This window comes from Phoenix dactylifera, chromosome 12 (assembly GCF_009389715.1).
Source record: "Phoenix dactylifera cultivar Barhee BC4 chromosome 12, palm_55x_up_171113_PBpolish2nd_filt_p, whole genome shotgun sequence".
Classification (NCBI taxonomy): Eukaryota; Viridiplantae; Streptophyta; class Magnoliopsida; order Arecales; family Arecaceae; genus Phoenix; species Phoenix dactylifera.
The window spans coordinates 3887482-3958302 of record NC_052403.1 but is presented as its reverse complement, the minus strand read 5'-3'; the positions used below and the strand labels follow the sequence as shown (position 1 = coordinate 3958302).

Here is a 70821-nt window from a genome sequence, read left to right as displayed (position 1 = left end):
GAAGTTGGAAACTATACTAAATAAAGTTGGTGAGTGCCCCACTCTAAAGCTGAATTCAAAGTCCATCATGCCTATTGCATTGCAATTGCTTGGTTTCGCCGAATCTGTCCATGTGAACACGAGACAAATCATTTATAAATTTTCTTTGACTTTGTAACAAAATTCAGGTGACTAGAACTCACTTGATTCATGAGAAAAGAAGAGAGAAAGTGTGATCAATAGAAAAATAAATACAAATCTTATGTTCCATCGGTGTTTTTAAAGAAGAGAGAAAGAAATGTAGTTTTTTTTATTAAAATAAAATTTTCATAATTCATGAAAAAGAAATATCAAGTGGGATATAGAAAAGTTGAATTCTCATTGGTTAGTGATTAAGATAATATTTTTCTAAATATATCCTTAAGCTTTTAGATAGAATGAAAAAAAAATGTTTGTTAAAAATATAACGAATATTTCACATGTTCAATTAAATATAAACTATTATGTAATATATTATTTTTATGATCAATTAAATATATAAAAATTATTTTATATATATTATATTTTTAGGTATTAATTTTTCAGAAAAAAATTTACAGTAAAAAAAATTATTTTTATAAAAACAAGGGATAAAAGATAATTCCTTGGTCTCTTTTTTTCGCTAGAAAAAGAAAAAAAACGCGAAGCAAGGGGCCAATCTGATATTTTCGTTATGGATCTTCAGTGAAAAGCCCCAGCGTTGATTTCAGAGCCTGTCAGGGAGAGAAATCAAAAAACAAAAAAGCAGGGTGAGGAAAAGAGGAGTAAAAAGATACGTTGGAATGTGTAATATCGTGCAGGCATCATGGGACCCATGAAGACCGACTGTACCAACAGTCTAATTCTCTGTACTGGCTTCTTTTATCATCAGCTGATGTGAGCGGTAAAGAAAAGCTGAGAATATAATACTGCCAGATGTTGGCAAAAAATTAAAGCAGGGGCCCTTATGCAATAGGGCCCATGTCATAAAGTATATGTCCCAAAGTTAGAGCTAGGGGTGGGGCAAGGGAAAACGCTTTCAACGACTTCACCTGCCAATACTGACTTCACATTACAATGCTAAAAGCAAGGAGTAATCACAAATTTTATAACATGTAACCTATAACAATGTATCAGCACTTTTCATTTGTTATTTGCATTTATAATGCATGTATGAGCTTTCACCAGATGGTGGGTGTCCAAAGAGTTTGGGTTGGGGGTAATGAGAGCTAATCAGTTCAAGAACGCAACTTCTATCATTCGCAGAAGAAAAACTTATGCATCGCCTTTTTGCCATTTTAAAGCAATGCTTTAAGCACCACAAAAGAACTCTTAAGAAGCAAACTGCTATATAGGCTGGGGAGAGACCGCCAAAGAGTAGAGTTGTGCACGTTACATGACGATGTAACATCTAAATTGTTTTTTTATATTTTTTACCTATTTTATTTTATGTGAGTCACAAAGTGCATAAATACTATTAGCATTTGATTTTGCATATCATGAAATCAATAAGAGTAGCAATGAGTTTTGGTTAAGTTTTTTCTGTGTCTATAGTTTTTTTTATAAAAAAGAAGCTGGCCAGAGGACTTGGATGTCAACCACATGGTTGGGGGTAGAAGCACTTCCTTCGAGAAAAGTCTCAAATTTTGTCTGTATTCTCTCCTATAGTAAATGAAAATATTCATGGTCAGTTTATCTAGCTAGACATCATTATGATTAGATATTGTTGCAAGCTATCTATTGACCATATAATCTGAAGCTGTCTTTTTTATCATTTTGGTGAACCAAGGATTCAACTCTGCTTATAGAAAAGGATGTTATCCTTGTTTTTTTCTTTTCATTTCCTTTGTAGGAACAAGAATTTTCTATGCATACCGAGTCTCCTTGATTGACTAGGTGAAGGCATGTAACCTGATGATAATCAAACCATGATTATTATAATTCTTCATGGATGAAAAATTTCTCCTACATGGGCTTATAAAATTGGTGCATCTCATAGAAATCGATGCCATGCACTACTAATAGATAGGTTGAGGCACTTTTTATATGTGCTGGTGAGCACCCCAAAATAGTCTCCTTAGATAATAGAGTATAAAAAGGACAAACGTTCAAGCTAAACTCATATCCAAATCAATCAACTTGCATATCCTATCTATCAACAATAAAAGAAAAGAAAAAGAAAAACGTGTATACCTAAATCAACCAATCCTAACATGCCTTCTGAATCTAGCTAAAATGGGTAAGGTGTATTACGATAGCATGATGTTTTAGGATCTATATGAGGGAGCATCTCTTTTTCTCCTGACTTAGCCAATGGAGTGCCTGTGTTGAACATCAAACCATGATATAGATATTCCAATTACAAAATATAGTATAACTTTTCTCCAGATTAATTTAACCATTTTTATTAAAAAATTATATTTAAAGGCAAATATCATTATGGGCAACCCATACTTATACTTGTTATGATTATCTATTTTAGCATTATATGAAAATAAAACATTTTCAACTTTTCAATTCCCAAAAATACTTCTCTTAATTAATTTTTATAATTTATTTTTTATAAATAATAATCGATTTTGAATATTTTAATTTTAAATTTGGTAAAATTGTTATGTACAAAAAATATATATATATTTGCAAGAAACTAAGGCCGCATATGATCTCTACACAATATGTATGTTACCATATTCATACCAAGAAATTTTACTCTTGAAAACTCGGTCTTCATCTTATACCTAACCAACCAAATATCGAGCTGATGTAACCCTTGCCCAAATCGGTCCGCAATAGACGCACTTTCTAACCTAGCCAAATCTAAACTACACATTAGGTCAAAATCAACATCCTCCCCTGGAATAATTCAAAGCTCCATGATTTTGACATTACGTAAGAGAGAAGGATATCTCTTCCTTCCGGCATTCAGCAAGGACATTTTTTCAGCCCTGAAGATGCCCTTTGCCTAACACGTATATTTGGCAGTCTCGCAATTTTGCAGTGGCAACTGAGTCATGGGTCGATGGAGCTTCCGTCCGCCAAGCGGCGTGAAGCCCGGGCGGGAGCTTGACCCACCGAATCGATATCTACGTCAGCAACATCGAATCTATCGACCGATGTTACTATAAATACTCGTTTCCAATTTCCACTCCTTTCTCTCTCCTCTTTCTCTCTCTATCTCTCTCTCTTTTTTTTTTTTTGGAAATCCACACGGCTCTCCTCTCCACACGTCATTCGGATGTGATCCCCCTCCGCCGGCACTCTCCAGAAAAACCTCAAAAGGAAGGAAGGAAGGAAGGAAGGGGGGTATCACGAAAAACGTAGAAAACAAGGAGCTTTCGCTCTTACAATTCTTGCGTTGGAGACCGATCGGATCGGTTTCGGAGGCGTTGGGATCTGAAGTTTTTGCTCTCGATCCATCTCGGCCTCCATCCGATCTCGCGCGCCATCGGAAATCCCGCGCCCTCGATCGGATTGCGTCTCCAATCCCTAGGTCCGATCGTAAAATTAAGCCCCGAGGCGTCGCGCGCACGGGCGATCTCGATCGGAGCTCGGATCGCATTGGATTTCTCTGGATTCGGGTTGGAGTTTTTTGGTGGTATCCAAAATCCTCAGGTCTTCTTCCGATCTCAATCTGTGAAGAACTCGGAATTTGCCCCTTTTATTAAATTCCGATTAAAAGGTCAGCTATCCGTCTGGAAAATTGCTATCTTTTTATAAGGGCTTTTTCTTTTCCTTTTTTTTTTTTTGGATTGGATGCAATCAATACGTTGGTAGTTCTATCTGTGATCGAGAAAAGTTGGTAACCGAGTTTGATCGGTTGGGCTTAGCAATGGTTGATTGCCGGAGCTTGATCGAGTTCTGCAGAACTTTCGAGCAGCACCGCATCATGGCCAACTCCCAGGCTTCGTCGGAGCACCGGAGCAGTCAGCCCCGAAACCGGAGGAGCAAGTCCTTGAACCCTCTGTCCCATCCCTTCTGCGAGCACTCCCCCTTCGCCGCCATCGATATCGTGATGCTCTTTCTGGTGCTCGGCGCGCTCGCCGTTCTGACTGTTCCTTACTTCAAGTTCATCTTTCATGAAGCTGCTGAGCTCCTCCCTGTGGCCGTAGAACTGATGGGTGATGTTCTCTACCAAGCCCCTGTTGCTTATGCTGCTGGTTTTGTTCTCATGTTCATCACCGGGATTGCCGCGTGGGAGTACATCAGTCATCAGGCTAGGAAATGTGGCAAACCTTACTGCAAAGGCCTGCGTAAAGCTGTTGCATTCGATATCCAGCTTGAGTCGGAGGAGTGCGTGAAGTGCCTGCCACCGGTGCCTAAAGATGCGTTTGGGACTCGCCCCCTGGAACTAGGGGAGGACCACAAAGAACTTGAAGCTGAGCTCAAGAAGATGGCACCGCTGAATGGCCGGACCGTTCTCATCTGTCGCTCCCCCTGTGGATGCCCTGCAGGAAGAATGGAAGTCTGGGGGCCGAAGAAAGTACGTAGGATCAAGAAGTAGGAAAGTAGGCAGGCGTGCCTCCTCTGTTGCTAGTTATAATGTTCTTTTATAGGAATAAACTAGAAATACCCGACAGTGAGATAGTACCTTAATCCATGTTTAAATAAGTGCATTTGGTATACTCAGAGGGTTAGCACATGTAGAATTCTGAATAACCATAATGCTATTGAACTAGTTCTATCTTAATTCTAATGTTACAAAGTTCAAGACATCATTTTTGAGTTACGTTTGCTGTTATTAGCTGTTGATATTTTCATGATGACATGTTGGAGTGAGCTTTTATTCTGTTGTGGATTTTCTTTTCCTTACTTTCTTACCCTTAGTTATAGTTTTTCTCTTTTTTTTTTGGTGGGTGTATTGATCTTGTAAACTTTTGCAAGCCTTATTCCATTCATTGGGTAAGAAGCAACCTTGCTTGCTAACTTGAATTACTGGCATTCTGGTGAGGTATATTTTGGTCCATTTCCTGCTATGGAGCAGGATTTTTTGCAGTGTTTTTCTTTAATTTCTTTCTTTTGCTGATGAATTGTTTGGCATGGATGTCATAATTCAGTCATCCTTTTCTCTTATCTATTTGTTATTTAGAGCTGGAGTGTTTGCAGTATTCCTTCATTAAAAGAGCATATTCTTTAGTTCACTGTCTCTTCCCACTCATGCTTATTGGTAAAGGCTATGCTGATTCTTTAACCTGATGGTGATGTTGGAGCAAATTCCTGGCTCACTTAAAATTCCATTCCACGATGAAATTATTTAAAAGGATTCTCCTTTTAATTTTATCTCATGCATGGCTTCTATGAATAGTTCACTTTTAAGATTTGTGGGCTGACTGGCAGAGGGAGTACATATATGCATTGTTTCTATCACTAACCAAAGGTAGGTAATATGATGTCATGTTGATCATCCTGCATGGTCCTTTTAAGCATCAATTTTTGCCTACTGTTGTAATCTGCTTGATTTAACTTAACTGCAAAGAGGTCAATGGAATAACCACTTGGATAGCAAACTGCAAAGTTGACCAAGAGTCGTGTCTAAGAATGGGTTCTACTTTAAAGTAAAAAGTTGAGTATTAACTTTCATTTTATCTCTATTATATTAACTTTAAGTTAGCGGAAAGAAAGTTTGACGAGAAAATGACTTAAAATTGAAGTAGAGCATGATGAATATTGTCTGGCTCTTCATTACAAACAATAAACTAAGGAGTAGCCAATCTCAGTCTGTTGACACATCAAATAGAAAACTGTTCTCAGAGACCCTTGAGCCATTTGGCCTATTTTACCTTTGTGGGATGATTAATAATGCTTTTGTACCATCCTCCTCTGAAGATGATTCTTTGTACGAGTTAACCATAAAAAATTGGGTCAGTCAAGAACATTATGTACCAGCTTCAGGACACATACATAGGATCCAAAAGAATCAATCCTTCTTTTAGTTGTTGAATCTTGTGTGATGTTCCAAATCCTCTTTTTTTTTCTTTTAAAATAAAAAAGCTAAAAATAACTTCTTTGATTTCTTTATTTATTCGCCGTACTTCATCATCAAGGATTGTTTGAAAATGTGCCGTTATCTTATTGATGTTGCTTTCTCACTTCATGCGGTTTCCAATAGAACTAGACAACAAAATCCAATATATTGAATCAATCTGCTCTTTTGGAGAGTGAGACCAAGTGATTTTGCATCATGTTCGATCACTTGGTTTTTTAGAAAAATTTAGATTGTTGCTTTTTGTTGTGGATAAACTATGAGCAAGGATCAATAAATTGCTTGCAGTATTCTTCAAAGAATAGCAAAATACCTTTTGAACTCTTTCTCAATATCTTTATACTTGAACTCCAATCGCACAAAACATAAGCTCTTATACAAGGTCCGCAATCTCGGTATTAGGTACCATACTAGTACTTACTGGTTCAGTACAATACAGTTGGTATGGTATGATCCACATCTTGTACTGAGATAGTTCAATGTGTTATGGTATGCACCCCAATTTTAGTGGCACCGGGTGGTAGGGACAGTTTCGCTCGGTTCAGACTAGTATGGACCAGCTCAACTCATATGCTGAATTGAACCTCGATATTGCACTAGTACCTTATTGGTACGATCGGTATGGGATTGCATAGCAGACCTTGCTTTTATGTCTCTTGGACTTGAAGAATACTATAATCAAAGAGCTTTTTCAAAACTTATTTTCAATATTTTATCAGTTATACATTGAAACTTCTTTCACAAAATTGAAGATGAAGAGAATAGTTAAACTTAAAAAAAAAAAAAAAAAATCTTCAGTGATCAATGTGAGAGGATCTAGAATAAAAGTGGTGTTCTTTAGAGTAAAATATCATATTATTTTTGTACCAAGAAGGTGGAAGTTTGAGCAAACAAAATAAAAGCAGTCTTCTTGTTTTGCAAGCATTTAGCTTGTATTAGGGGCGCATAATATAGTTGCACACTTTATAGAAAAAAATTCCTAAATCATTCATCAGGATTAGATTCTTAGTAGTAATCAAGTCATGGTTACGACATCTTATCTGCATACGTCTTCTGCTTGTTTATATTTCTTACAAGTATGGACATGGTGTATTTGCTTGATTGCTATGCCAATCTACCTAGAGGTGACTCCTTATGTATATGATTTTGCTGGAGGATGGTTGCACCAATGACTCACTTTATTCATGGTGGTTAAAAGCCCCCATCATGAATTTATGGAACTATATATTTTCTTGATTAGAATGCATGTGCATAGACAGGTTTTTCGTCCCTCGAATTGTTTGTGATAAACTAAGTAAACGTTGGGATCAGACTTCATCCTAGTGTGAACTTCATTTGTTGGCATTTGATTTGGCCTTCAAAATTTTTCAGTTTGGTTGTTAGATATTCTTCTCTTTATGTGCGAGGCTTAGAGTTGATTATATTTTGGCTTATCACAAATCTTTATCTGATGAAGAAGCAAAAAGATTTGGAATATTTTCATATTATTATTTTGGGCTTCAGCCACCAAAATAAGCAATGAGTTACTTCTTCATATAAAGCAACTCACTATCAAAGTACAGAGAATATTTAAGATAAAGCAAAAGATTTAGTTCTCCTTTTTTTTGGTTTCCTCTAGAATCTGGTTTTAGGGACCGAAACATCAATCTGAATTTGAGTTCTCAATGGATATTAACATTCATTTATACCTATTTTAGTTTCTTTTCTTTCTTCCTTTTACTCTCAAGATCTGTGGAGTTATAATACAAAACATTTTTTGAACACTTGCCACATACTTTAGCAATGATTGGCATAAGTTATACTTTGCGCATTTACTATCCAGAAATTACATGTTCCAAGTTTTATTTTCTTGTATAGCTAAAGTTTTTGAAAGAAGTATCTTTGACCATCAAAAAATTGGCATAAGATCTTTAATAGTTCTTAAATGATTTATTTTTTTATCCGTCATAGAAGATAGTGGTCAAGTGCATCACACATCAATGTTCCAAGTCTCATTATCAGAACCCGTACGAGTACATTTCCAGTATAGGTTGGTAAGATTATCCCCCCTTAACTAACACACAGTACACTGTTGGAGTAGGTCCAACATCTATACCATCTGTAGATATAGGGGCATATGGAGCCCCCATACCTTATGGATATCGTATCAGGTCAGTATGGTTTGCCCTGTACTAGCCATTATGGTTTGATACTTAAAACCATGTATCACAAATTAAATATGTCTTACAAGATTCATCCTTGCTTTTCTGTTTGTGCAACCATCATAGAAGAAAGTTTTATCTTTTGTATGTTTCTACTAGTATTGTTGTTTACATGTGTAGCTATTTGTGAATCACATATTAAAGATGTATCTCAAAATTTATCATTCCTTCGTGTACAAAGGAATTTTCAACATTGTTTTGATCATGGAATGCCGTACCGGCCCATACCGGCCGGTACGGGCCGGTACGTACCGGTCCGGCCGTGGACCGGTACCGGAACGGATAAAAAACCGGTATTTTCCGGTTTTTTATGGCCCGTACCGGCCGGTTCGGAGCCCGTACCGGCCGGTACCGGCCTCGTACCGGTGCGAACCGGCCGGTTCGCTCCGGTACGATTTTTTTTTTTTTTTAGAACGGCGCTGTGGTTTTTGAAACCACCGCGTACCGGCCGGTACGGGACCGGTACCAGCCGGTACGTACCGGACCGGACCGGTACCGTACCGGTCCGGCCGGCCACCGGTACGCCGACCGGTACCGGTACGGCGGACCGTGGTTTTGATCATAAAGTTTCCAAGCTGTAGGTTGGTGATACTTGATGTTGTTTTTTAACATTTTCATCCTTTCAGACAATTTCCTATTTCTGTTAAGCTAAATGTCAATACCCTTTTGTATAAGGGCAGTATTGTAATTATCAATAGTATGTTTATATACATACACACATTCTGGTGAAGGAGAAGATAGAAATCTATTAAATTGTATTTTCTTTGGTGGCTGCCAATAGATAGTATGAATCTTAATGAAATTGGAGAAGCTTCACTGCTAACACCTATCAGTAGCACATCTTTCCTCTTCCATAGATGCCTGATTTGACTTTTTGGTGTGTCAGACCCAGTTGATGCCTCTCGTTATTCACACTTGTAGAAGCCCCCTATCAACTTTTCTCGACAAATTACAATATGGTAGCTTTTATTCAATGTTCATATTGTTACTTTCGTAATTTCTTAAGTTTGATGTCATAATAATTTGGCATCATCTCATTTCATATACTTCATTTTTCATTTCAGATTAGTGATTGTTGCACATTCAGGTTAAAAAAACCGAGAAATTTTAACTCGTCTCGGTGGAGTAGATACAGAATATAGTTTCGTGAACGGGTATTTCTGGAACTATCACAGGAAGCTTGGAAACTTGAAGCAGAAAATGAAGTAGCTTAGGTGTAGATACTACATAATTTTAGAGGAGGTTTCCCAGTTGAAGTATCATTGACTTCTTCTGTGGAGGAGGTTGGCATGAATAGCATTGCTTCAGGGTTATGCATGATATCTGTTCAGGTAAACGGAGATGTCGTGTTAAATATCTGAGTCAACACTGTCCATCAATTTTATCATGCCATTACATTATTATTATCATGTTTGTCTAGAAATGAGTTAGTTTATTTACAAGAGTATAATTAACTAGATGGTAAATATCAAGAGGAAAAAATTATGAATATTTGCCATAACGGTCTAGGGTTTATCTAATTTTGGAAAGATTTACTGGTGTAAATTTAAACTACCTACCTAACTTGAAGATGCTGGAACAATAAACTTTAATCAGAAATGAGTTTACAAATACAAACTGATTACAAGTATAATACTGAAAGCAATTGATTCTGTAGTAATCTGCTGCACTAAATTTGTAGTGGGATAGGAAATGAAAGTGTTGATAATATTGCTTTATAATATGCTTGCAGGAAAGGACATAAAAAGCCAAGAATGCTGCATGGTTTTTATCCACCAAGTAGAGATCAGATTTTCTTTTTCCTTTTTCATTCAAAAAGTTTGCCATTTCAGTTTCCTGTTTCATGATACCTTTACATTATATTCGCACTTATTGGGTTACAAGTGACTGAAAGTGGAGATATCCTTTCCTTTAATTGCATGGTCTTCTTAAAGTCGATTTGTTGAAACTTGATGTGCGTCATTTTTGGAGTAGTCATAATATTCTGTTTCACATGAGTTTCACTTTTTTTATTGATGAAAAGCAAATTAAATTTTATATTTTTATGCAAATGTAACAGAATTATTTTGGCTAATAGAAATAGAGAATGTGTTATTGCTTTGTTGCTTGTGGGTTAGATAACTTGTGCAATTCGACTCATCTGGAAGAAAGAATGATAACAGTGCAACTCCAGAGGGATCTTATTGCTTGTGTGCTGCTGACAAAACAAGAGGATGAGAAATCCTGTGAATACAATCCTATATGAATCCTGACGAACTGCAAAGATTGCAGCTGGCCTGCACTTCTTGTTGGGATATTTATTGGCGTTCTGATTGCGGTGTCGTGTAGAACATCATGTGTATGACATTAGTTCAATTTCATGCTATGCAGCTGCAACCTACTGGAAAGAAATCTGGAGATTCTGTGTTAGACTTTGTTACAGAGTTTGCTGATGTCACAATAGACTAAAGTAATATTTACTCAGTACATGTCCAACAGAAACACTAACTGGCATGCCATACTGCAGGATAGTCTCTAAAGTTTAATATCATGTTAAACGTCTGAAGGCTTGAGAAGGATTGTGGGTTATCAACATGTAATGCAGCCTATTCACAAGTTAACTATAAATGCTAGACTTGTAATATTAGCATAGGAGCATGTTATTCATTAAGTGTGTCTGCTGATTGGCTTACATAACATCCTCAGCTCCAGCTGAAACCATTCAAATCAAATTGTCTGCAGCCTGGAGGAGGATCATTGTCATCATGGGAATTTAGATCTAGCTGTGATGTTAGACATGGCAATGCAAATTCATTCAACTGATTTCCTCTCTCTTGCTTGACTGCTGCTCTCTTGCAGTTTGGCAATTCAAGATAAGGGTCCTCTCCATCTATTCCTTTTCGTCTTGCCTCAGAAATGCTAATACTGCATCCATTTTCTCCTTGCACTTTAATATTCTTTGTTACTATGTTGGACTCTCCCTCAACTGGAAAAATTGACATGTCATATTTTTTTACTGTGGATGAATGAAGCAATCCATGCTCATTCACATTCCCGCACCACATGAACTGATTCTGTTCAAGTGTGGGATCCTTCCCTATCTGTTGCGTGCATAGGGGTGAATTGCTAGGACAAGTTCCTAATCCAACACAGACATTATGTGTTTCCCGGTCCTTTTGGAATTCTTCACACGAAGTCAAGCAACTATCCCCTGAATAATCAGAAAATTGGGTTGTCTGTCCTTGCAGTGTGTGTAAACTGGAAGATTCTTTCAAACTTGGAAATGCAGTACCAAAGCATTCTTTTGATACTTTAGAGGCCAGTTCAGAGAGTTGCACTTTGGCAGCTTCCAGCCCTACAGAACCCACGCTCGGCTTGCCAAGAGTCTCTTGGGCCTTCTCCAGCACTGATTGCAAGTATTTACCCTGGGCCTCTATCCGGAGCTGTAAGTGCCTTTGGACCTATTTGATTCCAGTATAATCTCTGGTTTAGAACAAAGCTTGTCTTCTATCTATCAGCATGAAATGAGACACTAACTTGGTGGAACAAGGACAGCGTAAAAAAATTATTATTTTAGTCCAGGGTAGCTTTCTTGCAACTTTTAACCCTATGAGGAGATTAGAATGTTATAATCATATATGATCTTGCCACCACATTTATTTTACGCATAAAGCAAGCAGAGGTAATAAACTGATATGGTTCTTGTTGTTTCATTCTTGTCGTTTTACATCATGAAAATTTAAATTGACTATCCATCCATTCATCCAAATATGTACATACATATACGTGTCCTTGTGATGTATATCAGGGTGGCAGGGTTTGTATCTGTAAGTATACTTGTTTTTCATGACAGTATCTATTTTATTATTATGTAAATACTGTACAACAGCTCAGGGCATTTAGCACTAAGACTTTGCCTGCAATGGAATGCTACTTAAAATTGAATCTTCTTTTGGTTCATATTATTTACATAAAGGTGCTTCATAAAGCCCATTTTATCAACCTAAGCTAGATTTATTGATTAGTCTGTCATTGCTTAAAACAGTATTAGCTATTTTATTACTGGCCCTCACCTCAAGTTGCTCATGCAGCTGTCTTTGCGCTTCAATATTCATCTGAAGTGCTTTGCTTATCTGCATGGTTCTGAGATCCAAAAACATATCATCAGCACAAACTTTCTTAGAAGAACAGCAATCTAGTATTTGTCTTCTGTGATTACTTACTTGTTTGAATGAGACACAATGTTTGTAGTGTCCATTAGTGCTCCACTCACTTCAGATGTCCTGTCAGCTGCTATCACGGATCCTGTAACTGAAACATAGCAAATCTATGTTTACATAATTTTCACATGCTATAGATGTCCAAGATAAATTTTGGGAGACTGCTCTCCTACCATTCTTGGTGCTCCCAGTATTAACTTGAGCTTGAAGATTTTTACTAAGCCTGTATTTCTGGAAATCGAAATACCAACTTACTTTCAGTGTTATAGATCAAAATTTCACGTGAAAATTTTTAAAAAAAAAACTGTGGGTACCTGAAGATGGCTTTTTAGGTGATATAAGGTCAGTCCTGGAATGCCCATAAGCCTCATAACTGTTTTTGGAGTAGCCTCTGAATGATGAAATCTTTGAATTAGCTGACTTGGCAGAACGAATTTTCTACTCAAAGAAACAAATTTTGCTGTTATGTTTTTTCGTTCTTCTTTATTTGTATACTTACTGTCTGCTCCACCCAGTTGATTCACTGCTTCTATAAAACGTTGATGGAGCTCTGGGGTCCATTTCAGTCTAGGCTTAGCATCAGTTGAGAGAATTAGTCCTGAATTTCCTGGAGCATTTCCTCCTTGTAGGTATAGATGCCTTTCTGGTGGAAAGGCTGCCCTAGAAGTGAACAGGTCATTCTTTCCTTGATGTTGATGATACATTTCCTGCTGATGAATGGACAGCAGTTTGAAGATAATTAAAGAAGCGTGCATAATGCAAGCATGATCTGTTTGGAGATCCATACCTTTATTTCCTTTTATGTGCTGGAAATTTATGTGGAAGCTGCTAGTGCCTACACTGATTTGCTTCTATTGTGCCGGCTTCCAAAGTTCTTCTGCTCTTAGGGAATGAACTTTGGCTTTCATTCCTTCTCACAACAATAAGGAGTGCATTCTAGGTTCTCTTTATAAGGCTCAAAAGTATTTGGAATATTTGGAACGAACACTCAACCTTATCCAATCTTCAAGGCAATTGATATGATACATTGTATTTGCTTTAGTTTCTTGTGGCCCCTGTCAACTTTTGTTGTCAATTCTCAGGCCACTGACAACTTTTCGTGCTCCAGATTTCACTTGTGATATATGTAAAGGAATATATCTATAACAATCTATTTCTAGATTGATCTCTGCAGAAAAAGAAAAACCTTTTTCCCCTCCAAGGGAAATTCTGATACAACAGTTTGCCACTTGATATTTCTTAAAATCTTTGGAGTTCCTGATTCATTGAACTTTTTGAAACAACTCATTTCTTAGATGCACTGCATGTGGAACGCTTGTTTCTTTGGGCCTTCAAAGGGTCATGCTTGGTGATTGTTCCATGATGCTTTGGCATTCCATGAGTCATCATGTGCGACTTAAAATATTACAATGGTATATATTCTGGTTTGGGACCATAAGAGGTAGAATTTCAGGAATTTTGTATATATTAATGATAGAAATTCTTAAGGTTCTTTGACTGATGCATTGAGAAACAGAACATCATATTTGAAAAACTAATACATACTGTTAATTGATGCTTTCTTTGTACTGTTTGAAAGCAAGGTACAGAATTTGGAATAAGCATGTAATTCCCTTTTGTCTCCTCTGTTAAGATTGGTACTTATTCAACAACATAGCAGAAAAGAAGTGGACCCCATTCAATCAACATTCATCTGAAGCCATCAGTCAATCACCAACTGTTGCACTTGAATTTGGTGCAAATATACAATATTAAGATCAGAAAGAATAGTTTCTTTCATACTTCATAGTTGCTCATGTTGGACTACTTGACTTTCAGTTATCTTTGAATCTGCTCGTTACTATAATATTATACATGTATGCATGCACATGATTATGTATGTCTCTGCATTCATTTTTGTACATGTGTGCATTTTTACATTAGTAATTTGCATCTACAAATTCATTTATTTGGCTTGTGTAGGAATCTGATGTATTTACAAGGTCAAAACCTTTGATTATAGGTAATATCTCATAACTTAACACTTGTTTATGTTAGTAATATGCTTATTCTCTATGTGCCTATATGGTTGCAAAGGTTTCATATCTACTCTCTTCTGTAGTTTGTCTACAGGTTTCATATCTGCTATCTTTTGTAGTTTGTCTAGACTCTCGTCATGAATCCTTAACCTGACTTGGATTATATTCATTCACCATATCTTGCCTCATCCTAGGCTGGGGAAAGCTCATATGGCCATTCCTCATGCATCCAAAGTCTTCATTAATGAATATGTGTTGAGGACTAGAGGTAGCTCAAAACATTACTATTTAGGTCGCTGATTTTTTCATGCCTAGACTATTGTGCTCATTTACCCCAGATAACTTGACTAAATTATTCCGAGAGAATCTAACTGTAGTCATCTTAAGGTGAATAATTTATGCATCATTTAATGGCCTATATGGTCCTATTTTGATCTCCAGAACCTGAACTATATCCTTTGCCCATCGACATAGTTTTGACATAAGAGGAGAGACAAAAACAGTATTGCCTTTACATGTGAGAGACTCTAATCCCTGTGGAACAAGACATCATTAAGAATTAATAGAACAGAAAACTGCAAGATTCTTATGCTCCCTTCCACCAGTTAAGTGAGACCAAATGGTCTGCATGTATAACTAGAGCATTTTTCCCCTTTTTTTGTATATATAGAATTCTGTTGATCAGATTACAAGATTGTGCATAATAATATCCCATTAGATTGAGAAGACGAAGCTTATCTGGCTAGGAAGAATCTTAAAACATACTACATCAAAGTGTTGAGAGCTTCCATTAAGGTAATTGTTGAAAAACTTCCATTGTGGCATATGTCGACACCCCACTCTGCCTTTTTAAAAAAAGAAAAATCAAGATGGAATTCCTCTTTCAGGAAAAGTATAAGCAGGAATATATATCCCCTTTTTTATTTGATCTTGACAAGTAGGTGCGGCTCCTTGTTTAAACTCCAGTTGCCCTCACAGAGTGACTGTAACTATCATCCAGTTTAGCATTTCCTCCAACCATCCAGGTCAATAGCGAAAGACTTCTCTTTAAAGGCGAGTGGCCCAAAGAGCAAATGCATCTGAAACTCTTTTCTCCTTTAGCGTTGATGTCCTCTATTTGTCGATACAAATTGTATGTATTTCCTTTTAAGCTCCACTATGTCACTTTTATTCTTCAGTCAGTAATTTATAGGACTAGCTTGGGAAGTAAAGGTAACAGTTCATTGGTGTCTTTGGATTCGGTATAAATTTTTACATTTCAAATCAACTAGTTGGTTGCCGGCCATGCAGTGTGGGGCTTCCGATGGGTCCCCAGAATTTTAACCTGTACTGTGCTGTATATTTTAAGGAAATGTTGACGATGGCTGTGCTTTTTGGACGGTGAAAAAAGGTTTGAGGTGTGGTTCCACAAGTTCACACTCATGGAATTTTGGAATTTGAAATTTCAGACCTCGAGGCCAACCACCTGGCTTATCAAAAGAAACATCTTTGGCCGAAGAGCCTGCAGATAGAAACGTCCTTGTCGAATTATCTTGGTTTACAAATTTCAGCTTTTGCTTCTCTTCATTGATTGCAGTATACACGATTCTGCAAATTACAAGTAGGGCCTCTTCTGGTGCCCAAGTTCTGGATCTCAGCTATCCCCAGACAATTGGTGAATGTCTGAAAATAGTAAGAGATGGGAGAGAAGCATACAGGATTGGGTATAGGCCATGCATTCCAAATCCTCAATTTTTTTGTTGAATGGAGTTCAATTAGAAGGTGAATTCTTGTTTCAAATAGTTTTGGAATGTGGGATCTGGCCTTCTTACTTCCAACTTTCTCCTCTCTTAGCCTCTGCCTGTTCCTAGCTCTTTCTACCATTCCAGTGTTATCACATGAATAGGAAACTCAGGCATCGAGACATGCCTTCATCCAATTTCTAATCTAATTGTTATGCTTGTTTCCAGCTTCTTGATATACTCACAGTTTGAGATTTTACCAAATGATTTCTTAGTTATGCTTTTGTTGTTCTGGTAATGATGCTATGCTCTATCTAAAGCACAATATTAGACGGCTGTCAGGAAGCAGGGACACATCTACAGCCAGTCTGATGAATAAATCATGCACAAGTATATCAGTAACTTGTTTTCCTTTTGTTATGCAGAAAGATCGAAAGATAAACAAGAACATCACAAATTTGACTATATTAGAGTGGCTAAATAATAAGTTAAGATCAGTAAAGAGATCTCAGCATAAAAATAACCATGATGAGGATTACTATACGAGCAGGACAGTAAGAATTTTTGTTCTTTGTGCTTTTGACATGAGGATAACATGGAATTTGCCCTTGCAAATAAAATGGGATATATTGTTTTTGGAAGCTCAGTGTGCTTCAACATTGGCCTAGAGTTGGCGTGAAGATCCAAGTGGCTTCAGGTTGAAGGGTCAAAGAAGATGGCCATGCCACCAAGGTAGTAGCACAGTTGGAACGAAGCTTTGTTTCCACCAGGGAGCGTCATCTGGTCCAGCTGGCACTGTGGTGGCGCCGGGTGATGTACTCACATATGGAGTAACGCACAGGTCAGGGAGGATATGAGCAAACTTTCTATCTGCATCAAACATTTTCTGATGGAAGAGAGCTCAGTGGGGGTTGCTACGCGGGTGAGGCTCCCCCCTCCCCCCCTCTGTTTTTTTTAGCAAAAAAAAAAAGAAAAAGATGGCCATAATTAATTGCAACTAGTGTTTAGATATCGTTCCAACATGGTAGAAGAAAATATCCTGATAGGAAGCAATGTTCAAGTAAAGACTACTCATTGGCCCCAATTAGACTAGTGAATATTGTTTGCCGATGTCCACTAGGTGTATAATCGACTACTAATTCAGCTTCCAAGTAATATCCTTTTCCTCTGTCAAATGACTGAACTAAATGATTAGTTCCCTGTATTGGCTCTGTCCATAGGTTATTGATTTCCACCAGCAATAGGCTTCCATTTCTTCGTGTTGTTGCAGTATTACAATGACTATTTGAATAAATTAATTTCATACAAAAAAATCAAAGAGAAATCAAGCGTGGACCTATGATTTTTTTTCCCAACTTTTTTCACTAAAAAAAAAAAGAGCTTGTGATCTATATCACGTTGGGAGTGAGCTGAGTACAACATTGCCTTATTATATTAGCAGATGATATTTTATTGGCAATATCTTTTATCTTCTCCAAGACTATGCAGGTTTATAATTTGGCATAAGAAAAAAAATAATTATCTGGTCAAGGTTTTAAGTTCTAGCGGGATAGAGGTTGTTTCGACTGTCTTGTCCTGTTTCTGTGAGAAGACGAGATGACGTCTGGACTTCAAAACCAACTCATGCAAGGCCGAAGAGAGAAAGAAAGAGGAAAGAAAGGAAGGAAAGATATGGAAAAGAAAAAGAAAAGAAAGCAAAGGAGAAGGAAGAAAGAAGAAAGAGGAAAAAGGAAAGAATAGAAAGAAATAAAGGAGGAAAAGAGAAAGAAGAAGAAAAAGGAAAAACGAAATAAAGGAAGGGATAAGAAGAGAGAGGGGGAAAAAAAAAAGAGAAGAAAAGAAAAAAAAGAAAAAAAGAAGAAAGAGAAAGAAAGAAAGATAGAAAGGAAAGAAAAAAAGGAAAAAAAAAAAGAGAAAGGAAGGAAAGAAGAAAAGAAGGGAAGAGAAATGGAGAATATGTACCATGATGCATTACCGGAACTGCTACAGGAATGAGGCACGACAGCGGGGCATTCCATTTCATGAAAAAACTGGGACACCACCGTCTCAGAATTTAATACCTTGCATCTGGTTACAAGCTTCTACCATTGTTGGCAGTATAGAGTTCCATCGTTCTTTAGTTCTGAATGCGGCATCAGATTCCTGGTCATCATGCCGGTTATGCTTATGGACCTCAGGGAGAGGAAGGTAGCTTAAAATAATGAAATCGGTAATATCTTGCTAAGATTTGTGTCCATTTGGCATCTAATTTGGATTCTTTCCTGATAGATTTTTTTAAAAAAACAAATCCAGAAAAGGCAATTCTCTTCCCCGACGTTCCAAAAAAATAACCAATAAATAAATTGCTTCCAAAATATTAGTAGATTATACCTTCCAAAAAAGGAAAAAATTAAAGCAATTGTGCATGATTTACTTTCAGAAGAACCCTCTCCTGATATGATTAACCTTTGGAACTCAGTAGAGTCGAACCCAGTGGAGCAGACTGAAGTTCACTTGAGCTTTTTTGACCGAAGCTGTCCGATTCCTAAACATATATTCTGCGGACCATAACCAGAGCATATATTCTTCTTTCAGTGTCCTTCGGCACCTGTGTCTCACAAGTTGCAAGGGAAATTCCTATGAGCAAGGCTTTTGCTGTTCCTCATCATACTTCCAGATTCCTTGCTTCTTTTCATATGGTGGGGCATCTGTATCTGGTTCCTAATATTCCATGCTTGAGATGCTCCAGAAAGCTGCCTCCACCTTTTAATGGCTTTCAGCCAGTGTATTTGCTTCAGTGGTGTCAACTGTTCTTCTATTGTTTAGATGCTCTGAAATGATCAAGCCCTGTGATGGTTTGCTGGTGAACTGTTGAGCTCGACAAGGATAGATTTCTGTAATATTTGATCAGACTCGGTAGGTCCCACCATCTGAAACAAAAATGGCCACCCGACTCTCTTAGGTTTGCATCCTGTGTGCAAATGGTGAAGTCGCTCTCTTTGATCAACAACAAGTTTGTGGTATGGAGATGGATGTCTTTCTATGTATAATAACAAAAGCACAGGCGTTTTTGAGTGCGACATCAAAGTAGCAGTGTCATGCATGCAGCTGGATATATAACAACATATGCACTTCAAGGGATCATGTGCATGTTGATCTCTATCCACTCACAAAGAAAGTGTACACATTGATCTATCCAGCCAATTGTACCCTGGTCATGGTAGAGAAGGTTCTCTAGAAAGTTTTGATCTATCCAGAGTCTTAGCTATGGGTGGCAATGCTTTACCATTTAATCCGTTTAATTTGATTCAACCCATTGTAGATCGAGCGCTATTGTCTGTTTAATAAAATTGTCAGATTTAAATCTATATTTTTGACCTTTTTAATAACCATGTTAGGTTCGGACTAACAGATTTTAATCTATCATGTATCCAACCTAATCTGTATTTTGTTCGACCTGACCGATTGCCATCCCTGGTCTTAGTTTCATAGGAGTATCCAGTATATTGCGATGAGTCAGGTTTCATGTAAGAAAATATAAAATATATAAATAAATCTATCCCATCCTATCAATTTAAGTTTCTGAGACAAGTGGTAATTTTAATATGGGTTCACCTATTAAAAGAAAGTCCGGCCTATATTAATAATTTCACATATTGGGCTCACCCATTAACGAAAAGTCCGGCCCACATGTGAGGAGGAGTGTAAAAAAATATAAAATATATAAATAAATCTATCTTATCCTATCAACTTAAGCTTACTAAGCCCATACCAGGCTTACATGCTTGGTGCAAGCCCAGCCCAATGTGCTGCAAACGAGCTTAGGCTGAGATTGGGTTCACCACGTCTGAAATTAAGAGCATTAGTGCGTTATCCTTTGTTTTGATCAAAAACAAATCCTTCAATTGGGTCAGGTTGCGTTGCGCTCAACCAGCCCAACCCTGAGCCCAACCCGTTCGTTGGGTAGGAAAAGTTTGCAGTTTTATGGATCCCAACCCCAAACCCAGTCTGCACCCGTGATTAGGTCTTACGGTTGATCTAAACGCCAGCTTTGGAGCCAACCTAATGTTTCATTCCACTATATTCAAGGCCTTTTTGAGTTGCAGAATTGCATTTGACCCAAACAAAGTTCCAACCAATGGAATACTTTTGCTTCTTTTTTTTTCAACGCAAAAGTCCCAACCAATGGAATACTGACTCAACAAAAGTGTTCCAAGCTTTTATCCAAGTTAAATTACCTATACAACATATGCTAACTAAATTAATCATACTTGTTGGGGGGAAAAACCCCAAGTCATGCCGCCACGGAGGCGCTCGGCCAAAGAGCGCCGACCGGAAAGGCGCTCGGCCAAAGAGCGCCGACCAGAAAGATGCTCGGCCAAAGGGCACCAACCAGAAGGGTGCTCGGCTAGAGAGCGCCGACCCGAAAAGGCCCAACCGAAACAAATAGAGGCGCTCGGCTAGAAGGTGCCCGCCCGAAGGGCACCGACCAGAAGTACTAGAAGTGACCCCGCCACAGGGCGCCCCTCTGGGCGACCAGCTCGGCTCGGCACCCCTGCCGAGCCGATGCCTTAACCAATACTCATCCCCACCTAACCTTTTCGAAAGGTCTAGCGGCTATATACGCGACTCCACTACAACTTGCCGCCTGCCACCATCTTTGGGCCATCAAGGCATAAGATCTCCGCAGGTATTCGGCACGACCTGCCATTAATGCATGAGACCCCCTCAAGTCTCCGATGCACTCAGTCATTTAATGAACACGGCTCAAGGCGATCTCCGGATCACTGAACCATCAAAGCGTAGGGCTCTCCCTGACCGCCGGTTCACTCGGTAATAAATGCACTTACCATCCACGGACCCCAGGCCCACCACGGCTGGCGGTTCAACCACTCCAACAGGTCCGATCGACCGTGACAACTCCCTGGTTCCGGTCTGATTCGGCCTTATTCTCCACTACGCCATTTATGGGCCAAATCGTGCCCAATTATTACAAAAGAGGACAAATTCCCCTGTCACCTCCCAGGTAACACAATATCCCTCTATAAAAGGGAACCCGGGGGAAAGAAGTGAGGAGGACCTCGGACTCGGACCGGGGCAGAAGAAGGAAACAGCACAGACACAATTGAACACAATATTCTCTTTATTTTCTCCACATATCTCTCCTTTGCTCTCCCCACATACTCGCCCCCTCTGACTTAAGCATCGGAAGGGCCGGCGCCGAAAAGCCCGGCCACCGGCTTTTTTGCAGGACAGGACAGGACAGGACGCACTCTCCTCTCCGCTCTCTCATCCCCACGGAGGACGCAGTCGGCCGGCGCACCGCCGACCACCGTCCCTGCGGCGGAGCTCCTCCTCCCCTGGTTTCGCGGCGGCCCCCGGGTCCAATTTCCAGCAACAGTTGGCGCTAGAGGAAGGGACCGAGTCGATGCCATGAAGCTAAGAAGCAAAGGGGCTTCCAACGCCTCTCGACGTCCTCCACCCAGTCCTGAACATTCTGTCCAAAACTCGCCGCCTCCGGCCGAGTCAACCCCTCAAGTCCGGCCGGAGCAGTTTGATGCCCTGGTGCAACAAGTGCAAGCCTTGGCTACCGCCGTCCAAAGCTTGCAACCCAGGGGCATCCCAACAGCACCACTTCCTCCGGCTCCAGTTCAACCAGAGCCTCCTACAAGCGGACTTCCCCTTCGAGGTCAGGACTCTCAAGTCCAGGCCTCCCGCTGGAGGGAGCACCCAGTCAGAGGCCACGGAGGCTGGCCACAGCCTTCAGAAGCTGAGTCGGTTCCAGGGCAACCTGCGCCCGAACGAACCGCTGCAGCGATCCTCCAGAATGACGAACTCGACAAGAAGGTCGAGAAGCTGGAGCGCCAAATCCAGGCACTCCACGGAAGAAAACCAGGACGTGATGGCGACTTCGAGTTCACTACGAAGTCACCCTTCTCCCCGGAGATTGAAGATGAACCGGTTCCGCTACGGTTCAAGATGCCCCAGGTGGAGCCTTACAACGGCAAGGCTGATCCCCTTGACCACCTGGAAAGCTACCGGGTCTTGATGGCCCTACAAGGAGCCTCGGAGGCCATGATGTGCAAAGCTTTCCCGGCGACACTCCGAGGACCAGCCCGGCTGTGGTTTACCGGACTGAAGCCGAGTACTGTCTCCTCCTTTGAGCAGCTCGGCAGACAATTTACCGGCAACTTTGCCGCCAGCCAGCCCCAGCGACGGACGTCCGACTCCCTCCTTGATATCAAACAGAAGGAGGGAGAATCCTTCAAGGAGTATTTGGACCGGTTTACCGCCGCAACATGGGAGGTCCGGGAGCTTGACCAGTCAATCGCCATGTCAGCACTAAAGACTGGAGCCCGGTCTTACAGGTTCCTCTTCTCAATCGAGAAGAGTTTCCCCACGGACCTCACCGAAATGTTCGCTCGGGCGCGGAAGTACGCCAAGGCGGAAGAGGCCGTGGCAGTTAGGCGGGGCGGGACCGAGCAGAACCCCAAGAAGAGACGCCGTGAGGAGCGCGGCCAGCCCAGAAGCCCGTCTCCGCGACGAGCTAAGAATCCGCCCCGTCCGAAGAGTCCACCCCGGTTGAGGGGACCGCCACAGCAGAGGTCACCACTCCGCCCGAGGTTCCCACTACGGGCCCGTGCACCCGAGGAGAGGTATGAAAAATACACTCCCCTCAATGCTCCTCGGGCTGAAATCCTCATGGAGATCGAGGGTCGGGATCGCATCCGGCTCCCACCTCCGAAACAAGATACCAGAATCCGGCGTGATTCCCGGAAGTATTGCCGTTTCCATCGGGATCACGGCCATGATACTGAGGATTGTTATCAGCTCCGAAACGAGATCGAAGCACTCATCCGCCAAGGGGTGCTTGATCGATTTGTGCAAGGCCGGCGTGAAGAGAAGAAGCTAGCCGAAGGAGCCGCACAGCCTGAAGGTTCAAACGCCAACAGGCCCATCGCCGGCATCATCAACACCATCCGAGGCGGGGCCTCGGCTGGAGAAGCTTCAGGGGAAGAAACCTCCTCGAAGCGCCTGCGCGCCTCTGAAGCCATCTCCTTTTCAGATGATGATCTAGAGGGAGTCGAAACTCCCCATGATGATGCTGTGGTCGTCTCCATGATCATAAATAAATTTGATGTAAAACGCATCCTGGTTGATAATGGAAGCTCGGCGAATGTTCTGTATTTTGGTGCATATTGTAAAATGGGGATGACAAAAGAGCAGCTACGGAGGATGAATGCCCCGTTAGTTAGATTTACTGGGGATTCAGTCCCAGTAGAAGGCGAAATCGACCTCCTGGTCACAGCCGGGCTCGCCCCCCGTGAAAGTACCGTGGGGATGAGCTTCCTCGTAATACGCCTTCCCTCAGTCTACAATGCCATCCTCGGAAGGCCAGGCCTCAACGCCCTCCGAGCAGTGGTCTCAACTCACCACTTGCTCATGCGGTTCCCCACCGGCCATGGAGTCGGCGAAGTTCGAGGAGACCAAATGGTGGCAAGGCGATGCTACCTAGCGACCCACGAGGCAAAACGACCGGCCGAGGTGCCTGCCCCAGCAACTGACCAGCCCTCGACTAAGACTCTGGAGGCACGGGACAACCTACAGAAAAAGCGGGTAGAGCCCGGTGAGTTATTAATTCAAGTTCCCTTACGTGAGAACTTTCCCGAGCTAACCGTACAGGTCGGCTCTAGCCTCAACGAGAGTGAAAGGGGTCGCCTCGTCAACTTCCTACGAGACAACATGGACGTCTTCGCATGGTCGCCTGCAGACATGCCGGGGATAGATCCAGAGGTCATGGTCCACCGGCTCCAAGTGAAGCCAACCAGCAAGCCCGTGCGACAAAAGAAGCGAGGCGCCGCCCCTGAACGACAGCGAGCAGCAGCTGAGGAGGTCAGCAAGCTCCTTGAAGCTGGCTTCATCCGGGAGATATCCTACCCGGAGTGGCTCGCCAATGTGGTCCTCGTCAAGAAAGCCAGCGGAAAGTGGCGTATGTGCGTGGACTACACCGACCTGAATAAAGCCTGCCCAAAGGACAGCTTTCCACTCCCCAGCATCGACAGCTCGTGGACTCCATCTCGGGTCACGAGCTGCTGGCATTCATGGACGCCTTTTCCGGATACAACCAGATCCGCATGGCGCCAGAAGACGAGGAAAAGACAGCTTTCATCACCGACGGGGGAACCTACTGCTACAAAGTGATGCCATTCGGCTTAAAAAATGCCGGGGCAACCTATCAAAGGCTGGTCAGCCGGATCTTCAAAGACCAAATAGGCCGAAACATGGAGGTCTACGTAGATGACATGCTGGTGAAAAGCAAGCTGGCACAAGATCATGTGGCCGACCTTGATGAAGCATTCTCTACACTCCGAAAGTACCAGATGAAGCTCAATCCAGCCAAATGTGCATTCGGAGTCACCTCCGGCAAATTCCTCGGCTTCATCATTACGCAACGAGGAATCGAGGCCAATCCTGAAAAGATCCGAGCCCTTCAAGAGATGACATCTCTCAGGACGGTCAAGGAGGTACAACGGCTCACGGGCCGAGTGGCAGCCCTCGGGAGATTCATCTCCCGCTCGGCCGAGCGCTGCCTTCCATTCTTTGCAGCCCTCAAGAAGCCGAAGAATTTTTTGTGGTCAGACGAGTGCCAGCAATCCTTCAAAGAGCTCAAGCATCTCCTGGCTTCCCCTCCCCTCCTCACAAAGCCTCAACAGGGTGAACTCCTCTACCTGTATCTAGCTGTCTCCCCTGTAGCAGTAAGCTCGGTCCTGGTCCGAGAAGAGGGTAAGCTCCAAAAGCCAGTATATTACACCAGCCGGGTCTTGAGGGACGCCGAGACCCGATACTCCAAGCTGGAGAAGACTGTCTATGCTCTGGTCGTCTCAGCTCGGAGGCTCCGACCCTACTTCCAAGCCCACACAGTGGTCGTACTGACCGACCAGCCGGTCAAGCAGATCCTGCAGAGATCAGACCGTGCGGGTCGGATCATCAAATGGGCCATCGAGCTCGGGGAGTTCGACCTCGAGTACCGACCCAGACCGGCGATTAAAGCACAAGCGCTCGCAGACTTTATAGTCGAGTGCACCATACCGAATGAGGTCGAGCCCGAACCTGAGCCACCCACGGAGCAGACCCCGAGTTTGACATGGACTCTGCATGTCGATGGCTCTTCAAACTCGGGGGGTAGCGGAGCAGGGCTCATCCTCACCAGCCCAGAGGGGGTGGTCGCCGAGCAAGCCTTGCGCTTCGAGTTTCCTGCTTCCAATAACATGGCGGAATACGAGGCGCTCGTCGCCGGGCTCAAGCTAGCCAAAGAGCTAGGAGTGAAGGACTTGAAGGCCTTCAGTGACTCTCAGCTCGTCGTCAACCAAATCATGGGCGACTTCGAAGCCAGAGACCCGACCATGCAAAAGTATCTTCAGAAGATACGGGATCTCGCCTTGACCCTGGACTCTTTTCACATTCAACATATTGCCAGGTCGGAGAATCTCAGGGCCGACCAGCTGTCAAAGCTGGCGTCCTCTCGCATGAGCGAGTTCTCCAAGGAGGCAGTACTGGAGTATCTCCAAAAGCCCAGTACAGACGAGCCCGAGCAGACCCTCTGCACTGAGTTCGAGCCGAGCTGGATGGACGAACTCATCAGCTATCTGCAAGATGAAGTCCTCCCCACTGATGAACGAGAGGCTCGCCGAATCAAGCGCTCCGCCACCCGGTACATATTGTATGAGGGAAGGCTCTATCGAAGATCTTTCACATCTCCCCTCCTCAGATGCCTCCGCCCAACGGAGGCTGATTACGCCATGCGCGAAGTCCATGAAGGAATTTGTGGAAATCATCTGGGAGGGCGAGCATTGGCCCACAAAATTTTACGCCAAGGATATTATTGGCCGACGCTCCAGAAGGACGCTATGGACTTCGTCCAAAGATGTGACCGGTGCCAGAGGAACGCCAATGTTCAACGCCGACCTTCGGCTCCCTTGACTTCAATCAGTTCCCCTTGGCCTTTTGCCCAGTGGAGAATTGACATTCTAGGGCCATTTCCACTGGCCACCGGGCAAAGGAAGTTCCTGGTCGTCTCCATCGACTATTTCACAAAGTGGGTGGAAGCCGAGCCCCTCGCCCGGATCACCGAGCAGAAGATGCGGGATTTCGTCTGGAAGTCCATAATCTGCAGATTCGGGCTTCCCCGCATCCTCATCTCTGACAACGGTCGCCAGTTTGACAACATTCACTTCAGAGAATTCCGCTCCGAGCTTGGCATCGACCACCGCTTCACCTCGGTCGCGCACCCGCAGACAAACGGAGAAACCGAGGTAACAAACCGTACTATTTTGCAGGGTCTCAAAGTCAGGCTCGACAAATCCAAAGGACAATGGGTCGAAGACCTATACAATGTCCTGTGGGCTTACCGGACGACGTTCCGCGTCCCCACCGGCGAGACTCCCTTCAACCTGACATATGGGACGGAGGCTGTCATCCCACTGGAGATTGGGCTTCCTTCTCCAAGAGTCGAGCATCACGACGCCAGCTCCAACTCTTTGCAGCTCAGAAGCAACCTTGACCTAGTCGAGGAAACAAGGAAGGCCGCCCGAGTTCGTATGGCGAGGTACCAGCAAAAGACAGCTCAGTACTACAACGCCAGGGTCAAAGTCAGATCTTTCAGACCAGGGGACCTCGTCCTCAGAAGAGCTGAAGCCTCCCGACCAACTGAGCAAGGGAAGCTGGCCCCGAATTGGGAAGGACCATACCGAGTCACGCGCGTCCGCCGACCCGGAGCTTATAAATTGGAGTCTCTAGATGGGACTCCCATTCCGCGGAGCTGGAGCTCTGAAAATCTCCGCGCGTACCACCAGTAGAACCCCAATGGGTCCCTCATTATTCAACTATTGAATTTCATTCTACGAATTTCATTTCATATATAAACTTATGGTCTGCATACTCATTTCAAGCTCACCGATTCTCCTGGTTATCTCATGGTACCAGGTTTATTCTCCTCCCCTGACCACGGTTGGGATGCCCCGATGTCTCGGGATGATGGGGGACTTACGAGGACTCCCTGAAGATGTTCGTGAGTTCGTGATGCGCTCTCCATCGGCCAACGAGCTCGGCTCGTTCTCCTACCCTGACCACGGTCAGGATGCCCTGTCACAACGGGATGCCCCGATCCGTCGGGATGGCTCGAGACGTCGAGATGCGGTCTTAAGTGACCAGACGAGCTCGGCTCGTTCTCCATCGACTTCCACCGACGAGCTCGGCTCGTGCTCCATCGGCCAACGAGCTCGGCTCGTTCTCCTACCCTGACCACGGTCAGGATGCCCTGTCACAACGGGATGCCCCGATCCGTCGGGATGGCTCGAGACGTCGAGATGCGGTCTTAAGTGACCAGACGAGCTCGGCCCGTTCTCCATCGACTTCCACCGACGAGCTCGGCTCGTGCTCCATCGGCCAACGAGCTCGGCTCGTTCTCCTACCCTGACCACGGTCAGGATGCCCCGAGACGTCGGGATGCCCCGGTTATAGGGAAGCTCGAGACGTCGAGATATGAGTTGCGGTCCTCACTGACCAGACGAGCTCGGCTCGTTCTCCATCGACTTCCACCGACGAGCTCGGCTCGTGCTCCATCGGCCAACGAGCTCGGCTCGTTCTCCTACCCTGACCACGGTCAGGATGCCCCGAGACGTCGGGATGCCCCGGTTATAGGGAAGCTCGAGACGTCGAGATATGAGTTGCGGTCCTCACTGACCAGACGAGCTCGGCTCGTTCTCCATCGACTTCCACCGACGAGCTCGGCTCGTGCTCCATCGGCCAACGAGCTCGGCTCGTTCTCCTACCCTGACCACGGTCAGGATGCCCCGAGACGTCGGGATGCCCCGGTTATAGGGAAGCTCGAGACGTCGAGATATGAGTTGCGGTCCTCACTGACCAGACGAGCTCGGCTCGTTCTCCATCGACTTCCACCGACGAGCTCGGCTCATGCTCCATCGGCCAACGAGCTCGGCTCGTTCTCCTACCCCGACCTCGGCCGGGATGCCTCGAGACGTCGAGATGCCCCGATTCTTCGGGATGCCCCGATACGTTGGGATGCGGTCTTCACTGACCAAGACGAGCTCGGCTCGTTCTCCACCGACTTCAACCAACGAGCTCGGCTCGTTCTCCACAGCTGGATCTCTGCCGACGTCCCCAAAGAACGGACCCCGAGCAGAGGAGCGTCTTCAGTCGCCTCGGCGCAAGGACGCACACGGTACAAGGTACCTATTTATTTAATGTTTCTACATTATCTTATCTGCTTTTGGATTTCTCTGCCGACGTCCCCAAAGAACGGACCCCGAGCAGAGGAGCGTCTTCAGTCGCCTCGGCGCAAGGACGCACACGGTACAAGGTACCCATTTATTTAATGTTTCTACATTATCTTATCTGCTTTTGGATTTCTCTGCCGACGTCCCCAAAGAACGGACCCCGAGCAGAGGAGCGTCTTCAGTCGCCTCGGCGCAAGGACGCACACGGTACAAGGTACCCATTTATTTAATGTTTCTACATTATCTTATCTGCTTTTGGATTTCTCTGCCGACGTCCCCAAAGAACGGACCCCGAGCAGAGGAGCGTCTTCAGTCGCCTCGGCACAAGGACGCACACGGTACAAGGTACCCATTTATTTAATGTTTCTACATTATCTTATCTGCTTTTGGATTTCTCTGCCGACGTCCCCAAAGAACGGACCCCGAGCAGAGGAGCGTCTTCAGTCGCCTCGGCGCAAGGACGCACACGGTACAAGGTACCCATTTATTTAATGTTTACATTATCTTATCTACTCTTGGATCTCTGCCGACGTCCTCAAAGAGCGGACCCCGAGCAGAGAAGCATTTTTAATCGCCTCGGCGTGAAAACGCTCACGATACCAACAAACTTGGTATAAACCAAGTCTGTTGAATCCTCGTCACGAGCTGACGAGCATTCGACCCATTCGTTGAAAAAGAATCCGGTCCGCCCCGGCAACGCGAGGCTCGAAGTTCACTAACTTCAAAGTTCGAAACGACCGCCCCAGGGCTTGGTCGAATTCTGGACTAGGCTCGGAAAAATTCTCCGAGCCCAAATCCCCTTAAAAGCATAAGCGTCGCTATACCACTGGTCGAAGGACCGAGCGATAGAGCTCGGCAAGCCGAACCTAAACCCAAACCCTGTGGCGGACTAAGTTGAGGCCCTAGAGCCCATATCCTCAGAACCTAAAATGGATCCGAGCAGAGAAACTTGGACTACAGCAGACGAGTTTCCAAAAAAGTATATTCATTTCAAAAGGCCCGTAGGCTAAGTACAAAAATTCGGGTTTGGCCCTAACAAGTATGGGGGGCCATCCCGACTTTACAAAACAACGAAAATTACACTAAGACTCGAGCTCGACTACTTCGGCTCCGGCGGTGTCAGGAGCGGCTGGCTCAGTAGTCGGGACCTCCTCAATGGCCTCGGCAGCAACAGGAGTAGCCTCGGAGGCGACCTCGGTCACTTCGGGGACGGCTACGGCCGCCTCGGCCACTGCTGTCGCCGGGGTCGCTGGGGTTGCCGAGACTTTTTGCTTCTTTCTCGGCTCGGTGGGCTCGCCCGAGAGCTCGGCCGCCCTCTTTTGGAAACGGGCGTAGAGGACCTCGCTCTTGGTCACCATCTTTGCGATATCTGCAAGGGCGAGCAGGATTAGAACATTAGAACAGTAATAAAACGAAAAAAACACTGAAACTATCCTTACCGTGGGGACGTGCCGAGCTCAGGCCCACGTTCACTAAAGCGTCCTCACATATGAGGCCGTTCAGCAAAATGCCGTCCCCGAGGCCGCGGATGGTGTCGATGATCCCCTGCTCACATGGAGAAAGCTGGGGGGGTTTGTTGATGGACCTGAGCTGGGCCGGCCCCCACCTGGGGTCAAACCCCCAGGACCGTTCAGAACCTAGGAAGAAGAATTTCTTCTTCCAGTCATGAATGGACGAGGGGGCACCATGAAAAAGTGACCGACCCGCCCGAAGGGCGATATAGAGCCACTCTCCGTCTCCCGGGTTCGACTTAAAGATAAAAAGTCGCCGGAAAACGTTGACAGAAGTCGGAATCCCGTGCAGTAAGCACAGTGACAGGAAACCGATCACTGTCCTCCAGGCATTCGGAGCGAGTTGCGCCGGAACCAGCCGGCATACCATCAGCAACTCATTCACGAAGCCGTGAAGAGGAAATCGGAGACCGGCCCAGAGTGACTCTAGGTACACTCCAATCCGGCCTACCGGAGAATCGGTTACCCGATCCCCACGCCTGGCGGGTTCCAAACGGAACCCGTGAAGAGGGAAAAACCACTCTTCGGTCATTTCGACCTCCAGGACGCTCATGGTAGACACGACTTCACTGGGAAGAGAACCCATTGCGAGAGAGAGAGATTAAAAAGAAAAAGGGGGACCTGAGAAAGACGCCGGAGAAAAGAACTTCGGACTGTGAAAAGCTGGGAGAAGAAAAGCTGGAGGAAGAAGGCAATAAGAAGGGGACAGAGGGCCAGAGGAGGGTTTATATAAACCTCCCCAACGGCCCCGATCGGTAAAAAGAAAAGCCGCATCCCGTTGAGATAACCACACGTGTCGGTCCAAAAGACAGAACGACGCGTTTAATTAGGGCTAGCGCTTCGAACGCCGAAGCGCCCCATCGGATCGTGCGGCCCCATCATGAGCCCACGACGCGAGGACGCTTCGCAAAAGGTGTCCCGATAATGAGGCTTTTCGGGAAAGAAGAGACGCCGCCTACTAAAGGCACCTCGAAGCGTCCGATAATTCAAAATGCGCAATAAATTAAAATTTTCGGAATCCGTAATAACCCAACTAAAGCTACTTCCCGCGCTCCAGCTGGTAGCCAACTGGAACTCGGAAGTCGGGGGTAGTGTTGGGGGAAAAACCCCAAGTCATGTCGCCACGGAGGCGCTCGGCCAAAGAGCGCCGACCGGAAAGGCGCTCGGCCAAAGAGCGCCGACCAGAAAGATGCTCGGCCAAAGAGCGCCGACCGGAAAGGCGCTCGGCCAAAGAGCGCCGACCAGAAAGATGCTCGGCCAAAGGGCACCAACCAGAAGGGTGCTCGGCTAGAGAGCGCCGACCCGAAAAGGCCCAACCGAAACAAATAGAGGCGCTCGGCTAGAAGGTGCCCGCCCGAAGGGCGCCGACCAGAAGTACTAGAAGTGACCCCGCCACAGGGCGCCCCTCTGGGCGACCAGCTCGGCTCGGCACCCCTGCCGAGCCGATGCCTTAACCAATACTCATCCCCACCTAACCTTTTCGAAAGGTCTAGCGGCTATATACGCGACTCCACTACAACTTGCCGCCTGCCACCATCTTTGGGCCATCAAGGCATAAGATCTCCGTAGGTATTCGGCACGACCTGCCATTAATGCATGAGACCCCCTCAAGTCTCCGATGCACTCAGTCATTTAATGAACACGGCTCAAGGCGATCTCCGGATCACTGAACCATCAAAGCGAATGGCTCTCCCTGACCGCCGGTTCACTCGGTAATAAATGCACTTACCATCCACGGACCCCAGGCCCACCACGGCCGGCGGTTCAACCACTCCAACAGGTCCGATCGACCGTGACAACTCCCTGGTTCCGGTCTGATTCGGCCTTATTCTCCACAACGCCATTTATGGGCCAAATCGTGCCCAATTATTACAAAAGAGGACAAATTCCCCTGTCACCTCCCAGGTAACACAATATCCCTCTATAAAAGGGAACCCGGGGGAAAGAAGTGAGGAGGACCCCGGACTCGGACCGGGGCAGAAGAAGGAAACAGCACAGACACAATTGAACACAATATTCTCTTTATTTTCTCCACATATCTCTCCTTTGCTCTCCCCACATACTCGCCCCCTCTGACTTAAGCATCGGAGGGCCGGCGCCGGAAAGCCCGGCCACCGGCTTTTTTGCAGGACAGGACAGGACGCACTCTCCTCTCCGCTCTCTCATCCCCACGGAGGACGCAGTCGGCCGGCGCACCGCCGACCACCGTCCCTGCGGCGGAGCTCCTCCTCCCCTGGTTTCGCGGCGGCCCCCGGGTCCAATTTCCAGCAACAATACTCAACCTTGATCAACCGAACACCAAACTGACCCAATTGAAAGAATGTTAAGTTGGGTTAGGATTAGCTTTCAAGTAAACTGGATTCGCAAAGGCTGATGATGTGAATTACCTTCAATTACAATTGGATAATATTAAAAATATCTTGCTTAATTTGAATTTAAAATCCCTTGAAAATTATAGGCTAAACCTGGTGGCTGTTTATATTTATATATGTGATGTATATACCAAAAATTTTTACTACATACCATACCCATTGGAGGAGGAGGGGGGAGGGATTTTTTCAGATTAATTATAAATTTATATTTCCTAAGCGCTTTCGTTTAATAATCTAGTAGCAATTTCTTTTTTCCAGATCATGGACCTTTATTTCCTTCTCCAGGATAGTTATGGGATCTGCATTAAAATGTATTATTCTGTTATAATGAATAGAGAAGATGTAAAATAAATTCATTGTATAATGTGGATGGCAATCAAATAAACACCTTGAAATGCCTACAATCCAATAAGTTTTTGGTAATCATAAAATAGGGATTTTAAATATAGTGGCTGTTTTTGCTAATATAATTGTGAGTTCACTTAGCTGACACGTACATAATAAAGGTCTATATTCCTTCAGGGTGTTATTCAAAAAAAAAGAATGTGGAGGCTGCTTTCACCTTGAAAGCCAACATAATGCCTGCCTTCTGTGAAGCAAGATCTCATCCATGTACAAGTGTTTGATTAAGGAAATGGAAGGAATTCACTGAGAACTCCCGAAGATCAAACCTGAGGTGGATCCTCCATGTTGACTGAACCATAATCAAGCACTAGCAGTACCACCTGGTGGCAAAATTATTGCAGATAGACTGAAAATCCTCGATCACCTGAAACAAGGTATTCATATCCAATGCTTTGTGCTATATAAATAACCAGCAATAATTTTTCTCAGCATCTGAGGCCAGAGTAATCCTGCAAAGAATGATGCAATATGTAAAGATCATTAAACAGCAAAGATTGGCTGAACTGATACATCTTCATCAATAATCAGGCACTGGCATGCCACCAGGTGGTAAATGTTATTTCATTATAACATAAGGCTTCTGCTGTTCACACACCAAGTTTTGTTTAGCTGTTTGCCCAAGTCACCCAGCCTCCATACCCTAAACAAATTCAGATCCTCCCAATATATTTGGAAAACCCTTTCCAACACCATTGAATCCTGCATGTCCATGAGAAGGAAGTTCAGATCAGCCTATCGCAGCTAGCAATGGCGGTTATCACTCTATATTTCAACCCTTAAGCCAAAATAAGGTTACAGATGTGAATAGAATCAATACTATCCATACAATCCAGTTATATACCTCGAAATACTTGCAATTCACCCTTACTCTGCAGCCAATTGAGTTGTGACAGAGAATTTGGATTGCCCCAGTGCGGTAACCAGAGGTTCTCGATTCTTAGACGATGCATCCCCAACCATCTGGACCTGCGTAATTATAGTGCAGGTGGGAGTCCACCCCTGCTCGCCTGCCCACAATTTTGAATAACAAGCCCACACCATCCTCTAGCAGATGCTCAGGTTTAGTCCTCCATTAATATCAAATTGGCAAAATAAAAGATCAAAAATTGATAAATGATAACTCATCATACCTTGATATGAGATCCATGGGGAGATAACTTATCATAAACTTTCTTCGAACATTTGTTCCTCAAGATGTTGAAAAATGTTTTTGATATTGACATAAACAGCTCTTCAGTGTTGATGACAGCCCTTGGGACTTAGAGGTCATGATCCATATTTCAACAATTAGCCATGAATTTGAGCTGCAAAAACAATTCTGAAAGCAACCAATTACATGAATATCATCTCTGTAACTAGAATTTCCAGTAATAACTGTTTCAGAAGCACAAACAAGAAAATCAAATAAAACGCATAATCCTTCAGAGAAAACTCTGACTTCCTGACCCAAACTTATGTCTCTCTTATTATATTTGTTCAACTTATTTAAAATTAAAAGACAACGGAGCATTACAATAGATATCATCCTTCAAACACAAAGGCAGGAAGCTTTGGAGAAAAACTAGAGAGAAGGAACTCGTCCCAGTTCAGTTAACAAAAGGTTATGTACAGAATGATAGCATGAAAGTAAAGAAGATAACCACCAAAGAAACATCTTTGGTTCTCTATCTACATGGAAGTTATTTCCAGATGTGGATATAGTCGAGGATGAACTTAACCACTTCGCGGTATTGACAACGACAACAGACTATAAAACACCCACCAGATGGAACCCAGAATCTGCTCGCATGTCCTCCACTACTCTCAAGCCGTTAAGTAAACAGGTTCAGTTCTCCTCAGCATGGGAGTCACTTCCAGAAGCCGATGATGATGGTGAATTTGAGGAAGAATTGCCACCATTCTCAGACCCTGACAACGAGAACAGTCCATTAAAAGGCCAAGGGACAGGAAGCCAGAATCTATTACCATTTCCCCTACCATCCCCATCACTACCATCCTCACCACTGCCTTCCACCCTATTATCGCCATTGCTAGAGCCATTTGAAACCTTTGATTCATCAGAAGGCAGCTGAAACCTGCACACAGGGCATGAACTATGGAGCTCCAGCCATGGCAATAGACACCCACTATGGAACCTGTGTTTGCAGGGCATCTCCTTAGTCTCTGCTCCAATAGTGACATCCTCCAAACAGACTGAACAATTCATGCTTTCCTCAATTTTTACGGTAGGCAAAGCATTCACTGCCTCTTTCTGAGCTGGTGGTGTGCCATATCTGTCTGGGTCATTCTCCGCCAACTGCTGCAACAATAGATCTAAACCAGGCCCCACAAAGTAGTCCCCCAACGAGGCACCGACACCAGTGTTGCCGGAATCTTGGTCAGAATCGAAGGTTCCTTGGAGAATTATGGCTTGGTTAAAAGAACTGATGACAATCATCCTTTCTCTTTCTCCTTCCCTTTCCCTCTCCCTCCCCCTTTCAATCTCGGGGTTGTCAGACTCTGACCTAATATCATCCCGGAGGCTTTGAAGCAGCTGACGTATGGCGGAGTTCCGCCGCCTCCTTCGTAGGAAATCTTCAAGCTCATGATCCGAGTCATCATCTTCCTCTTCCCTTCGGAATCGTGACCGCCGTGAGGGACGTCCCATCATTCCAAGCAAGAGCGGAGCCCATAGAGAGAGGGACCGATCAGATCCAAGATCAGAAGCAGTGTCTATGTCCCCTCTGCCATCCATCTCTTCCACAAATCCACTATCACAAAGGGGGCACTTAGGCTCCACTTCCATGACTGGATGGACTACCTCTGAACAGACATAGCACCAGTATCTACCAGCAAGAGCTTCACCCATCTTACTATTTTCCCAATCCACCCCCCTCTTCCAACTTCCACTACTAAGACAATGCAAAGAATCCAACAATTTATATTGGAAGAAAGCGCACTTTAGATAAACCAGATCTATGCAAATCTCAGCCCAGCAGACAGAAATCTTTCAGCTAAAAAACATCTATCCCTTCATCCCCCTGTCATAACTGATAATCTACAGGGAGAGAGAAAAAAAACATATCTCAGACTGGTCACAGCAAGAAGAATTTTTTTTTAGAAAAAAAATCTCAGTGTTTGCAATCCAGCAGAAATAGATGTTTAAGTATTTATCTTTCTACATAAATTAACAAGTCCAAAGTTTGGACACAGATCATAAGGGAAAAGAAGAGAACCTGATAGAAATTATAGGCAAGGAGATTCCTTTCTTTCATGCACAAGAAATTAACACGAGAAAAAAGAAGCCCTGAAAACGGACCAAGGAATCATGTTTCACTTCAAATGAAAGCTCAGGGTCGAACAAAATCCCAAGAATTTACCAGGAGAAGATCTGAAACGGCCCCAAAAAGAGGGCTTTTCTCTTGCGGAAGAAGACAGGAGCAAATTCCTCAAGCTTCCGAAGAATCCCAAGATAAAATAAGCTTGGAATAGAAGAATCTAGAAGCACAAAAAACAGAAAGACAAAAGAAAAAAAAAAAAAATCTATCTTCTCGATCCAATAAGCTAACAAACAAAAGCAAAATTTGAAAACGGAACTGAAATAAAAGAGGCAGAAGAAAACCATAAGATTCGCCCAAAATCTTAAGCAAGAGGAGAAAAAGGTGCTACCTTGGAAAGATTTTTAGGCTTGCTTTGATCTGGATTCGCTTCTCTTGGGGTTTCTGGGCAAGGGGAAATATGGGAGGCCAAACAATTCCTATCTCCTTCCCTTTGCTCCCCGGAGTTGATTTTTTTAGCCTTTTTTTAATCGTTTCCCATAAAAAGTTGTGTCTGTATTAATTAGTATTAATTCCGCGTTACCAACGTTAATAATTTCTTTTTTTATTTCAAAACAAGGGTTTGGTGGTAAGGGTTCTGCATCTCTGAAAACAGAACAGGGGAGGCCCACCAAGTCTCACAGTAAATTTAATCATGGCCATGGATAGGTATTTTGGGACCAAGATCCTATATTACTAAAATGTCCACATTTTGTTAAAAAATTTGCAGCTTTAGAGGTGTAAATTCTTCTTTTAATGCTACCAGTCCAATCCACATGGAAGGATATAGTGTAATTGACAGGATTCGGATCATTCTTTATAATTTTTTAATAAAAAAACTATTGAGATAAGGCTAAATTAGGACTTTGGTGTGATGGAATCTTTTATAGTAAACTGATGGTTTGGATTTCTATGTTGACACCGCAGCATGACAAGATTTGGATTGTCGACCATATTACCATATCATAATATAAAGTTGAGATTGCCGACCCTATTAGTAAAACTTGCGTAAATTTCAAGTTCTCCAAATTTATGCAAATTACTGAAATTTAAAAAATGGCATTAAAATTATGAAAGTCTAATAAACTATCATGCATGGCCATCGGCATCATGACAAGCTGGCGTCCTTGTAGTTTCCTAATTAAACTCAAGCTTGACTATTCTTTATTTTTATAGAGAAACATAGCTAATTTATATATAATAAATTTTAAGTATAATTGTGATATATATATATATATTAATTATATTGCAGCATGGGTTCTTCAAACTGGTATGCACTAGCTTGGCTTAGTGGACCGAAAATTGAAATATTATGTTCAAAAAATGGGATGTATTCGAGCAAATCCACTTCTTTTGAACTTTTAGATGGTGTTTGGTTGCAAAATAAGTGCAGGATATCCCTAAAGGTAGGAGAATATCCCCAAATTCTTGCCGAAGATCAAAAAATTGACGTTTATATCTCTCACATAGCTTTAGTCTATTCTACAAAAATTATGGTAGAAACGAATACTATAAAATAGACTTGCTCCTGTTCCAAGAAAACGAAAGAGAAATTTTGTATTTGTAATAAAATCTAAACCATTGCGAAGTTCAATACGCATTATGTGCAGCTCTCCATTTATTTTATGCACTTATTTCTCAACCACACATCAAAATACATTTATTCCACCGAAACAGGGCCGTCTCTTTAATGGAGTAAGACATATCCCTCTCTCCCATGCCTTATTTTGCAACAAAACGCTATTTTATTTTCTCAAACAAGGATAATAATATAATATAATAGCTAATGGGGCGGCCGATTAAGTGGCTGCCTATGCAGCCCATCATTCGGGGTACACCTTTTGGTCAGAAGAGTAGAAGCTGACACTAGCATTCCGCGAGTTGTTGTATTTTGATTTTATTGGATGTATCCATACATGCACTGTATAAAGCATCCACTTTAAGCAAAAAAAGAGAGAAAAAACAAGGATAATATGGTACATTTATATGCTCCAAGTCTCAACTAAGGATGCTATAGAAGAATTGAGGCATAGTAGGTGCTCAATATGGATGGTCTTCGATTATGACTGTTGAAATGTGGGCTTGGCTCGATACAATGTTCTTAACAAAAGCATGGAGCGGGCAAGAAATGCTTGGGATGTTTCCGAATGGACCAAGTACCGTATCACCACCCTTCCATTTGGTGGAATACTCAGTAAGCTAGGGTCAATCAAATTAGGAGTGGCAATCAAGACACGAAGAGAATCAAACTTGTTTATTAATATATTAGACAGACTCACATAATTTATTTAATAAATAAATTGAATAATATTAAATAGATTAAACAAGCTTTAAAGGAGTCAAATGGATTTTAAATGTATTTAACATACCTTAAATGTAAACAAATTTAAAAAGGATCAAGCTATAACCTAAGCCATTGTTAAGAACTTATTTGGTTCGTCAGAACAATTTTTTCTTACTGAAATATTTTTTTCTAAAAAGTTGATATATAGATGTATAGTACCTAAGAAAGTGATTTTTGTATGTTTAGTTGAATATGAGGAGCTAGCATATTTCAAAATGGCATATGTTTGGTTGAGAATATATTTTTCTAAAAAAATTGTGTGAAATAAATATTATGCCATTAATAAAGAAAAAGACATTATCCCATATTATCTAAAAGCTCAAGTCATAAGAAAGCAACTTTTCTCTCTCTCTCTTTCGAGAATTCCAACCAAGCATAAAGTATTTCTTAATTTTCTTGTTGACTATATTTTCTCCCCCTTCTCTTTCCCATACCAAATGAGTCCTAAATGAGTCAAAATGGACTGAATGGTTTAGAACACTAAATCTAATCCATTTATTAGACCCAATTTGTAAACTGCCACTCCTAAATCAGACCATGGAACTACAACTTTTTATGAAGAAATATTTAAAGAACAAGGCGGTGGTTAAAATATCCTGCTCCAATCCATTCCTACTTTTGGGTCAAATCAGAGTCCTGAATTCCTAAGTTTAGCTGTGTTTAGTATACCTCTGTCCTCAACGATTATCTAATTAAGATGTAAATCGTTGAATGTTTATTAAAACTTCAAATTTTGAAAACAGTTAACATATTGACAAACTTGTGATGCATATGGATATGGAATTTGGCCGACTCACATCCACCAAAGATTGTGCACTAAGTTCCAATACACAGAAGCCTTCCCTTTCATAGAAAATGATGGCACCTAAGTCCTATCGACCGAAGTTGTAAAGATAAAGGAAATAGTCATTTAATAATGAAAGAAAGAAATATCTCGGATCATGATAGGCTTAGAATGTCTTCGTCTCTCTGATGAGTTCCTATAAGGCCTATTTCAGTCTTGGCTCGCGTACACTTGCGTACGAAGATTTCCTACCTTGCTCTTTTAACTAAAGATTATTAATTATCACTAATACTGCCAATCTCACAGAAAATTATTACCGACCAAAAAATTTAGTGGCCTTTGTTGCAATAGTACTAGCATCATCATACATAGCCTAATCCAAGTATACATGTTCATTAAATGGCTTCAAGGAACAAACTTAATTTTATCCGGTAGCCAAATATATGATCTCAAACCAATGATACCGTATCTCCATCATTTTTTTTTTTGAGCTCTAGGTGTGTAATACGATAATCCTAGACTAAGACCTATTTGGATGATTGAGCTAGAATTTATAGATTGGGCTAGTGCGACCAGCAAAATTATAAGATTACATACTGGACTAAATATATTTTCTAAGAACTCAAAATTCTTAGATATAACTTTGGAGTGGACCGTCCAAAATCTCATAAAAAAAAAAAAATCTGGACTCTGAAACTATTTATGAATACTTATGAATACAGACCTAGCTCAACCTCTAATTCTATGATGTTGCTAATTATTCTAAACCAATCTAAAAATCCAATAAAATTTTCAGCCCAATCATCCTAACATGTCTTAAAAAAGTTGCACCAAAAATTTCATGGTCCTTTTTCTCCTTTTTGATAAAAGAATTTAAGCTATTAAAAGAGGTTCTTCAATACACTATTGTTCTGGTTGCTGGATGCCACTAGCGTAGCATGTCCACACCTGCTCGGCAGGTGGCAGTAATGCCTCCTTGTGCTTGGCAAGCGTCAAGCATGGATTATTGGATGGTTACAACTTCATTCAATACATCATTTTTCTTGTTTCTCTCTCATACAGCATCTGGTGTACTTTTTATTAAAACAAAAAATATATATAAAAAACATCTCATATCGACACATAACAGATGGGGACAAAGAGTGTGGGCCGAGATGACTTCAAGTTACCAAAAAAAAAACAAAAAGAATACAGATGACTTCATCACCTACCGTATGAAATTTCAAAATAAGTACGCATCAACAACGACGACAACTAGGTTCACGAGAATCAGGATCATCTCAGATGGCGATGGAGGAGAGGAACCTCGTGAGGCAGGATGTTCCACGTGAGACCTTCACAAAGAAACAATCAGCAGACTGTTAGCCCAAAAATTTTGCCTCAGATTATAAGGATTCTCTTGTTAGTAAGTTTTTGATGAGTGTTTCAGCCTAAGCAACCCATTTAGTCAAGTAAGCCAGTTCATTCACATCTCTGCATTGCACTTGACGATTTTTTTTAAAAAAAATATATATATTAGGATCGAAAACCTACATGTAGGAGAAGAGAAAATACCTGGATTGTTTGGTTGGAGACACGAATCCAGATTCTGTACCTGGAAAAATCCTGTAACTTAATCAAGATAAATATGAGCACTGCATGGGTTATGACCCCGAGCTGATGTACTATATGAATTTGAGAGGTATTTCAGAGAGAACAGTAAGCAAATCAAGCAACAAAATTTTGGAATTAGACTTCAGAAAAAACAATTGGAGCCTGTTCGCTTTTTATAATATTGCAACAGAAATTTACTCCACCACTCCCAAGTTTGTGCATCTACATCATACGTAGACAGTGGATCGCAAACATTGAAATCTGTGCTCGGCTTTCACCCACAATTCAAATGCTTATATAGAAGTTTCCACGTATGCTGCTATTCACTCTCACCTGCTGGAAAATATATTGATCATACTTTGCAGCAGTATGATGAATTTTCTTTATAAAATTTCAGCAGTAAATCTGTACAGATCATTACCAAAATCCAAGTTGATTAAAAAATTCTTCACTTTCCAATACCGTCAGAAAATAATTCATCAGCAGCTGGAGATATAAATGTCGGCTACCATGTATACTCATCATGCACAGGTTAACACGGAGATTAACCAGTGTCCTCGCCAGAGGGAGAGAGATTGACCAGTGTCCTTGCACAACATACTGGAGAGCTTCAGAGCTGTAAGGACGATAGCTAACTTGCTAGAAGAGGCCAAGGGATTCGGCGAATAGCATTATCATCACGCATGCAGCTTGTGATGGTAAGCAGAAGCTGTAATTTTCTTTCTATTGGGATACCGGATACCCCTCAGGGCAAGGGTGCATTCAAAAATATGGAGAAGGAAAAGATGGGCCGGACATTGAACAAAATTCCATCCTCCACTGCTCTACAAATCAATGATGTAGGGACCTTCTTAGCATATCATCCATCTGCAACAGCATAACATTTAACAATTAGAATGACTAGAACATAAGAAGAAAGTTGTCTGGCGACAACATCCAGTTTGGCAGGAAAAATGCTTCTTCATATCTACAGCTTACATAACCTAATGAGAGTCCCATAAAAATGACAGACTAGGTGCCTAATGAAATGTTTATGCATCCCACCTGGAAACCTAGCCTTTGTCCTGGATTTTAGAAATTTTAGAAAAACTGTGGGAATGCCACCTTCCAGGTTCACACCCAGAACCATTTACCAACTGGCAGACTAAAGTTTCATTAGCTAAAAGAATAAACAGGGACTTTAGTTAAGACAGGCATGCTTCTGCAGAAACCTCAGAAAGTCAGAATGAAAATCGAAGGAGTAAAAGACAACATTGAGGTTTGTATGGTGAAGCATTAGTTAAGCTACAAATCCTTCAGCTACTGGTAATCGTAGTTTACAAAAAACAAATTGATATTATTATTCTCAAAAGAATTGAATGTGCATGGATAGTAGTAATGTAATATAAAAAGTTTTCCCAAGGGCCTAGCCTTGGGCCTACAAGAATGTGGCAAGGCCAAAAAATTTGGGGAAAAATAGGGTTTTCCAGCAGAGAAATAGGAATTTAATCTTTATTCAGAGATTTGAGGGGGCTTTATTGGTTTTATATGATATCTATCTCTTTTTTTTTGGTTAAATTTCTCATCAGACACAAAAGATGGACAATAGTAGATAAAAAAACACGGACTAAAAGCCTAAGATAGAACAAATAAATAAATTCTACTGCCCCAGATACCTCAAGTAAACAAGAACTTAGGGACAAAGAAAACAATTCTCTTCTCCAAATTAAACAACCAAGGGCTTCAATTGTAACTAAAAAAGTTTGTCTAGCCCTTTATTAAAGAGGCTAGCATAAAAACAAAAAGAAAAGAAACATAGAAAATTTGGTCCCCACAAACCCCATATGCAGAGGTACATGAATCTTTCAGAAGACTTCATGATATTCGGCCCAACTTACCCAATTTCAATAATTCAGAAAGCACTAGGCACTTGATGAGCGGACAAAAGCCCGCGTAGCATCGCAGGGAATACTACAACAAGTGAGGATGAAAAACAAATAAAATACAAGAAAAAATCAAAAAAAAAAATGAGAAATTTCACAAGTCAGTTCTTTTTCCTTCCCCTTCTTTCTCCTCCTATGATGGCAGCAGTAGTTGTCACCTTTCCCTAAAGCAATTGCAATCATCAGATGCAAGATTCACCACAACTTCTCCTATTAAAAGCTCCTATTAAACCTCCCAGTTCTTCCTAGTTACTCCTCAAGCTGGATTACTCCCACTAACTCCCGAATTCCTCTCAGCTCTCAAACTCCTACCATCTCTCATATCTTCTTTACTATTGCTACTATATAAAAGCATTCTATTCTTTTGTATGAAAATTTTCATGAATCTACGCCAAATACCCTTGTACCTCAAATACATACTCATGCTTAAAATAGTTCAAGAAGGGTCTCATAATCTTATGTCATCCAATAATTTAAGACAGCAGATGTCTTATTCTTATCTGAATCCATAAGATTGAGGAAAAAAACGTCACTGAAAAGCCAATAATTTCCATTGACAAAGCAAGTCTGAGCGAGAATGCAAAGAGTGGCTCATATTTCTCATCAGGAATAATATTCCTGTACAAACAACCATAAAATTGAGGAGAAAGAGTCCAAGTTAACATATTACTTGACAGTGAACAGATATCAGCTTCTAGCATCTTAAAAATACGACAAGTTTATCATGCTCCAATTCAGATAAGTTTCTAGAGGCTTAGATGTCCAATGCCTTACATACCAATTGTAGTCTATTTTTCGGAAGAGAACTTTTTATAATAATACTTAAGTTCAGCTACAGCATTGCTTCAGGTTGGGAAAATGCTCAGGTAAGACCTAGTGTTGGTTGAATTTAACTGCTCTCTGGATCGGCAATTTATCACATCTGACAATTTACAATTTGTGAACATGTTAATATGCATATGTTTTTTTAACTATTATGTGATATATATCATTTTTATGTATACTACAGCCCAAAGGAATTGGAAAAAAAATCTTCACACTATTTTTCTACCTTCTTTCACTTCTTTATTTGAATTCAGTTCAAAAGCTAATGAAATCTTTCTCAGACACCTTACTAAAGAAATAGGTCAAAAATATGTATGCACAGAGATAGGCCTGAAGATCTTCTGATATGCTCGTAACTACATTCATTGGTCTACTTGAGGAGACACTACTCATCCATAACAAGGCTTTGGCTGTGGATACTTGAGTGGCATACCGTAATGTGTGCGAGAAAAGTATGAACCACGCAATATCCAGCAAAATTGCAAAGAAGAGAAGTACGGCGTAGGTCGGCCCAAGGCTCTGGCTGCTGCTGTCCATCGCCACCAGTGCAAAGAACGCCACCGCCAGATTAATCATCAGCACACCATTATATAATGCCCCAAGAGATCCAACCAGAGCGCACCCAATCTAAAATGCCACAAAAGAAAGTAGATAAATAACTTCAGCAGATTGAGCTGATGTCCACTTAAAACAGTTCAATTTTCACTGTAACGATATGAAAGACAGAAACAAATCAGTTATCAAAGACCAATTTTGCATCCATACTGAAGAGTGATAAAAGAAAACAAGAACTAATTCATGAAAACTAACCAAAAATAAATACAAATTTTGAGTAGCTGAAACTCGCCTCCGTAGAATTCAAATCCTATACAAAGAAATGATAGAAATCGCGAATAAACTCATTTAGATAGAATTAGATTCTTGAAATAACCCTAATTTCGGGTGTAGTTAGAAAAGCGACTGAATCCAGCCAAATAAGAGCATAATAAAAATTGATTTAGAAATAGAAAGGAGCAATGGATCGAATAAACCCTAGAGACTCCCATCAAGAAAAAAAAAAAAAAACCCTAGAGACTGTTGGGATGCAGGAGGAGCTGCTCGCTTGGATGTAGACGAGGATAACCGCGAGAGCTTGGAGTCTATCGTAATCCCGAAGAGACGATCGAATCCGCGATGGTAGGTACGTAAAGACCAGGCATTACAAACCGAACCGAACTCAGAGAGAGTGAGAGAGAAATATGCCCCCTCCTCCTGCATGGACGCGGGATCCTTTTGGCCTTAAAGTTTAAATTTAGTTAGCGTTCTTCTCCGCGACATATATCATGACCTATATTTAATTTCATCTATTATTCGCTCAATAAATTTTAAATATTTATATAAAATTAAAATTTTAATTATTTTTTTAGTTAACTATTTTGGATGAAATTTTAGTTGTTATAAATTATATCAAATACAAATAGCATTATAGCAGACCCAACCTAGCACAAATCTAACTTTTAGCTTGATAAGGATGTTCAAACTTAAGTAAAGAAAATGAAAGTTGTTCTATCTTCTTTTAAGGTAGTGGGGGTGACGATTAAATTTTATAACTCCACCTAATTATTTAAATATATATATATTATAATTAATATATATATATATATATATATATATATATATATATATATATATATATATATTGATACAACGGTTAATCATCCAACTTTAGAGTAGGTGCAGCCAACAGAATCATAAGTGAAAGAATAACCTAACAATGGAGAAGGAGCCTCCTGCTGTGTCCAAAGAATCTCTCCGGAATGCTGGGCGACTTAGGAGGCTACCCAGTTTGTCGTTTTGTTTGCCTTTCAGTACACATATACAGCCTGAAAGGTATTACACTCTCCCACCAACCAACGAATGTTGTAAAGAAGAGGGGACTCCTCCCCCATCCGCCCCCCTCCTCGGGTGTCCAGTCAACTATTGTGACTACATCCCCTTCAAGAAGGATCCGCTCCACCCTCGATAGCCATCTCACATAGATGATGCCCTCCTAGGTAGCTCTGAGCTCTACCTCTATCAACGTAAAAAAAATTATTTATGGCTATTTTTACAAATCATATAATTAGATCATAAATGATTGGATTAAATTAGACAAAATTATCATTATTCTACCCATTATGATACAAAGGAGGGAGAGAGGCAGTGGAGCGCGCTCCAAAGTGTTTGTAGGCCCGCAGGTGTGGATGGGCAAAAAAAATGCTGCAAGGCACAATTTATTCGCCACCAGATTCCATTACATCTGGCATATCACGTGGCCTAGAAAAAACTGGGGTACACCGTACACGTTACTGCATTACTGCCCCACCGTCCGATGTCGACACGACGCACCTATCTTGAGGAGAGAACATTTTGTACCATAGTTGATGGCGAGCAAACTGTCGTCAAGTTAACGTGTGTATATGTTTTATATTGCTGGCATGGCAAAAGAGATCCGACCGTTACGCAAGAGCCAGCAAACAAAAACTCTCTCTTTTACAATTTTTACTATTTTTCTTTCCAACATCAAACTAGAATTTTTTAAAAAAAATGAAAAAACTGCTGCACCCAATATTTTTTTTCTCAGATTTTTCATATTTGATTTTAAAATCTGAAAACCAAAAACTGTAGCAATACCGAAGAGAGCCTACTTTATTTGTGGATCCCAAATCTACTATAAGCCTCCACCGATGAAAAGGACAAAAAATTGAAAAAAAAATTATGTGGCCTGCAATGGCAGAATAAATTCAAAGATGGCTACTACTGAATACCTTAAGGATCCACTGGTATTTCTGTATTCAATGAGTTGATTTTGTTCCAGTGTTTTTACAGTACAATGATATTTCTCCTCTCATTAGACTTTGAATTGGAGAAGGCAATAATGTTTTTCTCTGTTGGAGTACAAGTCTGATACAATGATGCCAACTGACACCCTACTGTTTACAGTCCAAAACTCCAAAATCAATGCTTAAACCCTACAGAAAGTACACATTTATCCCCCTCACTAGCTGCAATGTTTAACAGTCAGAGAAAATTGCTACGATGGAATTTAAATTGTTAGATCCCAAATCTTCCTCATGTCCTGAGAATAAATCTGTTTGCTGGAGGAATGATATGAAACAAGATCCTCAGCACTCCAGCAGCCATTTTTCAGAGTGAGACATACACTTCGGTTCAGATTCTATCTCCCAATTTTAAACCGAGAAAATCGTCTGGACCTGTGTACCTTCAGTCGAATTGCAGGCACCTTTCTAGCCACTGCCTGCCAGATCATCTGTACTGCATCATCCTTCCGAGAAGGGTACTGGAATTCAAAGTAGCCTTCGACCTCCTTCAGCTTTTTCCACATTCGTGTCCATTCCTCCCGGCTTATGCCTCTAATCAGCTTCATCAAGAAACCTTCCTTTACTGCATCAGAAGCACGTACAAAGATGCAGAATTCAGAGTAGTCCAGGACATCCTCGAATGGGAGTTCAATCTCATCGCTTATAATGACAGGGATGCAGTGGCTGATTATGGCATCAAAAAGACGGTTGGAGGAAGGAGTATCCCCAGCAATATTCAGACAGAATTTTGACGAACGCATCCCTTGGCTGGCTGCCTTGATCCCATTCGCTTGAACACTGCCAAATGAGAAGTGTACATCCTTTTCATTTCTGAGAAGATAAAAGAGCTCTTGTCGAATGCTTCCCCCCTATGGGTGAAATTGAGATGACTGTCAATTAACTAAAATTTCATACTACTACTAGGAAGGCAAACAGAGTTCAAAAGAAGTCAAGAAATTTAAAGGCAACATTGATTAATGTGTATTTTTAAGGTAAAGCTTTTATGATCCATGACAGTTTCGTATTGAAATTTTAGAACCTCATATGAAGAATTCAAAGTGTAACAACGGACAATATTAAACTTTATCTGATATCACAAATCTACATGAACTCATTGATTAGTACTGGTATACAATAAATATACGAGGTAGAGAAGTTAAAATCATTTATAGTCAAATATACTGTTAAGAATTAACAATTGCAATACCGTATATAAATGTACATGACAGGCCTTATCTGCAAGAAAGGTCAGTAGTGTTTAAAAGCTTAACAGTGTTGGAGAAAATAACAAAGTAGCAAATATTGTATTAATGCCTGTTATATTTTAAGAGACATGCACAAACTCAATTCTCAGGGCCCAATTTATGAAATGTTAATTATTAAAAGCTTAACTGGGTGGAAAATACAGACATCGAGAAAATAGAGATATTGCTGACAAACCATACCCTACTCATAAAATATTTGAAAGTTACCTTCATCTGCTAGATCAAAAAATCATTTAGCCACTCAATGTGCAATTCTCTCCACATCTTAGTTGGTGAATCTTGGGCCATGGTTAGCTCCCATAAAGAAAGGGTGATGTTTCTTGTTAGATTGAAATTAAATCCGAAGTAGAGAGTTGGCACATCTTCAGACCCACCAAACAATAAACCCAAACTAAAGCATAAGCAATTCATCATATATCAAAGGCATCATTTTTCTATTTAAAAAAGGCATCATTTACAAAACCAGATTCCACAGGCCTGCATCACTGGTTCGTAGTTTCAGAATCAGTATGTTGCTGTTTGAATACAGAATTAATTTATATGGCAATGCACATTATTTTGGTAAAGTAAAATTTATAAGAAGTAATGAAAAGTGAGAAATTAACCTCAGCTTAAATAAGTTCCAGGACAAGATGGACCTAGATTTGCTGGTTGAAAGAAAATTGTGATGCACAAGAAACAATGGAGAGCAGCAGTTAACAACTTCTCTCTGTTCCAATCCATAACCATCATCCCCTCACTCTTCATACTCACCACCCTACAGGAATGATACAATGGAATGACAGTTGCATCGACCACTTGCTCATCCTTCGGGTGCTGGCTAACCTTTTAGGTCGCAGCCAGAGACCAGAATTCCTTTTATCTAAATAAATTTGAATCCTACCAATGTATATGATTCAAGGAAACTAGCTAGACACTTTCAACTTCACGGCCTTAGAAGGAATCATCATCACTAGGGTTTCCATATTAACTTTAAAAATATAAGTTGGTGATGGCATCAGAGACTATTTCTAAGTGACATGACATTGTAGAAAACATAATACTTCAACCTCTTCATAGCACATGAGGATAACCTAGCAATTTCCTGGTGTCCGCTCTGTCAGAAGAGAAGTTCCTGGTTCATAAATACAATTGAATGCAGTTCAATTAAATTGCACAATGCTGGCATAGTTCTACAAGACTTTGAAATGTATTACGTAATTAACCCCTCCTGGTTGGCTAGAATACAATCACCCCCTGTTCATGAAAATATTCATGGCATCACAAGAAAATCCCACTGTCATCGACAAATTCCATAATAATACAAAACTTAACATTGCTTAGTCATCACAATCAACAAACAAATGGTCCACCATCTTTGATATCCAATCCAAGCTACTATAGGCATTTCCTAATTGAGGCAAAAGATGCAGAACAGCAAAAAACAATTTGGCATCAGTGCGCTGTCTGGCGCTGAGTGCGTGCAATACCAAAGAATGATACAAGGGGGAAAGAATCAACTTAGAACAGGTTGCTAATAGATCTAGAAATCACTCATTGTAGGGTAGAATCACTGACTAAACGGAATAATTCATTTGAAGGAATTGCTCCACTCCATGGTGAATGAAGAGTTTGCATATGGTGACTACTCAACCACTAAATTGATTCTTTCATGCACCAAAAAATCAATAGACTTACAGAAGTATCTTGTTCAATATTGATTATGACTTTAGCCTCCCTGAAAGACTCTTTTGTTGAGGTATAAAATAACTAATTAAATTTTGAATGCTAACATGGCATACTTAAAGTTAACCAAGAAGCTTAATGTATCTGTGCAGTGTGGCCTTACAAATCAAGGTATAATTTGTTAAAACTAGACATATTTACATCAATTTTCAACCCGACGACAATCCATTGAATTGATTTCAATTTTTAAACAAAGGAAACTTTAGGCAATAGAAGTACCCTCATATGAAAGCTAGAAAGCTTACTAGCAAGTAGGATACTAGCTTGGCTGTGCAATTTAAGTTCATGCACCCAAGGAGCAGCCATTAAGATACCTACAAGACCTGGAAAGAGTATAACAAAAGTGGGAAGAAAGCAATCTTTTGGTGTAAGGAGTTATGAGATGAAGTGCTGAATTGAAAAACAAACATTGAAAATAAGAGCCCATTAATATCAAGATTTAAAAAACCTCAATGACACCAAACTGCTGCCTTCATTAAAGTAAAAACAAAAGAAAAATTCTCACTAAATAGGAAAAAAAGATTTCTGCGCTGAACAAAAGCTGGACCAAACATATCTTGCACTGATAATGACTGGGCTTAGCCAACTATGGACCAAGGCTGAAGATGGACTGTGATATTGCATCAGCTATAAACAAAAATCCAAGTCCTAGAAAACTTCAAGTATTAAAAAAATCAAAAAGGAAAAAAGTATCATCGTGTCACAAGATGTGGCTGAGATTCCAGGTATTACTTGTTTAGGGATCAGAATCTGGTAAGACTACTGTTCTTGGAGTTTTATAAGAATGGTCAGAATGATAGGTTATGAATTTAAGTTATCCATGAGTAGATTATATGATCAAAATGGCAGGAACATGGAACAAATAGAAGATACGAACGCTAAAATAGTGCAACTTAACCACCAATTCCAAGGTAATAAGATGACAGATGATAGAGAGTCACAAGCAGCAAGTCCTAGCTCATCCCAGGGCTTGAACTTCGATACATTCCAAAGCCAAGACATAACTTCAAGGTCTGGTCCCTTGATACCTGATAATGAGGATACATAAGGTGCGCTCATTACGTACATTTGAAGAGCCATTCCAGCAATGAGTTTATGCACAAAGGAATCCTTTGTTTTCCACCATAAGCAATCCTATGCCTTTTAGATATTTCCCTTATGCATCATCCCTTTTATTTAAAATAAGGTAATTGGTTATTTGACTTTGTATTGCAGAAATAGGTCTTCTGGCTGACAATGTAAACTCTGCTTTTCTTGAACGGAGGGCTGACAATATACTTAAGGAGCTTCTAAACTGTACATAACCATTGTTTAGATGCGCAAAATCCAAAAAAGCCATTTAACCAGTTAAATTTTCAGTCAAGTACCATGCCTATAGTAATTATCTTTGCTCTAACAAATTGCTTAATCCATGAGAGGTTATGGATAGACTATGGTAGAACAATAGATTATCACGTGGTGTGCATCAGTTGAAATGATGAAAGAACAACTACTAGTCATCAAACTGCTAATGAAACTACAAAAAAGGACCAGGGAGGAAAGGCAAAAAACCAAAACAATGTTATCAGGAAAGCATTTGGCCTTTTTCTGTAGGTGATTGTGGCTCCTTGGAAATGTAACAAAGTTGGGCGATGATCAATATCAGATAAGTCATTCATAAATGTATTGATCACATAATTAGAAGATATGAACATTATCAGCAGCACACCTTAACCACCAAATCCAAGTTAATGACATGATAGAAGGTCATAATCAACAAGTCAAAGGTTCATCTCAAGCAGCTCCAAGATAAAGATGCGAATTTAAGTTCTCTTCACTAACTCCTGGTTATGGGTACTTGAAAGATGCTTAAACAATTTCTGTTTAAATAGCAGCTCCAGCATCAAGATTGTGTAAACAACTCCAGAGGATCACTATCATTTTACCAAAAAGTCCTTGACACAATATTTATCATGGAAGAAGTTTTAATAGCGGAAGCACATCACTTGGTTCTTTAGTTTCTTGCTTCATAATCAATCCACTGCCTCTAAGAATTAGATATGGCCCCCATGCGTCATTTGACTGTGAATTACAGAAATATTTGTGTTCTTGGATAACCATCTGTTTTGTGAGATAAACTTTACATCGTTATTGTTTAGACCTATTTACAATCTACAATGCCATTAACCAGTTGAGTTTTCATCAAATAGGCATTACCATGCTTCTAAAAGTTATCTTTGTTCAAACAGGGTGCATTAACTCAGCTTAATCCGAAAGTGGTAAAGGATATATAGTTAGTTATATTGAATGATATGCTAACCAGTTGGAATTATAAAACTACAACTATTAGCCATCAAAGTGCTAGTGGAACTGCAAAGACTGAAAGGCAGGAGAAAAAACAGAAGTATCAAACAAGAGAAACTGGAAAGGTGCTTACATCTTTCCTGTAGATGGCTCCTTGGAAATATAACAATGTAGGGCGACCATCATAGGTAGATGTGTCATTCACAAAGGTCTTGACCACATGCTTGTAAGGAGCAATAACGTCTTTCTCCACATTAGCTACGCGTGGAATATACCTTCCAAAATCCGCAAGAATGAACATGCAAGGCCACAATTTCGTCCGAGCATCCAGCATGCTGTTTGGATGGTGTGCCATTATGATATGGTCTGTTCCCCCTGACCTTTTCCATTCCTCTTGAGCTGTTAAATACGTTACCAGCTTCTGCTGCAACATCTTGTTCCTACTAACCTTTTCTGGTGGTTTGATCTTCGAATGCCGGTTATAGCTCAAAGATGAGAAGAATGGCACAAACACAACATCAGCTTCACAAGAGTCCTTAACTCTTACAGCAGTGCATGGGCCACTCCGATCAGGAAATCTTGAGGACAACAAATCCAATGTGAGCCAGTACTCTATACTATGCTGGAGATTCAACCCACCAGGATAGGATGGAATTTTGGTTTGGATATCTGGCCAGACGCTCTTGCCATCGGCCACCCAGTCCAACAGACCAAAGTGAAACTCAGGAGGCATATCATACATGAAAACTTTCAAGAGTGCCTTGCTCGGATCACATTTTTCGAGTTCTTGTTCTTCGGGTTGATTCGAGGAATAGGTCTCCTTGTTCAGTGGCAGGTCATCCCTCAGCTCATCCCTGAGAGGAATGCTCTGATTTTCGAACAACGAGAAGGCCTTTTGATTGGGCAAAAGGCTATGGTCGATGGGAGCACGCAGGGCAGTGGAATCCCAGAAGAAGATACAGTAGAAAACCAGGACTATCACAAGGAAGAGCCAACAGCACAAGTGCTTTCGGCTAACAAGCCCATGGGTCTGTGTGTTTCTATTGGCCATTTGATCACTAATCCCCGAAGAAAAGGCCCAATTTAGTACCAAAGCATCAAAATTCTATCGACCCAAGAACAACAATATCGGCGGAAACCGATTGAGAACCGGAGTCAGACACATAACAAACAGGGAAACAAGAAGAAGCATAAAGAACTCTGGAAGCTCTTAATCAAGAATCAGCTAACCAAACAACAAGCCACCTTTCAATTATGGACTGAATCTTGATCAAGAAGCCATGTATAAAAGAACAAACAAATACGTAAAAATCTCTGAGAAAACATCATAATAACAACGAATAAATCACGCCCTCCCCGCAAGCAAAAGCCAATCACCCAAAACTCTCCGCAGATCCAATTCTAATTTAAGATGAGGGAAGGATGTAGCTACATATCTCAATCAATCAAAGATGAAATCAATCAAGAATGCGGCTTTATGATCGGAACCAAACCAAGAAACAGAAAAATCGAAACCAGATCAAAGTCTTGGAAATAAATCGAAGAAAACCATCAACAGGGCAGACTTTGATTTGAAAAAAGAGGGGAAAAAGGATCGAGATGAAAGAAACGATGGAAAGAGAACGAGAGATCCATCGGATAGGATTTATGAGCTCGTTTGATGATCTCCATATCCTGGCGAGGTTGAAAAGGATTCCATCTTTGGTCGTCTCTAACTCTCTCGCTCTTGCGCGATGTTCGGGTCGCTCGGGGGAAGCGGGCTCGGCTTCCTCCTCACTGGAGATTTACTTCCTATTTTTAAGCCAGACGAAAAGGGAATAGCGAGAGAGAGAGAGAGAGAGAGAGAGAGAGAGAGAGGGGTAGTTAAAAGTAGAAGCAATTATTAAAACTCTTTAAAAAGTAAAATAATTATAAATATTATTAATTTATTTATATAGGGCTTAATTATAATGTCCACTAGCTATAATTCGTTGGGGGCAATCTGAAAAAATAAATTCTGCATCAAAATATCAAATTCGATACAAAAAAATAAATAGAAAGAAAAATAAAATTAATGATCAATTCTATGTCTGTTTTTCTGAATGAGTGGTATTTATTTTTTCATACTAAACTACCAAATGAAGATAAACTAACCCTAATTTATATTATATTAATTTTATATTAATTACATTATATAATTCATATTAATTATATAAATGTATATTATATTAATATATTGTAAATATGTTAATATATTAATTTTAAAATATTTATTTAATATATTAATATATTTTTGATTAATAAATAGTAATTAGTAAATAATTAATAACTATTTATTAATTATCAGTAAATCTAACATAGAATTTATTAATAATTGATATATTTATTTATATATCAAAACATGCCAAAAAATTTATTTAGAATAAAAAAATATTTTTAATATATGTATAATTAATTTAAAATATTTATTAATTTATATAACTATATTTGAATATTTAAAGTAGCTAATAGTGGCGTTGTTTATATGAGCCGCCAACCGATTGATTAAAAAAATGTTATCATTTGACTTATTTATTCAAAAATATTATTAAAAATTTCATAATATTTTTATATCAAATTATTTTTAATTGAACATAATAATTTTTTTAATATTATTTTTTTAAGTATTATTTTTCATCATTCTCACGACCATTCTTTCATATAATAATTTTCAGAAATGGTAATCTGACGTACCTAGTCAAACCAACGTCATGAAGTTGTTTAGTGTTTAGGAATGTGAGTGAACTATAAACCGACATTTGCATCGAGTTGATGTCATTTGTTTAAATATTTAAATTTTAATAGGTTACTAGGCGTACGTTTAGCTAATTTAGGACAAGACAAGAAAGACGGGCAGTAAAACAACTATAAAGTATACATTCCAAGCAAATATATGATTTGATTATATAATAAATGTTAGTTAAAAAAGGGAGTGTGGATATTGCTCGTATAAACAAGCATTAGTGTGGTGATGAAGTCAATTGCTTAGATGCTTGATAGGCGAAGAGTTAGTTAATTTAAATGTGGGGTTTAATAGGTGAATGCCCCCCTAATTCAAGACAAGACAAGAAGCACCAGGAGTCGTAGTAGAGCAATTTAAAAGTATAAATTCTTGCCAAAAATGTGAAATAATTATAAAAAATATTACCATATGATTTATTTATGATAGTTATATGGATGTGATGTATCTTAGACGCCAATGTTGGTGTGGTAATGCTGTGATGAAGTCGTCATTTTAGGTGAAAACTTTACTACTTTGGATGTGAGATTAGGTAATGGATTTGGTAAGAGAGGGCTGATGCTTCACATGAAAGAGTGCAAGAGGATTTTTGGGGACCGGTTCGGAGCTTTGTTTTGTACGAAAGGGGATCATCTGAATGGTCCAAAGCCTATCAAATTAGGTCGACACCATAAATGGAATTTTGAATTTTTTCCTATCACATTCTGAAGTCACAAATTTGAAATCACTTTTTGTTGGACTCATTTGGTCTGCAAAAAGATTAAAAAAAAAATATGTTTAAAAAATAAAAAAATACATCATATTTAGTTAGAATTTTCAAACAAAATAATAAAAAATTAATTTTTTTTATCAAAACAGGATTCTCATATTTTATAAAAAATAACAATACATAGGATATGAAAAAGTTTAATTTTTACTAGCTGAAAATTAGAATAATATTTTTTAAAGTGCCCTCAAGCTTTTAAATAAAGTAGAATAAGATTTTTTTCTATATTAAAAACATTACAAATATTTTATATATTTTTTTATAAAAATAAATACTCAACTAAATATAAATCATCATGTAAAATATTATTTTTTACGATTAACTAAACATACATAAATTATTTTTTAACATATTATTTACTCAAGTATTATTTTTTAAAAAAATATTTTAGTATGAATTTTTTTTTTGTGTGAGCCAAATGAGCTCTGATATGCAACGACTATATTGTTTGGATAGGATAACAGCATACTCCTTTAATGCAAAAGTGTATTTCTATTGGCAGCCTGCCAGGTGTCTAGCAATTTGCAATGACGAGGTTCTGACTATTTCCATATTAAGCATACAGGATTTAAGCATAAAATAAATATGTCAGGACAAAGTCACGTACATATGAGTTTCCAAAAACACCTAGTAGTAGTAGTATTTACCAAAAAAAAAAAAAAAAAGCCCTAGTAGTTTATCACATATCAATCGAGATGGATTGCAGTAGTTCTCATATCACCATCAAACATCAAATCATAGCAACGATCAGAAAGTTACAGTTAACACCAACAAGTTACATTTTATTACCTGATTCATTTTTGCCCTTTCTTCGTGCTGCCGTTTCTGGTTTTAAGTTAGTTTGCAGGATGTCCAGATTAGCGTTATCAAAATGTCGTACTGGAATCAGAAAAAGGAAGAACTTTGTGCCCTATTTGATATCTGGAAGCTAGAAATCTCTACATAAACCGAAAGCACAAAACTAGGTCCGTATTGCAACCATGATTTGGACGGTTCTGATCAAAGGTTCCCAAATCTAAGAAGAGTAATTTATCACGAATCATGCCTAGCCAGTACAAACACGTTGCAGTATCATCATCAAAATCCTTTTTTTTTTTTTTAATGAGCCGGTGCCTCACACTAGTCGAGCATGAGTGCACCCGGTCTAATCCGAAATAAGTATCTGTCATAGAGTAGGCATAACCACCCCAATACTCTCCTAGAGGAAGCCCTCCGAGTAGTGAACAGTATAGGACGCAACCTAGTTGGCTGCCTTGTTCGCCTCTCGAAATATGTGCGTGGCTTTGAAGGAAGCAAGCTCCCTCAAAATGCCACGCATATTCTAAAGCAATGGGTGTAATCCTTTGTTGTTGTGCCTTCCTTGTATCCAGTTAACTAGCTTGGCTGAATCGCCCTCCAAGTGAATACAGTCTGCGTTGGAAAAATTAAATGCTCACGCGGCCATTCTCGGGCCCCGTCAGCAGGCACTTGCTGGTGCCCGCTGCGGTTTTCCTCCACATAATTACCGCGAACGCGTCCGCAAAAATGACTACAAAGCCCCTAACCAATACCCCTATATATACCCCTCAATTTCATCCTATTCGGGACACGAAAACTTAGAGAAAAATATTAGAAAAATTCTAAAAAAAAGTTCTTCCTCTTAACCACTTCTGATTTTCATTTTTGCAATTATATTTAGTTTATTTTATTCTTTTTATTTCATTCTTCGCTGGATCTGCAAGTCCGATCGAATTCGATTTGGCTTCTTCGGAGACGTACCGAAGAAGAAGTTTAGGGTCGTCATATCTTTGAGAAGGATTGCCGGAAAATCCGTACATGGAGGAAAACACTTCTTTAGGACAGCGTCTACGCGCTTTGACCTGTCTTCAATCAGGCTATTTCTTCTAACTTTTATTTTAAATTTAATATTGGAAAATCGGTAGTATTTACAATTCTATGATTTAAATATATTAAGTAAATAGGTTTATTTTGTGCTAGAATAGATTTCTTTTGTGTTAAAATAGAATTATTTTGATGCCAAATAATATATACATATATTATTCCCTTTAAGATTTTTCATTAATTGTGATTTTTAGATTTATTTCTTTATTTAGATAATATATTGGTAACAATCCAAAGAAATGTATGGTTTTTTTTAGTAATATATAATTCAGTAAATCATTCTAAATAGGTAATAATTTGTTTAACCTTCAAGAGGTTTATCATACCTCCATTTGGACTCCTAAAGGAGTAATTTACATATCTCATTCAAACAAAAAATTCGAAAATTAGTTAATATATAATAATTAATTCATTGAATTGACTTATTAGATCTCAATTAATTATTCTAATAAGATAATAAATCATTCTAATATATAATTCATTAGATTGACAAATTAGATCTTAATTATAATAATTGATTTGCTAGCACAAAATTAGTAATCAATTATTCTAATAATGAAAAAAATTATATAATTCATTGAATTGATATTTTAGATCTCAATTACAATAATTGATTTGCTAGCATAAAATTAGCAATCAATTATTCTAATAAGATCATAAATATTATAATTCATTGAATTGACATTTTAGATTTCAATTACAATAATTGATTTGCTAGCACAAAATTAGTAATCAATTATTCTAATAAGGTAATAAATCATATAATTCATTGAATTGATATTTTAGATCTCAATTACAATAATTAATCTGCTAGCACAAAATTAGTAATTAATTATTCAAATAAGATAATAAATCTTATAATTCATTGAATTGATATTTTAGATTTTAATTACAATAATTGATTTGTTAGTACAAAATTAGTAATCAATTATTCTAATAAGGTAATAAATCATATAATTCGTTGAATTGACATTTTAGATCTCAATTACAATAATTGATTTGCTACGACAAAATTAGTAATCAATTATTCTAATAAGGTAATAAATCATATAATTCATTGAATTAATATTTTAGATCTCAATTACAATAATTGATTTGTTAGCACAAAATTAGTAATCAATTATTCTAATAAAATAATAAATCTTATTTCATTGAATTGACATTTTAGATCTCAATTACAATAATTGATTTGCTAGCACAAAATTAGCAATCAATTATTCTAATAAGGTAATAAATCATATAATTCATTGAATTGACATTTTAGATCTCAATTACAATAATTGATTTGCTAGCACAAAATTAGTAATCAATTATTTTAATAAGGTAATAAATCTTATAATTCATTGAATTGACATTTTAGATCTCAATTATAATAATTGATTTGCTGGCACAAAATTAGTAATTAATTATTCTAATAAGACAATAAATCAATTCTAATATGTAATTCATTGAATTGACATATTTAGATTTCAATTACAATAATTGTCTAACTAGCACTAAATTAATAATTAATTATTATTAATTCAAAATTCAAACAGAAAATTTGAAATTTGATTAATCCATAATAAAAAAATATGTTTGCACTTAGACTTTTGTAAAAATTGAATTTGTGTGATTTCTAGTGATTACATCCACTAACTAATAGTGTCAAAGAAAAGCTTGTCAAAAAGGCATACGTGCCTAAGAAAAGCTGGTATTTAAGTGAGCCTAGTGCTCCACCACCTATCTGGAGCTGATCTGGCTATTATTTTTTTGGATATATCAACTAGACATTCAAAATTCAATACAAATTTTAGTGCAATCTTTTGACATAAATTTTTTGCCTTCATTCAGCTTTCTGTCTCTTTTCTATAACCTTTAACCTATGACCTCTCATATTAGTGACCACCTTAGTGCCAAACCTGAAAAATTTGATGGCCATAACTTTAGGAGATGGCAGAACCAAATGCGGTTCTGGCTCACCACATTAGGGTTGATCTCAGCCATAGGTGAGAGTACTACTGAAGTTGATAACGGGTCCAACCCAACTACTTCACGACCTGCTACTCGCCAAAACCCAAACTCAAATCGGAGTTCATCCTCCTCCCAAACTAAACCTTCTGCCTCCACCAGCACACCCTCTAAGATACCTAATGAGATAGACTATCGTTGCATCCATAAAATCCTAAGTGCCCTTTCTGAAAGGCTGTATGACATTTATTATATAGCCAAGAGTGCGAAAGAACTCTAGGACACCCTATATAGCAAATATGGTCTTGATGATGCTGGGGTAAAGAGATTCAAGGCCTCTCACTTGAATAACTTTAGAATGGTGGACTCAAAGCCTATGAATGACTAAATCCATAATTTTGAAATCCTGATCCACCAGCTTAGGGCCAATGAAATCAATTTGAATAAGTCATTCTAGGTAACCTATCTAATAGATAAACTACCTAATTCATGGTCTGATTTTGCTAAGACACTGAGCCATATCCAAAGAGGTCTCACCCTAACCCAAGTTTGAACTGATAGCTTTAGACACCACTAGCACTGAGGCTGAGTGGCTCAGAGATCTACTAATAGACCTTCTTATAGATGAGTCACCTTTACCACCTGCCTTCTTACATTGTGACTCTAAATCTGCAATAGATAAGTGCAACTAAGAAAATGCCAATGTAAAAATGAGCAGACACTTAAAAATGCGTCATAAATCATTAAGATATAATTTAAAAATAACGTTATTACTTTGAATTTTGTAAAATCAGAAAATAATTTAGCTGATCAGCTTACAAAAGGTTTGTTTAGAATAGTAGTTCTAGAGTCGTCGAGGGGGATGGGGCTTAGCCCATAAAGATAAATCACCACGGTGGAAACCCAATCTTAAAAGTTTCAATGGGTAGAAACAAACCGGAGTGTGACTAAGAGGAGCACTGTTTTATGTTTTCCTTATACCTATGGAGCTAGTGCTCGTAAAAGCAAGCAGTAGGATGAGTTCGTTTGTATAACTTTTAATGAGTCCGAGATCCAAGAGATAGGAGTTTCCTTGCTAGCTTCCTCATTAGGACTCACCTATATGTGCAGTCGTGAGGCCGCGATTATGAAAAATGGGCGATTCCCTAAAAAGCACATGAAAGATACCTGCGCATGGCTATATTAGCGCAACCTGCTTGGAACCCAGATCGGGCTATATTATGTGTGCTGTTGATTTAATCTGAGCCATGGACTTGGATTCAAGGTTAAGACTACCTTAGCTCCACAAATGTAATCAATTGTTACTGAGTGAAGGTTCAAACCGAAAAGTACCTACACCTATTACATAATATAAGATATCCAGCATTTTATTTTGATTTTAAAATTATTTTAAAAAAATAATTTTTTTGGGGGATTGTTGAAAAAATTAAATGCGCACGCAGGCGCCCGCTGCGGTTTTCCTCCATATAATTACCGCGAACACGTCCGCAAAAATGACCAAAAATCCCCCGACCAATACCCCTATTACATAGCCAAGAGTGCCAAAGAACTCTGGGACACCCTAGATAGCAAATATGGTATTGATGATGCTGGGATAAAGAGGTTCAAGGCCTCCCACTTCAATAACTTTAAAATGGTGGACTCAAAGCCTATGAATGACCAAATCCATAATTTTGAAATCTTGATCCATCAGCTTAGGGCCAATGGAACCAATTTGGATGAGTCATTCCAGGTAGTTTATCTATTACCAATTTGGATGAGTCATTCCAGGTAGCCTATCTAATAGATAAACTACCTAATTTCTGATTCGATTTTGCTAAGACCCTGAGCCATATCCAAGGAGGTCTCACCCTAACTCAAGTCTGAACTGATAGCTTTAGACACCACTAGCACTGAGGCTGAGTGACTCAGAGATCTACTAATAGACCTTCCTGTAGTTGAATCACCTTTACCACCTGTCTCATTACATTGTGACTGCAAATCTGCAATAGATAAGTGCAACCAAGAAAATGTCAATGTAAAAATGAAGAGGCACTTAAAAATGCGTCATAAATCATTAAGATATAAATTAAAAAATAACGTTATTGCTACCCCTCAATTTCATCATATTCGGGACACAAAAAATCAGAGAAAAATATCAAAAAAATTATGGAGAAAAGTTCTTCCTCTTAGCGACTTCTGATTTTCATTTTGACAATTATATTTAGTTTATTTTATTCTTTTTATTTCGTTCTTCGCTAGATCAGCAAGTCCGATCAGGTTCGAGTTGGCTTCTTCCGAGACGTACTGAAGAAGAAGTTTAGAATCGTCGTATCTCTGAAGAGGATTGCTGGAAGATCCGTACGTGAGGGCAAACACTTCTTTGGGACAGTGTCTACGCGCTTCAACCTGTCTTCAATCAGGCTATTTCTTCTAACTTTTATTTTAAATTTAATATTAGTATATTTATAATATTTGCAATTTTATGATTTAAATATATTAAATAAATAGGTTTATTTTGTGTTAGAATAGATTTCTTTTGTGTTAAAATAGAATTATTTTGATCCCGAATAATATATACATATATTATTCCCTTTAAGATTTTCCATTAATTGTAATTTTTAGATTTATTTGTTTATTTAGATAATATATTGCTAACAGTCTGCTCCCACCGCATGCCTAGAAAATGTGAAACCCTTTCAGGCTGCTTCTCAGTTCTACTCCGAGGACCGACTCCTTGGCTGTGCACCGATCGTCCGTTGCAAAGAATCTGGATGCATGTTCTCTGATTACAAAGCTCACTTTTCCTCTGTTACCACTATCCGAGATGCTGTTGTTGAAGTTTACTTTGAGGAAACTAGGTGGGGGGCTCCCAGGAAACAAGAGTCAACCCGGCCACTGTAAAAGCTGGATGGGAGCCCCAAATGCCCGTAACTACTTCAAAATTTTCTTAAAACCACCTACCTACCATACTTATATCACCCACCGAACAAAGATCTCTCCTTTGGCTCATCTCCATAGAACAAAAATGCAATGCCTGCGCATAACTACTTAAGAACAACTTGCTCAAATGATGTGGCAAGCTAATACGGTGCTAGCATGTCATCACTTGTAATACTAGAGATTAAATAGTGACTCTTGTTCTCCTTCTTCTTCCACCAACCCACCACAACCAGCACCCCTTGCCCTCATTTTCCACCCCTATCCCTCTTCGTCTATCAAAATCAAAAACTTATTAGATAAATCATATCTACTGCGGACCTAACATAAAATAAATTTATCTAAAAATTTTATTTTAGGTCCAAAATAAATTTAATCCATCTAATACTTTCTTTAAAAATATTAAAAAAAATTAGCCGAATCAAGTCTACTGCTGAGCTAATAGGTCAAACCAACTAAAAAACAATATGAACAAACATGCTCCTGCAGCCTTTTTATTTATTTATTTATTTATTATAGGAGGTCACCAAGTTTGCAGACTCGATTAACTTCTATGTAGACATCTTTGGTCTGAAAGACCACGTCACCACGACCTAAAAATTTTAAAGTAATAGATGACAGCCATCCATGCCGCCTGCATTTTCTAAATTCAGCCGGGCAAAACTGCATTGCTTGATTATTTTTATTTATTTATTTGCCCATGGTCGTGCACCACCCAGCTGGTGGATTATCTGGCATTTTCTCTCTCAAGGTTACATTTTTGGTCCACCTAGTTTGTTTTACGAGACATCAGTCATCTTTCCACTTTGACCACCTCTTACAGAACAGAAGTAATCTTTGCGCTTTTTGACCACCTTTAAAGAAACAATAACTCCATTAACCGAAAAAAAAAAAACACAATAACTCCACCTGACCCTTCCATCCAATAGAAGAAGACCACGCAGAGTCTTGCCATGGAGTCGCTCCAAAGCGCGCCAAGAACGGTCACCTTGTTCCTCGTGCAGTGTGCCGCCGCTCAGAGCCCACATGCTTTCCCTCCACTTTGCCTGCAAAACGATACCGGCAACCTGCTTTTATAAATTTGAGGCTCCTTTCTGTTTTTCTCGCAGTTCAAGCTTGGAACCCTTCTCCTCCTCCATTCTTCTCCTCTCCAATGGCCAAGTTGCTTCCACTGTTCCTCCTTTTACTCATCACATTCTCCATGGTCTCATGTGGGGTGAGTTTCTACCTTTGTACTCTCTTAGGCACATGAATCCGTATATAATATGTATATATATCTGCATATAATATAACAAAATGCCTCAAGTTGCGTGCTATGTGCACGCGCTTGTACTCATTTCTCACCTGTTCCCCTTGCTTATTGGTGTAGATCGTGCATGAGGTGGAGGTGGAGCTAGCTAAGAAGAGCCAAAGGGTGAGCCTTTTTTTATAACATTTTAATACATGTTATAGTACTCGTATTAGCTCTAAGTAAGTCTCAAACTTTGTTTATCTTTGGATATTAACCAGGGGAGGTATGGCCCGGGAAGCCTAAAAAACTATCGTAAGTTGCCGCTAACCAGCTCTTATGTGAAATATCTCTACAGAGTTTCATCTTGTTATATATTTTAGGCTGTGATTAGTAACTAATTGAGGTATTTGTGATGGGTTTCGTATGTGTAGAGTGTCCGGGCGAGTGCAGCAGGAGGTGCTCTCGGACGCAGTATCACAAGCCATGCATGTTCTTCTGCCAGAAATGCTGCAGGAAATGTCTGTGTGTGCCTCCGGGGTTCTATGGAAACAAGCAGGTCTGCTCCTGCTACAACAACTGGAAGACTAAGCGCGGCGGCCCCAAATGCCCTTGAGATCCATATGGATCCATTAATCCTTTAGCTAGTTATATGGTTACAGGTCTATGTATGGATGGGTTCACTCCATGGATGGTGATTGCTCTGTTATCACCATGTGTTCCATCATCATCATCTGCTTGTCTTTAATGGGCTTGTCATGCTCTGTTTTTGGAATGGGTTGGGCTGGGCTGTCCCGGGTATCCTTGCTGCTAAAGTACTAGCCTTGGTTATAGGAGTTGCCTGCTATCTTCTGGCCAATAGATATGTGCTTTTTTTTTTTATGGTATCACTGAGTGTTGTTCCATCTATTTGATGTATTGATGTTGAACTCTCCTTTTTTGGTCTCATCCCATCATGGTTAGTTGTTGTGGTTTGTCAAGCTTTAGTTTGGTGGAGATTATTGGGATTCACTTGCGTAAGATATTTATTCGAGAAAATATTTCCACCTCCTTTGTGCTTTTATTGTAAATGATTTAGTTCTACCGAGGAGATAAATTGGAAAAAGTGATTAACTAGAGAATGTTAAGGAATATGCAATTGTCACCAAAAAAAATGTTGTCATTAAGGATTCAGAAAACAAAAAGTAAGACTTGAAACTCTGAAAATTTTCCAACTTGGCAAATCAGTCCATTTGTAACCCACCCTTGTGCGGCCTGTGGCCACCCAAAAAAAGATACAGAAGAACCGAAAGGCAACTTGCATCCATAGCTCTCTACTGAATCCTCACCAGTCTTTTTCGCTTGCCGTCAGCCTCCATTGCTTTATGGAGAATGTCTCGCTGCTTTACCTACTCCACTTTATTCCACTTTTGATTTGTTTCATCACCTTCTTCATGGATACAGTGAGAAGGAAAAGGAGCCAAAACTACCTCATGTTGCACGCCACACGAAATTCTAATATATGAACCGTGACGCCGGCCTTCCACCTTCCTGGCCTCCAAAGTCTAAGAACAATTAATAAACAAGGGGGTGGTGGGGCATGACCACTACAAAACATCAATTCATGTCCCTGCTCTGTTTCCTCTGCAACTTCTAAAGCATGCGTGCAAGGAAAACCTGTAAATGCCCACTAGGGCTATGGTACTGAAAACTGACGCTATTGCTTACTTTTACAGCAAATGTAATTAAACCAATTATAGATATATATTAAGAAAAAAATATGTATGAAAAGTAGAGATAGGTAAGTAATATTTTTTATTTATGTCTATGTCCGTATCTATATGTATCAAGATGGACGTGCGTATAATATATATATGGTTGTTTCTGTATGATTATTAGACATGCATATACTATGTCTAGAATAAACAACATAAAACTGATCTTACGGTTAGACTTAAAATCTATAATTAACAGTAAGCTAAAAGAACCCTGATTTCAATGTGCTAATGTTCTTTTCGATATCAAAACATTTTTGTATCAGAATCATATCCAAACATCAGTATTTGTATAGCAATAATATACCATTATCCATCATCCTTGTTTAGAAAAGTAAAAACTAAAGCTAAAAAGCATTCATATATCCTCATCTAAATTGATAGGTTCAATGTAGATATGCAAAATGCTGCCATATGTGGATGCTTTAGATATAGAAATTGTTATAGTACAAGATTTTACCTAAAATGGCTAGCCGGAAGGTATTATTTGGATTTCTTGATTCTGTATAAGTATCCAATATCTCCTCGGTGAATAACCGATGTAAAACTAAATACATGTCTGCACGGATTCTCACATACTCTCTCCATTCAAGCCCTGACGTTCTCGTCTAGCTAATGGTTTAAATTCACTCAAATCTAATCACAAGCATCACGATTGGCCCATGATCAGTCCCAATATATTGATCCGTGTTGTAGTATCCCTTAGTCCGCATAGATTATGGGCCGGATTCGCTTTGATATCATGTGTAACAACCTATGACCTCACTTAAAATGGCTAGCCGAAAAGTATTATTTGGGTTTCTTAATATTGTATAAGTACCCAAAATTTATCTGGCGAATAACCAATATGGAGCTAAACACATGTTTGCATGAATCCTCATAGAAATGATTATGACTCTATATATGTACATACATATGTATGTATATGTATCTATATACAAATGCACATATGTACATATGCATGCATGCATTTAATGTAGACTTACATACATGTCTCTATCTTTAATTGGGTTCAAGTTATATCTAATATAATATGAAATTTTGACCATTTGATGCACAGGCAAAAGATCTCTAAGTTATATGATTTTTGTTGTACAAGTAGTTTTTAGAGATAGTAACTTATATTCAATAGCTCGGATTGTCAATGTAGAACTTTTATCATCGAATTTATAAAAGGTGCAACTATTTATAACTTGATCGTGACCGATATAAATACATACATACATATTTGCATTCAGGTTCAAGTTACATATTGTACAACACAGAAATTTTGACTATTTGATGCATAGGTGAGGAGTCTCTAAGTCGCATGATTTTTGATGAGTCTATAGCTAGGTTCAAGCTACATCTTGTGTGGCATGAAATTTTTAACTATTTGATGCAGAAGCCTCTATATTTTATAATTTTTGATGTATAAACAGTTTTTATAAGTAGCCATGTATAATGGTTTGGCCCATCAATGAAGGATCTTTATCATCTAATTCATAAAAAGTGCAACTCTTTGTAACTTGACCCTGACCATACAAACATACACACGGATTGCCCTGCTTAATGCTTTGGATAAAAAAAAATTACAAATTTCCATCCTTTTTTTTTGTTTTTTGGTTCAAGCAACTGATCAACTCATACCTGGTCACTGTTGAAGACGTACCTTTTTTTTTTTTGAAAAAAAAGAAGGTGAATACGAACTTTTCAAATGAAAATTAAAAAAAAAAAGTATCCTGAGGTGTCTTTAGTAGATGTATACGGCGCCAGAACTATTTGATGCATCTATGACACAGTAAAATGGAGAAGGTTTTTAGTCTTAGATGTTGCACCATTGGAATCGAGTGTACGGATGGCAGCCAATGAAGTGCGATAACCTACTATCCTCAGCCGACTCGAAAAGTTTAGAGCTGACATTGTTTGGCCAATCGAAGTTTCCGTTTCGCATCATGTCCAAATCATGCTCTCAAGTTTTCATCAGTAAGGGGGAAGAACCTGCAGACTGGTGTGGATAGCCAGCATGATAAATTTGCATGGGCCCTATTTTGATAGAGAACAAATGATGGAGACTAACAAAATGGGATATATAATGCCAATTCCATCCTTATATTTACATGACAAAAATTAATTCGAATCCCATGATAGATATCCATCCATGAGGTGCTCCATATGTCCTAGTTTTCGACACACATACATTCTGCTGAATCTAGCTCCTGCTTATATGTTAGATGGAGGATGCTAGTCATCAATAAAATGCATGAAATACTTGCAGTATCCAAATGAAGTACAGTGTACATCGGTAGTATTGTTATATACCGGCTTTTATTTTTGTGAGGACTCATGCGGGTGTGTGTTTAGTCCCATATTAGTTATTTATTGGGTAGATCTTTGATACTTATACAAATAATACATTCCGGTTAGCCATTTTGGGCGAGATTTTGGGTTGTTACAAATAGTATCAGAGCAGACTTAGGCCTATTGGGACTGACCACGGGCCGATCGTGGTGCTTGTGATTATACTTAAATGGATTTGAACCTTAACGAGGACATCAGAGCTTAAATAAGAGAGTATGTAAGGACTCGTACGAGCATGTGTTTAGTTTCACATCGATTATTCGCTGCCATTTTGAGTAAGGTCTTAGGTTGTTACACTTTTTCTTGGTTCTTCTTTTGAAGAACCATCAATAACTAGTGTTTTAGTATTATTTATTAGTAAGTGCATGACACATTAAAATGCCACAATATGTTCTATTACGTATTACATCAGATCGTGTAGGTTACACCTATCAACTGTTCATGTTCACCAAAACTAGCGTCAATCATATGAAACATGATTTAGCTTATCTAATCTTCTCAGTTTTTTCTTTTTGTTCGAATATCTTTCCGGATTCACCTTTCATCTATAAGAATGGAAAAGTCCTCTACTTGGTAGCATGGTGTAATATATGGAGAAAGAGACGGCATGATGGGCTTACACTAATCCTGTTGGCTTCTTGATATCCTTTTTCTCAAACACGTCATGTCTATTTTTGCATGCAATTGGGGTGGTACGTGAGCACTACAATTTTGGATACGTGAAAAAAATGTATTTTCTTTAAAAATTGAAGTTATTTTGAGAGATTTTCTTCTTGTTTGAGATTAGAGCACAAGAACTTTGGTTGGATAATTTGGAGGGTTTTACATGCACGTCATAAACTATAATAAGAGGAGATGAGATCCTACGTGGCCACATCATTGTGTCCTTCCCGAATCCCCGTGCCGTTGCATGTATGGTATGGTTTAGGATGTATAGTGTCTTCCCGTTCTTTGTTCACATATTAGTGGCTGTGCATTTAAGTCCTTTCCATTTAAATTCACCCCAAATCGAGCTCCTTCCATCTACAACTGAAAATCTTAGATATTGTTATTTTTGATATGAAATAATAAATTAAAATTTAAAATTTGTTCACATATTAGCGGCTGTGCATTTAAGTCCTTTCCAATTAAATTCACCCCAAATTGAGCTCTTTCCATCTTCAACCGAAAATCTTAGAAATTATTATTTTTGATATGAAATAATGAATCAAAATTTAAAATTTGTTTACATATTAGCGGCTGTGCATTTAAGTCCTTTCCATTTAAATTCACCCCAAATCGAGCTCCTTCCATCTTCAACCAGAAATCTTAGAAATTGTTATTTTTGATATGAAATGATGAATCAAAATTTAAAATTTGTTCACATATTAGCGGCTGTGCATTTAAGTCCTTTCCATTTAAATTCACCCCAAATCGAGCTCCTTCCATCTTCAACCGGAAATCTTAGAAATTGTTATTTTTGATATGAAATAATGAATCAAAATTTAAAATTTGTTCACATATTAGCGGCTGTGCATTTAAGTCCTTTCCATTTAAATTCACCCCAAATCGAGCTCCTTCCATCTTCAACCGGAAATCTTAGAAATTGTTATTTTTGATATGAAATAATGAATCAAAATTTAAAATTTGTTCACATATTAGCGGCTGTGCATTTAAGTCCTTTCCATTTAAATTCACCCCAAATCGAGCTCCTTCTATCTTCAACCGGAAATCTTAGAAATTGTTATTTTTGATATGAAATAATGAATCAAAATTTAAAATTTGTTCACATATTAGCGGCTGTGCATTTAAGTCCTTTCCATTTACATTCACCCCAAATCAAGCTCCTTCCATCTTCAACCGAAAATCTTAGAAATTGTTATTTTTGATATGAAATAATGAATCAAAATTTAAAATTTGTTCACATATTAGCGGCTGTGCATTTCCATATAAATTCACCTCAAATCGAGCTCCTTCCATCTTCAACCGAAAATCTTAGAAATTGTTATTTTTTGATATAAAATAATGAATCAAAATTTAAAACTTACTACAAAACTTTTTTTCAAAATTAATTAGTCGTAAGTTTATCTGGATTAAGGCGTATCATGCACACTGCCCTAACATTATAATTTACCCTCTAACCTATGTGCTGATTTGTGGCGATCTCATTCCCAAAGTATAGCAATTCGTTTCAGACTGTTCCTCTTCTAACAAGCACAATCACCGGGGAGGCTTGACCTAAATAACTCTTCCCTCACAAAAATAGAAACTAGAAAGTTGTAGAGTAGAAAAATTCTACATGCGGAGAAACTCTCCGAAGGAGAAAGAGCACTAATGAACGGGAGATCGAGAATGGTGTTTGATTGATCCTAGATTCTTGGTCGATATATAGATTTTGTCTGATCAGATAAAATGCTGCATTTTCTGACCCATGCAAGGTTTCAGAAACATCACATCCGATACAGTGTTGTTTTCCGCAGGGCGGCAATCTTAAAAAAATAATAATAATATTTAAACTAACTAAAATTTAGGAGATAAGGCTCCTTTTATTTTTTAATAAATTTAAATTTGTTTATAAATTTAAAACTCGAACGCTTTTTACCCACCTCTCCCCTACCATCCAAGCCAACTTCCATTCTCTTCCAACCCGCTCTCTCCCCCTCCTTTCCTCAAAACCCGGGATCGGCGGTGAGCACTAAGAAGCCGCCGCCGCCGCCACCATCACCGAGAGAGATCACCATGGGACCCAAACAAGACCCCAAGAAGGCCACCTCCAATGGCTCTATGGAGAAGAAAGAGAGAGTTGTGAGGTACAGAGAGTGCAGGAAGAACCACGCCGCCAGCATCGGTGGCTACGCGGTGGACGGCTGCCGCGAGTTCATGGCGTCAGGGGAGGCGGGGACGAGCTCTGCCCTCCACTGCGCCGCCTGCAACTGCCACCGGAGCTTCCACAAGAGAGTGGTCGAGACGGAGACCGACTGTGACTGCTCCTCCGTCTCCAGTTCCCGGCGGTGATCATCAACGAGCTTGGCTCTATCTCTTGCTATCATGGTCTTGGATGCCTTTTAATTTCTTCTATCTTAATTACTACTGCTAATGAAAAGAGATTGTTGTAAGGGATTTAAGGTGGTATAAAGGGGGTCCTTTCCTCGTCCTTTTGGTTTTGGAGTGTGTTAAAAAGGACTCGGAGTTAAAATGTTGGGTGGTGTCGCATAGGACTTGTTTTTGGGGTTGTTTAAGTTGTAGAGGTGCTTGTTTTGCGAGTGTATTGTTGCTTGTTATCTCATACATGATAGCCAATTGTCGTTTGTTTGGATCTTGGCAATTTAAATCTCTATTCATGGTGTTGGTGAATAGGATCTTGGTCTGACGAGATTGGAGCTCAATCGGATAGAACTTTTCATCTTCTTAATTTTATTATTAGAAAGCATCTCAGATGTGAATAGCTTGGAATCTTGATTAAAAATTGCATTCCTTTGTATGGATTTGTGTTTGAAAAATGAAATTGCATGGAAAGCGGCATAAAAATTGCGATACTTTTATGGGAGAAAATGATGCCTCAATTGTTCTTAAATTCAAGGGAGTTATTAAACTATCATATCTTGCTCTCAGTCCTGTCTAGATCCCTTTGAGGAATTGGAGTTATATAGTGCTAAGATGTCTGCTCATTGCAGCTCATATAGGGAGGGA

The 70821-nt window shown here is 39.8% G+C and overlaps 7 protein-coding genes across 18 annotated transcripts; 3 read left to right on the top strand and 4 right to left on the bottom strand.

Moving 5' to 3' along the window:
• The first annotated feature begins 3156 nt into the window (after positions 1–3156).
• On the top strand, positions 3157–4723 carry LOC103705883 (uncharacterized protein At5g19025-like). The gene is made up of 2 exons (XM_039132349.1): positions 3157–3676; positions 3825–4723. Exon 2 carries the CDS (start codon positions 3827–3829, stop codon positions 4496–4498), a length of 672 nt encoding a protein of 223 aa, XP_038988277.1. The 5' UTR covers positions 3157–3676; positions 3825–3826; the 3' UTR covers positions 4499–4723.
• Positions 4724–8692: 3969 nt separating this feature from the next.
• LOC103719749 (myb-related protein 2-like) lies at positions 8693–17396 on the bottom strand. 4 transcript variants are annotated; one of them, XM_026809493.2, is made up of 7 exons: positions 13165–17396; positions 12877–13084; positions 12692–12768; positions 12551–12608; positions 12381–12468; positions 12231–12300; positions 8693–9501 (listed from the first exon to the last, which is right to left on the bottom strand). In XM_026809493.2, exons 2-7 carry the CDS (start codon positions 13079–13081, stop codon positions 9412–9414), a joined length of 588 nt encoding a protein of 195 aa, XP_026665294.2. In that variant the 5' UTR covers positions 13082–13084; positions 13165–17396; the 3' UTR covers positions 8693–9411. The 4 variants fall into 4 exon arrangements, with proteins under 4 accessions (XP_026665294.2, XP_008807359.2, XP_008807360.2 ...); XM_008809137.4 differs by lacking the exon at positions 8693–9501 and adding an exon at positions 10794–11618 and having other exon boundaries at positions 12877–13087; positions 13165–17383; XM_008809138.4 differs by lacking the exon at positions 8693–9501 and adding an exon at positions 10794–11618 and having other exon boundaries at positions 13165–17382.
• Positions 17397–32657: 15261 nt separating this feature from the next.
• LOC103719748 (E3 ubiquitin-protein ligase SIRP1-like) lies at positions 32658–36471 on the bottom strand. 9 transcript variants are annotated; one of them, XR_003388020.2, is made up of 6 exons: positions 36328–36471; positions 34442–35716; positions 33810–33997; positions 33521–33723; positions 33223–33378; positions 32658–33128 (listed from the first exon to the last, which is right to left on the bottom strand). XR_003388020.2 is itself a non-coding variant. In XM_026809489.2 (4 exons), the coding sequence occupies exon 4, from the start codon at positions 35525–35527 to the stop codon at positions 34505–34507; it is 1023 nt and encodes a 340-aa protein (XP_026665290.2). In that variant the 5' UTR covers positions 35528–35716; positions 35895–35965; positions 36039–36156; positions 36328–36456; the 3' UTR covers positions 34122–34504. The 9 variants fall into 9 exon arrangements, 4 of the variants coding, with proteins under 4 accessions (XP_026665290.2, XP_008807358.2, XP_026665292.2 ...); XR_003388022.2 differs by having other exon boundaries at positions 33810–33983; XR_005514336.1 differs by having other exon boundaries at positions 33521–33997.
• Positions 36472–43091: 6620 nt separating this feature from the next.
• LOC103719757 lies at positions 43092–44611 on the bottom strand (the record flags this gene model as incomplete). The annotated part of the gene is made up of 3 exons (XM_008809146.3): positions 43092–43236; positions 43877–44070; positions 44546–44611. Coding segments are annotated over 3 exons (405 nt in total), but the record flags the coding sequence as incomplete, so codon positions are not given.
• A 1608-nt stretch (positions 44612–46219) lies between these two features.
• Positions 46220–53379, bottom strand: LOC103719747 (probable arabinosyltransferase ARAD1). Its single transcript, XM_008809132.4, has 2 exons — positions 51690–53379; positions 46220–47152 (listed from the first exon to the last, which is right to left on the bottom strand). The coding sequence occupies exons 1-2, from the start codon at positions 52605–52607 to the stop codon at positions 46640–46642; spliced, it is 1431 nt and encodes a 476-aa protein (XP_008807354.2). The 5' UTR covers positions 52608–53379; the 3' UTR covers positions 46220–46639.
• Positions 53380–62890: 9511 nt separating this feature from the next.
• Positions 62891–64012, top strand: LOC103719746 (gibberellin-regulated protein 6-like). Its single transcript, XM_008809131.4, has 4 exons — positions 62891–63046; positions 63200–63244; positions 63340–63373; positions 63493–64012. Exons 1-4 carry the CDS (start codon positions 62984–62986, stop codon positions 63672–63674), a joined length of 324 nt encoding a protein of 107 aa, XP_008807353.2. The 5' UTR covers positions 62891–62983; the 3' UTR covers positions 63675–64012.
• Positions 64013–69870: 5858 nt separating this feature from the next.
• On the top strand, positions 69871–70146 carry LOC103719744 (mini zinc finger protein 1). Its single transcript, XM_017845866.1, has one exon. It carries the CDS (start codon positions 69871–69873, stop codon positions 70144–70146), a length of 276 nt encoding a protein of 91 aa, XP_017701355.1.
• Positions 70147–70821: the final 675 nt, after the last annotated feature.

Bases quoted from the DNA above. Each gene is read 5' to 3' on its own strand.
- LOC103719749 (XM_008809137.4), bottom strand. From the start codon at position 13,081: ATGTATCATCAACATCAAGGAAAGAATGACCTGTTCACTTCTAGGGCA. The intron at 12,609-12,691 runs GTACCCACAGTT...TTCGATTTCCAG, and splicing joins ACCTAAAAAGCCATCTTCAG to AAATACAGGCTTAGTAAAAA. The intron at 12,469-12,550 runs GTAGGAGAGCAG...GCTATGTTTCAG, and splicing joins TACTGGGAGCACCAAGAATG to TTACAGGATCCGTGATAGCA.
- LOC103719747 (XM_008809132.4), bottom strand. From the start codon at position 52,607: ATGGCCAATAGAAACACACAGACCCATGGGCTTGTTAGCCGAAAGCAC. The intron at 47,153-51,689 runs GTAAGCACCTTT...TTTCACCCATAG, and splicing joins GAGCCATCTACAGGAAAGAT to GGGGGAAGCATTCGACAAGA.
- LOC103719746 (XM_008809131.4), top strand. From the start codon at position 62,984: ATGGCCAAGTTGCTTCCACTGTTCCTCCTTTTACTCATCACATTCTCC. The intron at 63,047-63,199 runs GTGAGTTTCTAC...TTATTGGTGTAG, and splicing joins TCTCCATGGTCTCATGTGGG to ATCGTGCATGAGGTGGAGGT. The intron at 63,245-63,339 runs GTGAGCCTTTTT...GATATTAACCAG, and splicing joins TAGCTAAGAAGAGCCAAAGG to GGGAGGTATGGCCCGGGAAG.
- LOC103719744 (XM_017845866.1), top strand. From the start codon at position 69,871: ATGGGACCCAAACAAGACCCCAAGAAGGCCACCTCCAATGGCTCTATG.
- LOC103719748 (XM_026809489.2), bottom strand. From the start codon at position 35,527: ATGGGTGAAGCTCTTGCTGGTAGATACTGGTGCTATGTCTGTTCAGAG.
- LOC103705883 (XM_039132349.1), top strand. From the start codon at position 3,827: ATGGTTGATTGCCGGAGCTTGATCGAGTTCTGCAGAACTTTCGAGCAG.